Source organism: Tachysurus fulvidraco, chromosome 6 (genome assembly GCF_022655615.1).
Source record: "Tachysurus fulvidraco isolate hzauxx_2018 chromosome 6, HZAU_PFXX_2.0, whole genome shotgun sequence".
NCBI classification, from domain to species: Eukaryota; Metazoa; Chordata; class Actinopteri; order Siluriformes; family Bagridae; genus Tachysurus; species Tachysurus fulvidraco.
The window spans coordinates 29,142,282-29,214,370 of NC_062523.1; the positions used below are offsets into that span (position 1 = coordinate 29,142,282).

At 39.6% G+C, this 72,089-nt stretch overlaps 3 protein-coding genes across 4 annotated transcripts in view; 2 read left to right on the forward strand and 1 right to left on the reverse strand.

The window, feature by feature from the left end:
• Positions 1-1,244: 1,244 nt before the first annotated feature.
• lypd6 (LY6/PLAUR domain containing 6) lies at positions 1,245-30,591 on the forward strand. Of its 2 annotated transcripts, XM_047814468.1 has the most exons (6): positions 1,245-1,529; positions 15,705-15,843; positions 21,287-21,460; positions 26,183-26,281; positions 26,752-26,882; positions 28,964-30,591. In XM_047814468.1, the coding sequence occupies exons 3-6, from the start codon at positions 21,343-21,345 to the stop codon at positions 29,132-29,134; spliced, it is 519 nt and encodes a 172-aa protein (XP_047670424.1). In that variant the 5' UTR covers positions 1,245-1,529; positions 15,705-15,843; positions 21,287-21,342; the 3' UTR covers positions 29,135-30,591. The 2 variants fall into 2 exon arrangements, with proteins under 2 accessions (XP_047670424.1, XP_027008176.2); XM_027152375.2 differs by lacking the exon at positions 15,705-15,843 and having other exon boundaries at positions 1,247-1,529.
• A 7,958-nt stretch (positions 30,592-38,549) lies between these two features.
• mmadhcb (metabolism of cobalamin associated Db) lies at positions 38,550-43,185 on the reverse strand. Its single transcript, XM_027152287.2, has 8 exons — positions 43,066-43,185; positions 42,094-42,132; positions 41,372-41,495; positions 40,730-40,947; positions 40,542-40,650; positions 40,111-40,241; positions 39,636-39,722; positions 38,550-39,278 (listed from the first exon to the last, which is right to left on the reverse strand). The coding sequence occupies exons 2-8, from the start codon at positions 42,100-42,102 to the stop codon at positions 39,084-39,086; spliced, it is 873 nt and encodes a 290-aa protein (XP_027008088.1). The 5' UTR covers positions 42,103-42,132; positions 43,066-43,185; the 3' UTR covers positions 38,550-39,083.
• A 22,985-nt stretch (positions 43,186-66,170) lies between these two features.
• rnd3b (Rho family GTPase 3b) overlaps positions 66,171-72,089 on the forward strand; it is an 8,055-nt gene continuing 2,136 nt past the window's right edge. Inside the window, exons 1-3 of the mRNA XM_027152469.2 lie at positions 66,171-66,561; positions 67,086-67,173; positions 71,509-71,618. Coding sequence (XP_027008270.1) covers positions 66,457-66,561; positions 67,086-67,173; positions 71,509-71,618 — 303 coding nt within the window. The 5' untranslated portion in view covers positions 66,171-66,456. The remainder of the gene's footprint in view (positions 66,562-67,085; positions 67,174-71,508; positions 71,619-72,089) is intronic.

Sequence of the window (72,089 nt, forward strand, 5' to 3'; positions counted from 1 at the left end):
CCCGTGACCCGAGGTAGTTCGGATAAGCGGTAGAAAATGAGTGAGTTAATGAGTTAGTGAGTTAGTTAGTTAGTTGAAACCTTGCAAGCACTCCATAGTTCCTTTGCAGGTTATAACATTTATTATACATAAAAAAATGCTCTATTTAAAGTGTACAGTCTTTCCGTCTGTGGCCTAAACTGCATAACAGTGCAAATAGTGATGGATTTCCTACTAATTACCCAAACACAAAGCCTTTGAGTTGCTTTTTACGGTAAAGGGATGTGTAGCTTATTAGTTTTCACATGATAAAGCTAAAAAAAAAAACTAAAATAGACTGTATGACAGGTTATATGATAACGATTCGCTGACGATAGACCTACGATGTTCTGCTGTAGTCGGTGGGAAATCGGGGTCACGTGAACAAAAAGTATTGATGTAATCCTGTGCTGTGGCTTTTAGATGAGGTTCATTGCAATGCTCACATTCTAAGATTTTAAACAAAATGATTTTGGACACTGCCAGCTGTTTTATCATGGATAAAAACTCAGCAGCCAAAAAATGATGAATTTTCTCTTGAATGTTTTCTTGAAAATTTCTGTTGAAAATCATGCAGCATAAAACTAATTAAGAAATCTTTGAAATTATATGATTATATATAACAACTCATATATGTTTATATGCTTAAAACATAATATTTCGCTTGTGTGTTTGCTTACTTGTCTACAATTCACTGAAATTATATTATGGACTTATTGTCCACCTCCTGTTTTTTTTTGTTTGTTTTGTTTTTGTTTGTTTTTTTAGTTTGATGAAAATTTTGCAAACCTAAAAGTTTTTTCTTTGATTTACCACCAGCAGAGGGCCATGTAATAAAACTTTCAATGTTTAAACTGCATCATATCAGAAAATAAACTTATTTATTTGTTTGTTTGTTTGTTTGTTTGTTTGTGTGTTTGTTTGTTTTTAAGTTGCAGTTTTGGATTTGGAGTGTATAATAATAATCATCCAGAACAGAGATTCTTCTTAAATAAATGTGCCTATGATCCTAACATGTACCATTTATACTTTGTAAGCTTTAAAATGGTCCCTCTGACATTTTAAAGTAATAATAATAATAATAATAACAATAATAATAATAATAATGGTTAATGTAAATGTTTACACTCTGACTTTAAACTCTGTTTATTAGGTTTGAGTTGAAGCCTATAAAAGGAAAACTCTAGCCGCGGGCGGATACCGACTTTAAAACGGATGAAGGTGCGCATAACCGTAACTAGAGCGCGCACACCGGAAGCGGCGCGCAAACAAACTCGTGTGCTCGTCCACGCTGGGGACTTGTGACAGCGCAAATCACGGAGAGAGAGAGAGAGAGAGAGAGAGAGAGAGAGAGAGAGAGAGAGAGAGAGAGAGAGAGAGAGAGAGAGAGAACGAACAGAGAACAGAAGACAGGACTCAGGACACAAGACTCGTTTGGAGAATCCAGGACTCATATGGAACAGAGGGTGAAGTTTACCAGGAGTGAAAGGATAATTTTCTGGGTTATTCCGGTGAGTAGTGTTTCTCTCCTGCTTTCTACGTCAGTGTTTGTTTTGATTCAGTAGGATTGGGTGTGAATGCAGGACAAGTCAGTGGGACACCTACAAAGTCAGTAAACGCGGTCGTGCGCGGCGCTGAACGCACTGAACGCACTGAACGCACCGAACGCGTTTAACGCAATGGTTCTGTAAAAGGGAAAACGGGGAACAAAAAAAAAATCCTCAGCTTGATTTAACAACAAACACAGTGTTCAGCAGTGTTGATTTGGACTGTAAGGGTTTCATGGCTCAATGTAAGCTGTGTTCATTGCCGCATACCTTCTGTATCTGACATCGTATTATTATTCTGTTTATATGCCCCCAAAAAAACCCCAAAAAAGAAATCTTTGACTTTGGAAATGTTTTATTTATTTATTTAAAAATTATGTTTTGGAGAATATGTACTGCCTAAAATGTTGAAATCATATACAATAAAAAAGGCTTGCTTATTTATTTATTTATTTATTTATTTATTTATTTATTTATTTATTTAAAATCCTTGTGTTTATCCTTGTGTTAAGTCGGAATGTGTAAAGTCCAGGATATGCCATGATAAGATTTCATGGTCAGTCCACTGTGTTTTTCGGTGCTTAAACCCAGGCAGGTGTATGCGTGAAATTCATATACACTGGTGTGTGTGTGTGTGTGTGTGTGTGTGTGTGTGTGTGTGTGTGTGTGTGTGTGTGTGTGTGAGAGGCTATTGTGAATCTTTTGTACTGGAGAAATGCTTTGTTGGATTGAGCAGATTTTAAAGAACCGGAAGACAAATATATAATAACCTCTTTTTATATATGAACACATTTGCAAAGATTTAAACAGTTCAGACTCTCGGCTGTATTCTCACATTGCTTTCAGGATTCAATTACTACAGATGAATGAATGAGTGAATTAATGACACATACTGTTCTTTCTCTTACTTCCTTTCTTCACTATATCACGACACTTTGATTGTGGATCCTTTTTTGGTTTAAATAAATCAATAGAAAAAAACATGTCATAAGGAACATGGTGAATATTCAGTATATAGGGAATTTTCACTGTATCTTTTTTTTTTTTTTTTTTTTTACTGAATTCTTATATTTCTATAATAAGACCAATTTTCATAGAAATACTGATTTGTCTTCTGTGCTACTGATGAGTATTCTTTAGTAAAAACACCAGCTTACATAAAACAGGTCATATATTTGAGACAATATATGTTTTAGGTTTGGGTATCTCTATCATGCGTAATGTTCACACTTGTGAATTTGAGGATGCTTTACTGTAAAGAAAATACTACGATGTACATCACCATTATTGAAATTTAACAATCATCTTTATTGTATATCTATATTTCCTATTTTCACTTATCTACAGTATACATAACTTTATAACATCACTAACTAACCAACCAACTTACTAACTAAATAAATAAAGAAATAAAATTGTGCCACTTTGTGTTATACAGCTGCACACATTTTATCAAGAAGATCAAGACTATAATCATCCAACTGCATCTTCCATAATACATTATTATTTCTGGATGATCGTCATGTAGATAGGTTACAGTATCACATTTAAACGCAAGTTTTTTACTGATATGGTCTCATTATTTTAATCTCTCTTTTATTTCCAATCTTAATAATCTTCTTATGAAAATATCATCTGAACAAGAACAACAACCATTCAGTGTAATTCATTTACATGTGATATCCTACCATCATTAGACCGATATTTAATAGCATTAATTAATTATATTGTTGTAATACTATTGCAGTAATAACACTAGTTGGGTGAGTTGCCCACTGAGGCACGGTCAGTCATTGCTGGTCCGCTATAATGACTCCAGCAGACGTGTGTTAGGACTCGAGACTGGTGCATGCGTGAAATTCAAGCCATGAAGCCTTTCTTTCATGTGCGATCTGAGAGAAGTGCAGTGTCCTGAAGAACCTGTCAGTTTCTTCGCTTTATGTTTGACCTTAACATTAATATCCAGTGCAATTAGATGGTATAATTGCTCATAAGTAAGCAGTGTGAAGAATAAATTCCAGCCAAGCCCTTTTGTGAGGCTGATAACAGGAAAGCGGTACAGCAGAACAATCCCTCGAAAGGATCCACAGGAATATTTTAGCCATGAAAGGATCGTCGCCTGTGTACGCGTGCATTGTTGTCTGTCGATGACTGACTTTTGGTCCTGTTTATCTGGCTGTGCTGAGAGCGCTGAATAGTGCTCCAAATCACAGCAATCAGCCAGCATATACTATAGTTTGTTTTATGAGAAATATTACTAAATATTCATTCTTTTTCTCCTGTTTGTGACATTTATCATAGATGCATCATGCTATTTTTTTCATGCCTTTCCAAGAAACAGCCGGTTGCCAGTTATCAGCAATTGAATTATTTATTATTGAATAATTCTACATTTCGAATTCTGTCATTGATCCAGTCTGCCTTTACAGAAAGACCTTGACATCTTGACATCCGTGAAAGTTCGGATGTTCCTTTCATGATCTATACGGCGAACACAGTCGTCACCCATGCGGTTGTTAATCGTTTTCAGGAAGACCGGAGCAGTGATTTGACAAGTTTGATGGATTAGTCTGCTCAACCCTGCCAGCATACCCTGTTAGCACAGAATTGAGAAATGGGCTGTCGGATGTGTACCGAGACCAGATTCATGCCCATTAACATAGACACTTTCAATTATAGGGGCTTTTGATGGAAAGAGGCATCACATGTTTGTGTATCAGACGACCCTGGGTGACGTTATCCACAACGATATTAGCAGATGTGTCCTCTGTTTTCATCCTGATGGTTTTTAAGTGTAAGCAGTCGAGTGTAAGCAGTCATTTGAGACGTGCTAATGACAAGCTGGAAGACTCGATGAAGGAACGCATGAGGGTCATTAATGAGCTGTCAGTTGTCTACACGCTAGGGGTGGATGGTGTAGCCAACATTTGGTATCACAGTGAAGTCTTTTTTTTTTTTTTGCAGCACATCGTTTTTTTTTTGTTTTTTTTTTTGGAAACTGACGTACTGCTTTCACCAACATTTAATATTGTCATTATACTTTCATGCTGGTGCATGAACAATCTTGAGAAATGGCTATTTATTACTTTCCCATTATAGCATGCCTCTTATTTATTCACACTGTAGTCCAAATACTTGATTTGATTTTACCGTGTCTCATTTCTATCTGTAAAGGCCGGTGCTACCAGCATGACTCATTTTTCATTCACTCATAATTCATTTCAATTCAACCCAATTTTGTTCCTATAGCACGTTTAACATAACATGGACATTGTCTCAGTACACCTTTACAGGACATTTCATTTCCATGTAAATTTATTTGTAATTATCCTTTTTTTATCCCTAATGAGCAAGCCTGAGGCAGCTGCGGCAAGAAAAAAAACTACCTGAGATGGTATGAGGAAGAAACCTGGAGAGGAACCAGACTCAAAAGGGGAACCTCATCCTCATTTGGGTGACACAAGGTGACATTATTCATAATAACACACTATGGTGTTTATAACAGTTTATAATCACACCCTCCAGTGTCACCTAAATGAGGATGAGGTTTCCTTTTGAGTCTGGTTCCTCTCAAGGTTTCTTCCTCTTTCATGTAAGGGAGTTTTTCCTCACCACAGTCAACTCCGTCACCTCAGGCTTACTCATTAAAGATAAATACAAACAGATTTAAATGTAAGTCTAATATAAATCTTGAACCTTTTATACTATATTCCTTAGGTTTTGCAAAGCTGCATTGAGATAGTTGAGGTTCAGCAGTGGCAGCTTGGTGGGCCTGGGATTTGAACTCACAACCTTCGGATCAGTGGTCCAACACCTTAACCACTAGGCTAGATTGCACAGATTTCTATCTAATATTTTTTTTTTACAACCTTACAATAAAAGTCTTGTTCAGATTGTTTAGAAATAATTTTGTTAATGTAAGTAAATATAATTAAAAAAATTATAGAGATACAAAAAACCCAACTTGAATTTAATTTCATTTAATTAAAATATAAGGTGGGGTACGGTGGCTTAGTGGTTAGCACGTTCGCCTCACACCTCCAGGGTTGGGGGTTCGATTCCCGCCTCCACCTTGTGTGTGTGGAGTTTGCATGTTCTCCCCGTGCCTCGGGGGTTTCCTCCGGGTACTCCGGTTTCCTCCCCCGGTCCAAAGACATGCATGGTAGGTTGATTGGCATCTCTAGAAAATTGTCCGTAGTGTGTGAGTGTGTGAGTGAATGAGAGTGTGTGTGTGCCCTGTGATGGGTTGGCACTCCGTCCAGGGTGTATCCTGCCTCGATGCCCGATGACACCTGACTTAGGCACAGGCTCCCCGTGACTCGAGGTAGTTCGGATAAGCAGTAGAGAATGAATGAATGAATATATATATATATATATATGAATAGAGAATAAAATCTGATGATTTTACTTTACAAATAAATGTAAAATCTAAATTTTAAAGGCACCTTTTTAGTTTTGTTTTTTTCCTCACTTTTTCTTTTTTTTCCTTACAAGAAGACAGACAGAGTTCCTTTGCGTGACAGCACAGTTTCCATAAACTCCACGCTGCTCTCAGTACAAAGGCGTAGTGGAAATGTAGGGGTAGGGGGCTGGGCTCAGCGTGCACAGAAATGAACGAGGCCCATCGAATACACTGTGAGCACTCATCTGTATCTCCATTAGACTGAGTGCAGCTCAGAGCGAGCCACGTCTTCATCTGACCTTTTCGTTCACCTCCAGCGAACTCGACACACATCTAATGACGCTTTTCCCCGCACCTCTTACACACCCCATCGAGAGCCTGCAGCCGAGCGTGTAAAGCCGTCCCTCGCCGTTGTGCATTACTCATGCTCTTTTTGAATTATTTAGTGAAGTTTGTGCTTCGCATTAGCTGCATGGCTGACCAGCAGAGGATCTCACTGCATTGCTGCCTAGGGATTGTGAGATTTCATTTATTTATTTATTTATTTATTTATTTATTTAAAATATGTTTCATTATTTATTTAAAAAAATCCAAATAATAGTTTTCCAAATATCTTAAATTTTTTTTTTAGAGGGGATTTGTCCCATGATTCCGAGTCAGATATTGTTCATGGCTTTCTTGCACAAACTAGGGAGATTTTGATGCTAATTAGCTCCTCTCGGGCCTCCTTGCAGTGTCCTGCTGAGCAGATGTATTCGATTTGTCTTTTCCAAAGGCTTCACTTGCACCCTGCAGTGAACCTGCTGCCATTTTCTATCATTATACAGCATTTTGGCCCAAATACATTAAAGCAAATATTAATAGCTCTTTTGTATTTCTGTACTTTAATGTTTTCTTTAGGGAATTTTGTATTTATTTATTTATTTGTTTCATTTCGTTCTAGCCAACCGATACAGATTGAGTCTAATCATCATGACCGATAAAAATCTGTGTGTATAATTGTTTTAACATCTTTTAAATGGATTTTTTTTTAGTGCTTTTAAACAGTACGTTGAGATTATGTACACCAAACATCCACTATATCAATGTTTTCAGCAGCGCAGACCATGCATGTTATGTCAAATAAAATAATGAGAAATCCGAAAACACGACAATTCCTAAAACAAAATAACAAATCCAAAAAAAAAAATGACAAATACGAAAACACGACAACTTGGAAACAATTAACAAAGCCAAAAGAAAAAAACAAAATAACAAAGCCAAAAAAATAAAAACAAATCCAAAAACAAAATGACAAATATGAAAACACGACAATTCGGAAAAAAATTAACAAAGCCAAAAAAAATAATAATAATAATAAAAAAATCCGAAAACAAAATAACAAATACGAAAACACGACAATTCAGAAACAATTAACAAACCCAAAAGAAAAAAAAAATCTGAAAACAAAATAACAAACCAGAAGTCACAACAACAATCCTGAAAACAAAATCCTAACCCAGATATTTTTAATATATTTTTAAAAATTTTTTTTGTATTTTTTCCACCACATTGTGCATGAAACTTCCCGGATATTCTGCAATACTCAAACCAGCGTATCTAAGGCCAGCATTTCTGCAACGGTCGAAGTCACGACAATCACATTTTTGATGTTGAGCTCCATCTGCTTGATATACATTTACATTCATGGCATTTGGCAAGACACCCTTATCCAGAGCAAGGCGCGCAAAAGTGCTTTAAATTCTCTATCGATTAATTCGATAATGGTTCACTCAGTTACACTCAGCAGTCTAAGAATACCATTATTTTTTTTAAACATTTCAGTAAGTAAGACAGCCAGTGACTCGGCTGTTCGGACATCTAGGCAAAGAGTTTTGTATACCCTTTTACCCTGAGATGTGGTGGGAACAGTTAAGCAGTGCTGTAGGATCCATGGGTGCGTGGTGCAATAACAGAGTAATAAGAACTTGTTCTGGGCCAGCGTTGGCTCAAGCGGTTAAGGCTCTGGGCTGTGGATCGGGGTTCAAGCCTCAGCACTGCCAATCCACCACTGTTGGGCCCTTGAGCAAGGCCCCTAGCCCTTACTGCTCCAGGTGTGCTGTATCATTTTGTAAAATAAAGTCTTCTATTGCGACATGGATGATTTGAGTGTGTACCTATTAAAGTGGCCAGTGAATGTAAATTTACTCTGTTTTATATTATTAGTTTCCACATCTTTTTTTTTTTTTTTTTTTTTTTTTACACACTGGAAATTCTGCATTGTCACAGATCAGTCATGTGAGAAATTGAGAAGATTGTTCTGTAACGACTCCTGTACTGAGCGTTTGGCTCGAAGGCAATTTCCGTTTTCCGTGCGAACACCGAACACTGACTGAACTCAATTTCTCTTAGGTTGAATGGTCACTCTTTCTAAAGAGCAAACCGTCCTCCTAACTTTGAAGTAGGAGACTCACATAATTGCGGTTTGACGTTTTATGCACCGTGTCTAATTCTATTTCCTTTCATGCTCCTCCTGCATATGTTTATAACAAGACTTGCCTAGAGATTTATCAGAGAAATAAAATAAAAATACCTTTTCATGAATGAATTGGAGGATCTGAGCTGACTGCTTCACTCTGCTCGATATTGCCTCCCTCCTTTTGCCCCAGAGACATGAGCCTTTTTATTTATTTATTTATTTATTTATTTATTTATTTATTTATTTATTTATTTATTTATTTATTTATTTATTTATTTATTTTTTTTACTTCACTGTTTGAAAGCATGTATATAATCAAAATCATAGTATCTACTCCTTCCACTATGTGCATTTGCTTCGTATTGAAGCTGGAAGGTTCACGCCATCCCTTGCGCCAAAACAAAAGAAAGAAGGCAGATCCTCATCCTCCGAAATCCTAATTAGCTTGTTTTGCCTCTGCACTGTGTCAGACTTTAGAGTTCAAGGGAATCAGGTTTTGCCCTCCTCCTTCCCAGACATTTCTGCAGCTGCCACTGGGATACTTTATCCCTCCTCGTTCTGATCCCTCATATACTCCCCTCCTGCCTCCTAGACTTAAAAATTAGGCATGTTACCCACCCTTCAAAGGGATTTTCTGCCTTTCACCCGAGTGCCCTCCAGACAGATTTAACCCTTCACACATCAGTGACAGAAGGACGACTTGACCTAATCCTGCATTAGTACATTTGTGATAAAGCATCTAGACCAAGCAGTGAAATTATACCAGAAATGGTTAAAATCTTATAGAATTCAGTCAGTGATCTGGATGCAAGGGGTAAAAATGTGCATATATATATTTTCTTATTATTATCTTCACACATCCTCAACAAGGGAGCAAGAAAAATGCTTTAAAAGTCAAATAAGGATAGAAGCTAGAAGGACTCCAGAATCCATCTTGGGACTTGACCTTCTTTGATTTAGTATCCTCACCCACAAGGACTTTGGAGGGGATGTGGTAGCCTAGTGGTTAAGGTATTGACCTTTTAACTGGAAGGTTGTGAGTTTCAATTTCGGGGTCCACCAAACTGCCACTGCTGGGCCCTTAAGCAAGGCCCTTATCCCTCAGTTGAATAAAATGTAAGTTGTTCTATATACAAGTGTCTGCCAAATGCCATATATCTAATTTTGCTGTCAGAATGGTGGGCAAACCTGACCGTAACAAACCATTGTAGGTTCAGCTGATCAAGATTCGACTCCATCTGTGTCTGGAAGATCGAGCCACATTTGGAATCCTGATCAGAATTAAATTTTATATTTACACAATAAATTGCTTATTAAATCTTGAACCTGAATGCCGCTTGATGTTCGATGTTTAATATTAATACTACTGAGATTTTATAAAAGCAGAGACGCATATTTTTTTATTCTCCACCATAGCTTTCCATTGTGTGAACTATTTGACTTTTTTTTTTTTTTCTCCCTGTGCTGAGAAGAGGATTAAGAAATTATACAGCTGAACCGCAGCACTTCAAAAGCATAGCGTTGGATCAGAGCATGTGCTTTCAGGATTTCAGCTAGCTGACCAGATCTGAACTGACTCTTTTGGTTAGCGTCTGCATGCCAAGTGGAACAGTTTAACACCATATGGCATGTGGCATGAGGATCCACTACAGGAATCCATTGTATTCTCTAGCAGGAAGTCTCTCCGTTATTATCTCCGAGGCCGTCGTCACGCTACGAGTGTCTGAAGATTAGTTTGAGTGAATCCGTTCTGCATGAAATATTATCATGGAGTAATGAAATGTGGTGTCCTGTAAAAGAACAATGGAGTAAAACAAAATAAAGTAACTCGCAGCTTAAAGTTGAGTATAGATATACAGATATACGGTTCTTTTTGACAGTAATGACAAGTCTGTCAGTAATCTAAGCTCAAAATTTCAAGTTCAGTTTCTTGTTGCTGCTGATCCTACAGTGGCTGATCTCCTTTCTACTTCAAAACACAACTATTCAGATGCCTGTGGCAAACTGGAAAAGAGCCACATCGGGCCGGGCCACGGCAGCTTGTACAACACTCGTCCCGCCCTTACAGCTATCTTACCATAGCAAAATCTGGTCCAGCGGGTTTGAGAAGTCACTGGAGAGGATTTGCATTTCATTTTTTCCTCCAGAGGGAGACCCTGCCATTCACAGGCCACTTCACAGGCCGGTATCACGTTGCCAGGCGAAGCTAGACGTCCCCACCTGGCAGGAGCTCGGAAAGAAACCCGCAAGCCTTTGACCCCGCTGGGAGCGACATGAATCCAGCACCCCTTCAGGTCCAAGTCAGCCCCTGACCTGAAGTAATGAGATGACATGGACATCGTCCAACAATATGGCTGGGTGTTCTGTGCCTGACTGAAAGGAAGTTAGAGTTTCAGAGCAGCTCTGACTTAACACGCCGATCTGAATCAAAAGGTGTGCCCCAAAGAATGTGCACTTTGTATACAATTGACTTGGAAAAAGAAGGAGCTCAAGGTTTCATGCAAAATCTGAGACTTGGAAGGAGTTACAAGAAGTTACCAGGCGCTCTTGTTGAGTATTTTTATATGCTCTTGGAATTCTAAAGCTCCATCTGATCTCTGTAGCACTTAGACGGTAACATGAAGAAGCTTTATAGATCCAGACCCACATAGCAAATGTTGACACTCGGTTGAAAGAAAATAGATGTTACTGAATTTAAGCTATACAAAAACAGGATCTTTAAACCTGAAGAAATTTGCAAGCTGAACTTATTTCTTTTTTTAAGAAAAATATTGCTCTTAAAGGCAGGGTCTACGATTTTTAAGTCGGGCCGAATAATAAACAAAAAACAAAACAAACGTGTAGCCAATGAGCAGAAAGGGGCGTGTCTTGTCAATATGGGCGAAGAGAGTGTTCAGTGCGCATGTGTGATATTAGCAGAAAGCGGTTTTAACATTGACATGGAGGATAAAAACAAAGAAAGAAAGAAAAGAAAGACTTACGATAAGGACAAGAAGTAGGACGTGTTAATATAGGATCAGCTTTCCAGCGCTGGAGAGAACTGAAGGAGCAGGAAGTTGGCCACATATTCACAGGTTGGAGTTTCCCGAGTCAATAACTCCTGAGCTAAACGCTGTTACTACACAAATAACACCTCTTTTCTATCGTAGTAATGTAGAGAGGCAGCTACAACCGCGTTTTGTGTAGTAACAGCGTTTAGCTCAGGAGTTATTTACTCGGGAAACTCCGACCTGTGAATATGTGGCCGACTTTACTTAAGACGCCGAGGCGCTTTTTTCCTTCTCGATAGGTGAGTAACGTTGGTTTTGCTTTGTTACACAGAACTAATATATGCCTTTGTCCTTTACATCATTATGCTTGTGTGGCATTTTTGCTTGTTTGTTTATCTACAATCGTATTGTTCTTCCCTTCAGCTATGATAAAGACACATTTCTTTCCATTAGTTGCCTGGGTTACGTATGTATGTGTGGGCGGAGCTATCGATACAGGGGTGGGACCCTTTTGGGGTAGGGGCGTGTTTATTTTGGTGATTGCAAATGTCGACATTGGCTTTCAAAAATCGGAGACCCCGCCTTTAAAGTTGCTAGTGATTGCTACAACTAATCTGGAAGAACTGCTTGGAAAAATGTTTGGATGTTATTCTTCCAGTCCAGAATGCTTGCAGCTGTTTGGATACGCCACCTGTCCATCAGTTTATAGAAACTATATGGGGTGGACCTATACCTTACCATTAGACACCTAACCTTGTGGAAGAAAAAGACAAAACTTAGATTCTTTATCGTCATTGCACAGGGTACAACAAAATTAATGAAATATGTAAACGTGAGTGTGTGTAATGGTGCAAATAGTTCTGAACATTCAGCCAGTAGACTTTCAGTATATTGTTTGTTCTGAGAGCTGAATAGCAGCCGAGGTTTACCATACAGTATGTCAGCACATTCTCCATAGAGCAACGGTTCGTAAGACAACAGCAGCTCATCTTGTAAGTTGTTTTTCCTGAGACTCCTCAGGATGTAGAGTCACTGTTGTGCCTTCCTTACCAATGCTGTATTGTTTGTAGTCCAGGAGAGATCATCAGCAATGTGTGTACTTACTGTAAGTACCTGAAAGTGGGGACCCTTTCCACATATTCACCATTCATGTATAACGGCTTCGGAGCCGTACTATAATAATATCAATAAGCCCAAAACTTACTGCTTGCCTTAGGAAAGTGTACAATCTGTAGGTTCAAGATATCTTTACCTGTTTACCTTCATCAGGAACATCACTTTCACTCAAGATTAATTATTGCAGTTGCTCACACTGGCCCAACATATTGTTCATGTTTAGGAATCTCTCAACAAACTTTTGCTTGTTTTTATCATTATGCTTTAGATTAACCGTGCAAGCTGGGTAAGTGTTTTCAGGTTCTACGTTTTCCAGTAAAAGTGGAAAAAATTTGCTCTTTCTATCTCTCTCCAATTGACATGGCATTCCCATAGAATTCACACTAACTGCTAACAGTCAGTGAGGACAAATGAAAATAGCATGACATCTGGAGCCATGGATGTGGATACAGAGGGTCTATAAAGAGGTTGCTATAGCACAGAAAGGTGAAGGTTAGCATAGTGTTCGACCTAGCATGCAAAATGCTCACACACCCCGAGTCTGTGAGGCTACATTGTACGAACTCCAGAAAATAACGAACCGTAAAAAGACTTCTCAGAATTGCTCTCGATTCGTGTGACATTTCTTAGAACACCTCTTGTAGTAAGAAACTAAGCAGACATATGTTCTAGCACTAGATCAGTAGAAACCATTCAGACATGTATTAAATAGGTGCTGGAATGCATGCAAGGTCTGAAACTCTGAAACTCGGAGCAGATGCACAGGCATAGCTAACACACAATTGTACCACATGTTCGTGCCAGCTGGAATATTTCCTTGGTAATTAAGTGCTGTGAAAGTTTAAATTTATGAAACTGGTATCACTTATATTGTAAGAGATTTTTTTTTTTCCAGTTTTTCCATCACCAGAACCCCAAAAGAGCAAACTCCTCTGTCCTGAAGGCTCGGTGGAAAACGTGTTGTCTTTTACAATCCACAACACTGGAGACCCCTTCCATGAATGTTAAAATTATAATTATTAATTTGTTAATTAAGGGGGCACGGTGGCTTAGTGGTTAGCATGTTCGCCTCACACCTCCAGGGTTGGGGGTTCGATTCCCGCCTCCGCCTTGTGTGTGTGGAGTTTGCATGTTCTCCCGGTGCCTAGGGGGTTTCCTCCGGGTACTCCGGTTTCCTCCCCCGGTCTAAAGACATGCATGGGAGGTTGATTGGCATCTCTGGAAAATTGTCCGTAGTGTGTGAGTGAATGAGAGTGTGTGTGCCCTGTGATGGGTTGGCACTCCGTCCAGGGTGTATCCTGCCTTGATGCCCAAAGACGCCTGAGATAGGCAAAGGCTCCCCGTGACCCGAGGTAGTTCGGATAAAGCGGTAGAAAATGAATGAATGAATGAATTTGTTAATTTTCAGTTATGTGAATTATCCACCATACAAGTCCCTGTGAATTAGCTATGACTATAGAAAAGTATAGTGGAGTTTAGTTTCTTTTGCATTAATTTGACTGGTTAAACCGAGTTGCAAGAATGCCCATATTTATTAGAACTATATGCTGGGATATTGTACTGTGTGTATCGTTGTACTGGTCTGTACTGTTTGGTTTGAAATAGTTAGCAGAGTTAGCACAGTCATCATCAGCTGATATTTTTCAGGAAAATAACTTTTGAAATATCGAAATATGAAGCCTCATCATATGAAGACTAAAAGGAAAAGGGAAGCCACTTTCACCAGAAACACCTTTTTCAAATCAATGTGAGCGGCTAGCTAGCTAGCTAGCTAGATGAAATGCTACAATGCAAGTGTGGTTTCTTCGGGGAACTATTTCCTTTAGCGGAACAAAAATAAACAACGTTGGCAGTGAATCGATCTAGCTTTCTTCCTGTTGTATAGAATTATAATTTTAGGTTATAGTGAATATATGGGTATATAGGATATATCAGAACGGCTCCGGTTAGCAACGTCGTTCAGCAAACGAGCGCCGTGCCTACAGCCGTGTCAAAACATTTCGCTCATCACGGTTTTATAAAATTTTGAAATCTAAATGCAATCAGAAGTAAAACAATAATATTAGGCTAGAAAAAAAAAACTTCACTTGACTACAACAAGCTTCTATCGACTCTTTTAGCCTTTTATTAGTTGGAAGTTTATAAGAGTGTGTTAACACAACAAGGCACGATGATGGTTAATGTCCCCGATTACTTCTGTAGTCATTTTTACCCAATTTTCAGCAACAACTTTTTCTTAGTACATGTAAAAGCATACAAAAATCACAAGCTGTGTGATTTTAAAAGTCATGTCAATAAAAGATGAAAAAATCTTGAGCTTGTGTTAACCATAGACCCGATTTCAGGCATTTCATCCAGGAAAAAAAAACGCAATAACAGAACGAAAAAAATTAAAAACAGAGCACGAAAAATAGTATTCTATGGACATATGCTGTTTGTGTTATGGCAAATTGTAGGTAAAAAAAAAGTTCTGCTCCTGTAAACTCTTATCACTGTCCTTTTTTTCTGTAGGAAAGTCTTTTGTCAGCCATTGCACCTGCTGTGTTGGTCCTGATGTTATCCTCAAATAAATGGCCTGAGTAAATGACACTGGAAGGCAGAGCTGAGTAAAGTTAGACTCCTTTACAGGAGATAACGCTCGCTGAGCTGAATCTTCAGGTACTACAAAGACACCTGTGGTGCTGAAACCAAACCCACGTCCTGTTCGGATGAAGCTTTCCCATTCATTTATTACGTCTACACTCCCAGGAGCCTAAAGGTCATAACCCCATCCATCAAACCAATTTTTTTTCTTCGTCTGTAATTCAAGTGCATGGAAATCCGCCGGCTGGTTTCTCTTTGTTTGAATCGAAGTCATTACAAACAAAATGCATAGAAAATAAAAAATTGCAGTACTTTTGGCTGTAGATCTAAAATGATTCAAAAAGAAAAGGTGCAAAATTTGGCCTTTTGACCTGGTCATTTGATGCATGATTCAAATTTCCAGTTCTACACATTTGTTACACGTCAACAGTCAAACCCAATACAGCTAAAATATGTACTGTAGCTTGGCCTTCTAACTCAAGCGGCAGTCTGAAATAGGAAACAAACCCCTTGCATTTTGGTCCCTTACTCAATGCTGCCTTGGACCTCTGGTAGTGATAAGAATCTTTTTTTTTTTTTTTTTTTTGTAGGAAATCCAATGCGTTTCAGCGAGGCTCTGTTGTGCTGCACCGCATTGTCTGAGGAGTTGAGAGCTAACATGCAACAAGAGATACAAGCTAAGGCCTATGTGGGACTTGGGGGAATTTCTGACCTTGAGGACAAGAAAACGTAGGAAATCCGTTTAATTCTTTCAGACTAGTCTTTTGAAGCCTTGCCGTTTTCTTTCTTTAGGATTAAACATTGTTTTCTATCAGCTGGTGAAGATTTATTGGAATGCCACTGTTTTTAAAGTGTGGCTTAATAAGTAATCTTGTGCCTATATTGTTTTTATCTGTGTGTGTATGTATATATATAAAATAAAAAAACAAGGTTCAACGGTTCAAGTTTCGCTGATTTTTCCAAAAATATTCATCGAAAAATAAAAACGGTTTCCAGACAAAGAGAGAAACTCTCTCAGAGGCTTTGTACATACCCACTGGCACTCAGAACAAGGCACATGATTGGTTCCCGGCGTGAGATCTGAGCTGATTGGCTGCGCATCATCGCATCCTCTCCCAGCTTCTTCCCTTGTTGTATCTCACCACTCTCGTTCACACTGTCAACTGTGTCTCGCGTATTGTGTTCGAAATTAACTTTTTGTAAAGCCCTTACGATGCCTCCTAAGTGCCGTGCCCCTGCGAAAGATTCCTCTAGTGAGCCCAAGAGGAAGAGGAAGATGATGATGATGAGTGAAAAGGTCAAACTTTGGGCCAATAATACTTCATGGGTTTTCAGCTATCGCGAGGGGTTCCGGTCCCCATTAACCACGTTAAACGAGGGATCACTGTGTATGTATATTTAATTATTTATATACATACACAGTGCATACACCAATGGCGTGGTGGTAATTTTTTTTTCTTAAAATTTGCCTATGGTTGGGGGGTTTATTCCTGCCTCCACCATTTGTATGCATGTGGAGTTTGCCTCAGGGGTGTCCTCTTGGTCCTCTGGTTTCTTCTCCCAGTCCAAAGACATGAGTTGTTGGTTGATTTAGCATTTTGCAAACTTTTATCACTTATGTAATTACCATGAAGGATACATGTACTGTGATCGAAGATATCTCCATGTTTCCCTCTCAAATGGACCGAATATTTTGAATATCCAGGGTATTCATTATCTTGCTCTATAATTAATTACTACGCTCTTTACAGACTCTATAGTAGGTGTGTGTTTCAGGCTGTTCTCTTATATTCCTTTCACATTTCCTGACTGTCCTAAGAAATGTTTTTTTGGACCACATCAACGTGATTTCTTCTAACTAAAGATGACACATGGTTACACTCCAAGGCTTAAAACAGACACGTGTTTAGTCTACTCGTTGATCCGTGGTGCTGTGGAATGTAACCTTTCAGAGTGGATTGCTAGCACAAAGTATGAGGGGCAGAGATGGACAACATATTTATTATATACATTATTAGTATATATTAACACACAACACTGAATTGCATTGTTGCTTTTTTTTCCTCATGTATAAATTCATTCATTTCATCAAACGGCTGATTCTGTTCATGCATTTTGTTCAGTAAATTGAAATAATCAGTATAACAGTTTAAATTAGTTATGTGACCAGCTTATGTAACCCATTATCACAGTTCATCTTGACTGTCATCAGCAGACCCTGATGTAGTAAAAGTTAGGAGGTCTGTGGTACAGTGAGATCAGACACTGATGGTGTAAGAGTGAGGAGGTCTGGGGTTCAGTGAGATCAGACTCTGATGGTGTAAGACTGAGGAGGTCTGGGGTTCAGTGAGATCAGACTCTGATGGTGTAAGACTGAGGAGGTCTGGGGTTTAGTGAGATCAGACTCTGATGGTGTAAGAGTGACGAGGTCTGGGGTTCAGTGAGATCAGACTCTGATGGTGTAAGAGTGAGGAGGTCTGGGGTTCAGTGAGATCAGACTCTGATGGTGTAAGAGTGAGGAGGTCTGGGGTTCAGTGAGATCAGACACTGATGGTGTAAGAGTGAGGAGGTCTGGGGTTCAGTGAGATCAGACTCTGATGGTGTAAGAGTGAGGAGGTCTGGGGTTCAGTGAGATCAGACTCTGACGGTGTAAGAGTGAGGAGGTCTGGGGTTCAGTGAGATCAGACACTGATGGTGTAAGAGTGAGGAGGTCTGGGGTTCAGTGAGATCAGACACTGATGGTGTAAGAGTGAGGAGGTCTGGGGTTCAGTGAGATCAGACACTGATGGTGTAAGAGTGAGGAGGTCTGGGGTTCAGTGAGATCAGACTCTGATGGTGTAAGAGTGAGGAGGTCTGGGGTTCAGTGAGATCAGACACTGATGGTGTAAGAGTGAGGAGGTCTGGGGTTCAGTGAGATCAGACTCTGATGGTGTAAGAGTGAGGAGGTCTGGGGTTCAGTGAGATCAGACTCTGATGGTGTAAGAGTGAGGAGGTCTGGGGTTCAGTGAGATCAGACTCTGATGGTGTAAGAGTGAGGAGGTCTGTGGTACAGTGAGATCAGACACTGATGGTGTAAGAGTGAGGAGGTCTGGGGTTCAGTGAGATCAGACACTGATGGTGTAAGAGTGAGGAGGTCTGGGGTTCAGTGAGATCAGACTCTGATGGTGTAAGAGTGAGGAGGTCTGGGGTTCAGTGAGATCAGACTCTGATGGTGTAAGAGTGAGGAGGTCTGGGGTTCAGTGAGATCAGACTCTGATGGTGTAAGAGTGACGAGGTCTGGGGTTCAGTGAGATCAGACACTGATGGTGTAAGAGTGAGGAGGTCTGTGGTACAGTGAGATCAGACACTGATGGTGTAAGACTGAGGAGGTCTGGGGTTCAGTGAGATCAGACACTGATGGTGTAAGACTGAGGAGGTCTGGGGTTCAGTGAGATCAGACACTGATGGTGTAAGAGTGAGGAGGTCTGGGGTTCAGTGAGATCAGACTCTGATGGTGTAAGAGTGAGGAGGTCTGGGGTACAGTGAGATCAGACTCTGATGGTGTAAGAGTGAGGAGGTCTGGGGTTCAGTGAGATCAGACACTGATAGTGTAAGACTGAGGAGGTCTGGGGTACAGTGAGATCAGACACTGATGGTGTAAGACTGAGGAGGTCTGTGGTTCAGTGAGATCAGACTCTGATGGTGTAAGAGTGAGGAGGTCTGTGGTACAGTGAGATCAGACACTGATGGTGTAAGAGTGAGGAGGTCTGGGGTTCAGTGAGATCAGACTCTGATGGTGTAAGACTGAGGAGGTCTGGGGTACAGTGAGATCAGACACTGATGGTGTAAGACTGAGGAGGTCTGGGGTTCAGTCTGTGTTCCAGTTAAAGTCACAGCTCTGTGCTGTGAATTCTAACTTCATCAATCTTAAAACACCATGTCTTAATAGATCTTGGCATTTAAATGCACCTCATGCATCCATGCATTTAAATATGTCAGTGCATCTTCTACAGCACATACTGGAGAATTTTGACTTAGAATGATAAAAAAAAAAAAAAAAAATACAGAAATATGAGCGAGATGTTGTTTGATGAAATACCAAGCTCCTCGCTCTGTTCCACTTAAACGATCTGATGGGTTTCACCTCATATGGTTTGTCATCATGTATGACTTTCTTTGCCAGTTTCTTCTTGGACTTCTTATTTGGATCTATTAGATGATTAGGTATTCAGTTCTAAAAGGAAAAGGCCATACCTTTCTCTGTGTTTCAGCTGGAGGATGTATAACAGTTTATATAACACGTACTTTGGAAAGAGGATTTCAAACTTTTCACCAGGTCTAAAATTTACTGAATTCAGATTTTACACCCTTAAGTGTAGTTCATGGCTGAAAACAGCCACTAAATGAAACTTGCGTAAAAATATCAGATTAATATTTATTAATCCGTTAGTCCACCTTAGTTATTATCAAAACTAATTTTGCTAACTTTTTTACTTTTTAATTACCAATTTAATTAGTGAATCACTCATTTACATAAAAATACACACAAAATGTCCTATATTTATTAGTAAAAAGGTGAACTTTTTTTTTTTTTTTTACCTTTTATCACAGTCTTGGATATATCAAAGATTGCTAACAACATTGGCTTTTATGCATTGTTAGCTTTTGTGCAGTATCAGAAAAAACATGCCTTGCTTGTTAAAGGGTCTCTAAAAGTTTTTAATTTTTTCTGTTGACCAAAAGTTGGCGCCATTTCCCAATTACACAGGCCTGTGCAAAAAAAGCTTTATTATATAGGCTTTATTTTCAGGATTTCTGTGGAGGATATCAGCATACTATAGTGTGCTTGTGTGTGAGTGTTTTTGCATGTGTGTTTGCGTATGTGTGTGTTTGCATGTGTGTGTTTGCGTGTGTGTACGGGTCAGTGTGTGTGTGTACAGGTCAGTGTGTGTGTGTGTGTGTGTGTGTGTGTGTGTGTGTGTGTGTGTGTGTGTGTGTGTACAGGTCAGTGTGTGTGTGTGTGTGTGTACAGGTCAGTGTGTGTGTGTGTGTACGGGTCAGTGTGTGTGTGCGTGTACGGGTCAGTGTGTGTGCGTGTACGGGTCAGTGTGTGTGCGTGTACGGGTCAGTGTGTGTGCGTGTACGGGTCAGTGTGTGTGCGTGTACGGGTCAGTGTGTGTGTGTGTGTGTACGGGTCAGTGTGTGTGCATGTACGGGTCAGTGTGTGTGTGTGTGTGTGTGTGTACGGGTCAGTGTGTGTGTGTGTGTACGGGTCAGTGTGTGTGTGTGTGTACGGGTCAGTGTGTGAGTGTGTACGGGTCAGTGTGTGAGTGTGTACGGGTCAGTGTGTGTCTGTACGGGTGAGTGTGTGTGTGTACGGGTCAGTGTGTGTGTTTTTTGCGTGTGTGTGCGTGCTTGTGTGTGTATTCAGGCTTTCAAACCAGATAGCTGGAAAGCCTGAACACATGCTTGCACACACACGCACAACCACACGCACACACAAACTATAGTATAATGTGTCTTTTTATGTGAATTATTGACTATTGTGACTAATAGAAATTTAGTCATTAAAAAGTACTTTTTAAAAAAAAAATTTTAAATAGTTTTGATTAAAAGATTTATGCAAAAAATGTACAAATATTAATCTAAGCCACGGAGGTACACGTAAGGGTAGTGTTTGTGAAGGGTCCGGAAGGGTTAAGTGTAAGAATTTTGACCTGCACAATAATCTAGCTCTATCATAGTTGATTTTTGTTAAGACACACTTTTTAACGCACAGTCCGTGTACTGTGAATAACGTGCGATTTTTCCAAGTAGTGTTTATGAGGTTCACGTAAACAAAACACTCTGAATTAACCTGAACTCCGAATACAATAGGAACAATAAAGAGCCCGGTGATGCGTGAGGATCAGGACACAGTCACACTGCTGACAGTGACATTGATATAATGAGACGTAATGGCTGTAATAACGAGCACGGCTCAGTTTGTGTGAGAGCCTGCAGCGAGAACGTGTTTGCTTCTGTTCTCTTAATACGTCGGACAAAGTATCGCTCACTGTTTGGAAATAAGGGACGGATGTTGGATATTCGTGTGTACCACAAATCTGGAATTAGGCAGAAAAAGCAAAATATCTCTATATTAAATGTGTGCTCCTTCTATTTTTTTAAATTTTGTTCCTGTTCTTTTTCACAGGTACAGTTTAGGATTTGACGCATCGCAGATCTGCATGTGTGAGTCGACACCCAGCAATGGAACCCTGGCCTGTAGTGGCCTGGTTCTTAATGCTGCCGTTCATCACTGACTGGATAAAGACTGTGCAGTCACGAGACTTTACAAAAAAGGACATTATTTTCCTCCATCCCTCGAGTAGGTATCTAACACTCAGCATTTCTATAACTGTACACCTCCGGATAACTTAAGTTAACATTTAGTGGCAGAGAACCATCGTCAAATTGGTTTCAGTGCACAATAAACTAAAAAGAAGAATGATGGATGTACAGTTTCTCACACACACACACACACACACACACTATGGACCCTCTAAAGTTGGGATTTGTAAAGAAAGAATTGCACGGTGCTGTAATGTATATGTGACAAATTGCTTGTGCATTGTATAAAAGCTCACAAGGAAAAACTATCACAGATTCAAGAATGAATTTGTTTCTCAATGCATTCAAACCTTGCTAGAGTGCACCGATGGAGTAAAGACACCAGCGTTCAATTTGAACCCACCACATGCTGCATGTGTGACAAGGAAGATAAGATTGCAGCTAAGCACCGAGCTGATCGACTGAGGTGAAGGGTTTCGGTATTAAATCCTGGAAAACGAGCGCTTTCCTCATTGTCCTAGCATGTCAGTCAGCATGTTGCTTGCTTTTGCTCATGTTACTCGATCAGGTCCGTGCTGGACAATGTACGGGAAATGTTCCAGATGTCATTCTGTGTTATTTTCCTCTTTTCCAGCACAACCATCTTAAATCGAAACCACACTTTGTTTCATTCTGTTTTATTGCAATGCGGTCGTTGTTTATTCCTGTTGTCATTTTAACACAAGGATCAGTGCATTCGAGATAAATGGTGCACAGCTGGTTTCTGTTGTCAAAGTTGTGGGCGGAGTCACCGCCAAGGAGTGGGTGTGGTTAGCTTCGTTAATTGTGATCAGACTCGCATGTTCCCGATCATAGCTTAGAGCAGAAAGGTGGCAGAAAGCTTTACGGCTGGCGCTTGGCCAAGAAACCATTACGGAAAGGTTTGTACAGAAGTCCGAGTTTCTGGGCCACAAAAAAATAAAAATGAAAAATAAATAAAATAAATATATATATTTTTCTATAAATGTAAAAGGGAGAATTATTTAAAGAAACAATAAAAATATCTTTAGCGAGAGTTAAGTGGTGTGAATATCAGTTTTAACAAAGAAGAAATCGAGTGAAAAGAGAATTAATGAAAAAAAAGTCACATATTTAAGTTGTGTTTTAATTTAATTAATTAATTATTTATTTATTTATTTTGAGAATTTCCTGCAAAAATACCCTGAAAGATTTCATGAACATAAAGAAAGTATAAAAGCAAGTTTAAAAAAAAGATGTACATGAAATGTCTGGGCTGGGAAAACATTTTTCCGATTGTTTTCTATTCCTCATTGTATCACTGGAACAAAAGTTGATTCCCATGAAAGTAAGAATGTGGTGTTTTTTGAAGTAACTGTTTATACATAAAAGCCGCCTCAGATGAGCATGAAATTCTCGTCCCAGTCGCTTTTGAGCTCAGACTGTGGATTTGAACAGAGCTATTTCTGTACCGGACATGACAAATGAGTTTGTCACATCTCAGCTGGTAGTCATGGTCATTAATCTCGTTTGGCTGGTAATGAAAGGAGACTCTTTCTGCCAGATCCTGGAAGCTCGACCACTTCAGCCTGCCTCATGTCAATGTTTGATTAAGTGATTTATTTAGCTTTAGAGTTCGGAAAGTTTTGTTTCACGTCGGTAGTTTAATTTGGAGATGCATGTTTTTCCACAAACTGTCGCTGTCTCTATCAAATAATTTGGATGCATGTGCTGATTGACCACACAGACCACGAATGAGGTCGCAGATATTCCCAGCAAACACCACGCGTGAGCTTTAAACATGGCCGCCGTGGACTACACATCCCACACCTGTGTTTTATCAGCAACTCACACACAACACACTTTATATGCTTGATGTAGTTCGGTGTCGTGCACTTAGTTCTGCAGTTTTTTATGAACTTCAAAATAATAAGAATAAAAGAAATTTCATTCACTAATTTCAGTGAAGGGGGGGCAACGGTGGCTTAGTGGTTAGCACGTTTGCCTCACACCTCCAGGGTCGGGGTTCGATTCCCGCCTCCGCCTTGTGTGTGTGGAGTTTGCATGTTCTCCCCGTGCCTCGGGGGTTTCCTCCGGTTTCCTCCCCCAGTCCAAAGACATGCATGGTAGGTTGACTGGCATCTCTGGGAAATTGTTCGTAGTGTGTGAGTGAATGAGAGTGTGTGTGTGTGTGCCCTGTGATGGGTTGGCACTCCGTCCAGGGTGTATCCTGCCTTGATGCCCGATGACGCCTGAGATAGGCACAGGCTCCCCGAGACCCGAGAAGTTCTGATAAGCGGTAGAAAATGAATGAGTGAGTATTTTCAGTGAAGTATTTGCTCTTTCTTTTTTTGTTGTCTTGATCTCATGGGCGAGTCTGATTCAGGCACATTTTGGACTGGTTACCGTTTTTTTTTGTTTTTTTGTCTTACAATTGCGTCCTCTTCGATGTGAACCAATGAGACCAGAATGTTGAAGCATGTAATCCTGTGATTTCTATCATAACTACATTCAACAACACTTAAATGCGATTGCTGTGGATGTTACCACTTGGAGATTACAGCGGCAGCTTTGATCTCCGTCATCGAACGTTTGATGGCTTCGGCGTAGGTTAAAACGAGAAAAAATCCGAAATGATGCTGATGCTCAAATAAGTTGCTTAAAAGCTCTTGATTAGACAATTCAGCTTAAATATATAGTGTACATTGGTAGAAAGGGCATTATTAATAATCACACACTCTGGTGTCACCCAGGTGAGGATGAGGTTCCCTTTTGAGTCTGGTTCCTCTCCAGGTTTCTTCTTCATATTGTCCATCTGCATTGAATTGGTGGTGACCAGTCAGCGTTGGGCCGTTGTGGGGTTCGCCCTGTAGGCTGTTCGTTCCTGTAGGGATCTGATGGTTCATCATTCTAGTAGAGCATGATGTTTTAGTTATTTGGGCTGAAGTTCAAAGCCATGATCAGGAGGATGATCTGAATGCATGCTTGCTGCCCAACACTCAAACCTTTGGCTTGAAAACTCCAGTTCCAGTGATGATTCAGGGTTCTTTGTTGATACATGGACACCAATATTCATTAGATCACAGTGATAATTCCAAGTGAATCATAACCAGAGACATGAGACATTAGGTTTTCTTTTAGGTTTTTTTTTTTTATAATCAATATGTCTAATATTAGGGGCGCACTGTGGCTTAGTGGTTAGCACGTTCGCCTCACACCTCCAGGGTTGGGGGTTCGATTCCCACCTCCACCTTGTGTGTGTGGAGTTTGCATGTTCTCCCCGTGCCTCGGGGGTTTCCTCCGGGTACTCCGGTTTCCTCCCCCAGTCCAAAGACATGCATGGTAGGTTGATTGGCATCTCTGGAAAATTGTTCGTAGTGTGTGTGTGTGTGTGTGTGTGTGTGTGTGTGAATGAGAGTGTGTGTGTGCCCTGTGATGGGTCGGCGCTCCGTCCAGGGTGAGATACGCACAGGCTCCCCGGGACCCGAGAAGTTCGAATAAGCGGTAGAAGATGAATGAATGAATGAATGAATGAATGAATGTCTAACATTAAAACCACTTTGTCCAAGATGAGTTATGAATTTTCAGGGTACAGCTGAAGATGTCCAGGTCTGCTCAGGTGTGCATGTCTTCATTAAGATGTGAGACCTCAGTGGATTACAGTAAGGGCAACGTGAAGGAGCCTAAAGGCGCATAGTTCAGTATAATAGCTCAGGTTTTTTTTACAATGTTTGCATCTACCTTCGATCTGGAGGAAAATGTTGTGTATTATATACATGAACGTGCTGATAAATGGTGCGACTCCAGACCTTCTACATTTCAACACCCAACAGACAGGAAAATTTCTGACTCTTTTTCTCCAATTTACTTTTTTTCCTCCATTGAGACCATTTAGGAAATAGGATCACTTCCTTTTTTAGCTTTCAGTTTCACCCAAACTGTTAACCGATGACAACCGATCCACTGTTTATATTGTCTTAAGTGGCTTTTATTTAATAAAGTAAAAAACAGAATCGGGGACACGGTGGCTTAGCACGTTCGCCTCACACCTCCAGGGTTGGGGGTTCGATTCCCACCTCCGTCTTGTGTGTGTAGAGTTTGCATTTTCTCCCCGTGCCTCGGGGGTTTCCTCCGGGTACTCCGGTTTCCTCCCCCGGTCCAAAGACATGCATGGTAGGTTGATTGGCATCTCTGGAAAATTGTTCGTAGTGTGTGAGTGTGTGAGTGAATGAGAGTGTGTGTGTGTGCCCTGTGATGGGTTGGCACTCCGTCCAGGGTGTATCCTGCCTCGATGCCCGATGACACCTGGGATAGGCACAGGCTCCCCGTGACCCGAGAAGTTCGGATAAGCGGTAGAGAATGAATGAATGAATGAATGAACAATTTCTTCTTGTTTGACAGATTAAGCACCTGAAATTACTTGAGGTTTAAATGAAAACTGATTCATAAAAAACAAATCAAGCTCAAAAGAAATAAACATGCCAGTTGTGTGTAGCTAAACAATGAGAGTGTAAAAAAAAAAAAAAAGAAGTCTATTTTACGTCTCTAGGTTTTATTGTCGAACTGAAGCTTGTATTTTTTATTTTTATTTTTTTTGTATTTCTAAGGAAGTAAATACTGCGGATTTGCATTTTCAGATCAAATAAATTCTTACGGATGTTAATCGGCTGTGTATAAAGTCACAGCTTGGTTTTAAAAGATTATTCTCTGGAAAAGCTGAAAAGAAAACAACAAAAAAAACGAACTCTCGCTCTGTCCGTAGCTACTCCGTATCCAGGAGGATTCAAGTGTTTCACGTGCGAGGAAGCAGCTGACAATTACGAGTGTAATCGCTGGGCACCAGATGTTTACTGCCCACAAGGTAAGACCTTCCAACTCCAGCTGCTCCATAAACCAGGATTTTTATATCTTTTTTTTCCTGTGCATTCTTGAGGGATGATGTCTGATTTGTGTGGCCTGTCGAATCTTTTCCTTATAACTAGGATATCTAAAATGTGCAAAATTATTGGGTAATTATTGCGCTTTAAAAGCAAAAAAATAAATTCAAATAAAAACCCATATAATTTCTTTACAATATTGTCCTTGCTTATCTCAATCCCAAGCAATATAAGTAACACTTGGGATTAACGTTTGCACTTTTAACGATTAAAAAGTGTTGACGTTTTCATAAATTGCCTATAATAAAGACCCCGGTGTCATAAATGTAGAAACAAAATGAAATGTATTTTCAGCTCACAGTTTTCGAAAATGTCTCTGCAAATTTGTTTAAATTGTATTAGCACTTTTAGTAAAAAAACATACAGAACAATCGTTCTTTTCTTCTATTCGTAGAGGCTAAATATTGTTATACACATCACAAGCTGGACTGGGTTGGAAACACGGTGTCCGTAACGAAGCGTTGTGTCTCACTGGACGACTGTCTATCTACCGGATGCACTGACACGGACCATGATGGAATCAGGGTATGTCTCATGCGTATAACTAGTAAACATCTTAAAATTGACGTCCTGGCCACCTTCATAGCCTGGAGGACATGCGCAACCACTTTACACCAACTGCTCGCTGAGTGATTTCACTCCGAAAGAGCGAGACGCCAGTTCGACCTTCTCGCCCACAGCCTGCTTAATCTCTGCTGAAAGCTTCGCTTCTCTCCGTCACCGCTGCTCATTGTGTAGCTTATCTCATGTCTCTTAGCGCACCACAGGAGGTTCGAACAAGACAGAAGACAATGAGACAGACCAGGGAGTTCCCCAAATTTCAGAGATGTCCGCTAAGACGGTAAAGTAGCCAGTCGGCGGTCGGCTTTGCTTCTCGTTGGAGTTTTTTTTTTCCTCAGTAGTACCAGGATTGTGTAGATAAAAAAAAAATTCATATCCGTCGTTATAGATCGACCACGGATACGACATCACAAAGAAAATTCTCACTGACCGAGGCTACATACAATTAAACAGATACACGCCTGCAACAGATTATATTATGTTTCTTACAAATGCTTCATAAGTAATTCTGTCAAAGAGCGAGTTGCATTTGTTAAAAGAATCGTTTAACCATTGGATCGACACAGTAATAAGATGAATAAGAAATCTTTAGGTAGGTCTATGCTGTATAGTTATAGCTGGCGACTCTCTTTTTCGCCCTTGTTCTCGGACAAAGCGAAGTCAGACTTGAGAAAGTCAAAAATCAAAGACAAGTCGACTGAATTAAGATTAAGGCGATAATAATTTATTCCATCTTCCCAAAAAGACTTTGCACATGGCGATCTAAACCTAAGAGCGCATTACGCATCAGATGCTGTCGTACGTTTCGTTCGCTTCTGTACTATTTTTATTATAAATACATTTACAGTGACTTATTAAAAGCGGAATCACTCAAACGTCTAACGAATCATTTAATCGCTTTAAGGCAGGGTCTCCGATGTTTGAAAGCCAATGTTGACATTTGAAATCACCAATACAAACACACCCCTAACTCAAACAGGTCCCACCCCTGTATCGATAGCTCCGCCCACACATACATACGTAACCTGGGCGACTAACGGAAAGAAACGTGTCTTTATCACAGCTGAAGGGAAGAACAATACGATTGTAGATAAACAAACAAGCAAAAATGACACACAAGCATAATGATGTAAAGGACAAAGGCATATATTAGTTCTGTGTAACAAAGCAAAACCAACGTTACTCACCTATCGAGAAGGAAAAAAGCGCCTCGGCGTCTTAAGTAAAGTCGGCCACATATTCACAGGTAGGAGTTTCCCGAGTCAATAACTCCTGAGCTAAACGCTGTTACTACACAAAACGCGGTTGTAGCTGCCTCTCTACATTACTACGATAGAAAAGAGGTGTTATTTGTGTAGTAACAGCGTTTAGCTCAGGAGTTATTGACTCGGGAAACTCCAACCTGTGAATATGTGGCCAACTTCCTGCTCCTTCAGTTCTCTCCAGCGCTGGAAAGCTGATCCTATATTAACACGTCCTACTTCTTGTCCTTATCGTAAGTCTTTCTTCTCTTTCTTTCTTTGTTTTTATCCTCCATGTCAATGTAAAAACCGCTTTCTGCTAATGTCACACATGCGCACTGAACACTCTCTCCGCCGCATATTGACAAGACACACCCCTTTCTGCTCATTGGCTACATGTTAGTTTCGTATTTGTTTTGTTTGTCGTCCCGACTCGGTTTTCTGAAGCGTTTCTCAAACAACAGAGACCGCACCTTTAACTGGAGTGAATCATTTATACTTGAATCAGTGATAAGTAAAGCGATTTTATTTAAAGTTGTCCGGGTTGCTTACTTGACGATTCTCACCCCCCCCCCCCACCCCCCCCCAACCACCACCACCACCCAAATACACAATGGACAGATCTTATTGGACGTGAGGAAACTCAAACCTTAGCTCTTTATATGCTAATATAGAATTTATGGGAATTTTGTTTGTTTTGTAAAGCTTTAAATTATCTTATAAAAAAAAAAGGTTTTGTAGAACTTTAAGTTTGTTTAGCATCTCAAACCTGCTTTATTATTATTATTTTTTAATCATATACAGGTGTGTGTTTCCTGTTGTGAGGGAAACATCTGTAACATGCCTCTCCCTTGGAACGAGACCGATGCCATTTTCGCCACCACTTCACCTCTGAATGGCAGCAATCTCGCTGCCCTGGATCACACACTTCTCCTCCCCTTCATCCTCCTCTTCGTTCTCCTCAGCCACGACTGATCCTTAATAACTGTGAACTGCTTGTTAACGGATGACGTCACCTCATCTGATTCTTTCCTTCACATATTACAATAATACGATTGTGAGAATGAAAGTCCTTTTAAAGTTACACTTTAATTACAAACACTAGTCACCTTAAAATGTACATCATTATTTTAGTCTTCCAGCTCTAGTAACACGTTGCAGCGCATCCTTTCGAGCCGGGAAGAACGTGATCGTTAAGAAACAGTGTTTTTATACATTAACAAAAGCGATAACCGAAAAAAAAGTCTGTAGCCGGATCCATGTAGATCGACCTCCTGTGAATGAAGTTTTTTTTCTTTCTTTGCTACCTTTTGCTGTGAAAGCATCCTATCTACGAGGAATCATTTAAGTTAGACTTCTTGAAAGTGCATCACTTACAGATGAAGCCAGGCTTCATGAGCAGATCGTATTAAACTGTCAAAACGGAGGCATCTGTTTTTAAGGACACGGAAGAACCGTCGGAGGAATCCGGGACCATATTATCTGTTAGACGCAAGCAAAACTGTACCTTTTGTGCCATGAATAACAATTTCGGTGTGTATTTATTTTCTTGTACCATACATTTTAATTCAGAATGAATGCTGGGAAAGAAAAAAAAAAGAATTTTTCACCCAATTATTTTTTTTTTGTTTTTTTAGTTTTTTTCACCCATGATGTTTTATGATCATTCCCCATCATCTGTCCTAAAGCACTTGTGTACACATGTATGCGTAAGTTATACACGCTGCGTTCTGTAGTGTTTGTGTTGCATTTTAAATCTATTTTTAAGCCACTGGTGGCTCGTGTGGTGTATACTGTACGGTGTATGTGGCCCTTAACCCTTTGTGTAGGTTATTTTGTCTGTTAGATGTTAGACATCCTGCTGAAGGCTATTAATGTTACTGTGATGTGTTACCTGTTCATCACCTTGATGGTGATGTGGTCTCGAAAAAAAAAGGAAAAAAAAAAACCCCAACATGCAGTGTTTGCAACTACAGTGTTATTGCTCTGGTTGATTTTGGATTTTTTTTATTTTTTTTTATGTTTTTCACAAACTGCCCAGGACTTGAAATAACTTTCGGGAATATAAACGTTGTCGTATGTTCAGTTCTTTAAACTGAAATATATTTTTTTTCTTTCTCTAAAACAAAGGGCATGCTGGTTACCCATCGGTATCCTAAGGGCTAACACACTCACTCTTTTAGTGAGGTTCACATAATCACTTACTATAGAAAAAAAAAAAACCTTACCGGTTACACGTTGTGCGTAAACCTGAGTAGTGTGCATAAGAGGAAAAACCCTGCAGGGCCAAAATATTAGACATGAATCATGTTCGATGTGCTAAGTAGGCTGCCAAGTTTGATATAAGTTTTTTTTTTTAAGGAAGTTTGTATTTTTTTAAGTTTTTATTTTTTGTAAATGAGTGTACAAAAAATTTGAGTATATTAAAGAACACAGTAAAAATTTACTATTCTGTTGAATTCTTAATTAATCCTAACTTCATCCTTGATGATCTAAAAATAACTGTTATCTCTGTACAGAATCAAACGAGTTCTCAATGTCCTTTCCACATACAAACATTACAGAATGAATATATATATATATATATATATATATATATATATATATATATATATATATATATATATATATATATATATATTACACAGTACAGACCAAAAGTTTGGACACCCCTTCCAAAAGTTTGGACACACCACCTTTTCAACAGGACAATGACCCCAAACACATGAAGGAGAGTGATGGGGTGCTGCGCCAGATGACCTGGCCTCCACAGTCACCGGACCTGAACCCGATCGAGACGGTTTGGGGTGAGCTGGACCTCAGAGTGAAGGCAAAAAGGGCCAACAAGTGCTAAGCATCTCTGGGAACTCCTTCAAGACTGTTGGAAGACCATTTCAGGTGACGACCTCTTGAAGCTCATCAAGAGAATGCCAAGAGTGTGCAAAGCAGTAATCAAAGCAAAAGGTGGCGACTTTGAAGAACCTAGAATATTTTTTTTATATGAAAATAAAGAAAACCCTTTGAATGAGAAGGTGTGTCCAAACTTTTGGTCTGTACAGTATGTATATATGTGTGTGTGTGTGTGTGTGTGTGTGTGTATATATATATATATATATATATATATATATATATATATATATATATATATATATATATATATATATATATATATATATATATATATATACGTATATATATATATATATATATATACGTATATATATATATGTATATATATATATATAAATTTGTCATTTTCTTGTCTCCAGGCTCACCACTCTGAGAACGTACATATAACCTCAACCAACGATTCGTCAGTTCCTGGTGCTCAGATTCCATCTGCTATTTTAACCTACGCTGAGATAAAGGAAAAACCCACAATGTGTTAGTTTAGCAGTCTGCATCTACGTTATCTCTTAGTCCTCTTGGCGAGAAAGAAAACAAAGTTACCCCACCTCCCTCTCTCTCTCTCTCTCTCTCTCTCTCTCTCTCTCTCTCTCTCTCTCTCTCTCTCTCTCTCTCTCTCTCTCTCTCTCTCTCCTTCCCTCCCTCTGACCAATGCAATGAAAGCTAAGGTTCTCAGGTTAAGCTGAAATGTTAATGATAGCATTGTACACTTGAATGCTCTAATCTGATTGGTCAGAAGGTTTAAATTGCTGGTTCATTTCATCATCTTTTACTAATCTATCGTACTATGTTTACGTCCCTCTTTCAGGGGATAAGTCTGAGTTTCATAGCCTGAAAGATTTATAATTTATTAATCGCTCAGAAGTGGACAACCGGATATAAAAGGAGGAACATGACTCCAGTTGTGCTTAAGGTACAGGGTCAAAGGTGAAAACCTGACTCCGCTTGTGCTACAGGTGGACTTTGAGTTGAAAATGAAGTGTACTTTGTTCGGCCGTGTGGTGTTCTGTTATCGTCGGGTCCTGGATGTTACGTTGAGGATGGATGGATGTATAAATTATGAAGTATTTGCAATAAAATACAGCCCTGCAGCTTTTTTACCTCAACGGTGTAGGATCTTTATCTACTAATCCTGTTTCTTAAGTCACCGTTTCCTGCTAGTCGGGGTCAAATTTTCTCGCTTTCCAGATGAGCAGTAACATGATTTTAATGATCTTGAACTGCTGCGTTGCTGAACTTCAGGTACCTCATCTGGAGTCCAAAGAATGACCCTTATTGTTTGGCCCTTTGGCTGGATATCCTGTGTATTATTGCCATGCTGAGAGTATTGGTGCTGCACAGCTTGAGAAAAGATTGAACAGAGATGGAAACAATAACAAGCTTTTTTTTTTTTTTTGCTAAAAACCTGGGGAACCTGGGCAAACTGTGACTGCCTTTGGGGCAAATGTGAGCGTAATTTGTATATTAAATGAGTAGAGATATTAGTCAGGTATTGTCTAGTGTTTTTCTCCATTGATTTTTTTTTATGTATTCAGTTTATCTGGAGGATTGTTATTACACGTGTGTGTGTGTGTGTGTGTGCGTGTGTGTGTGTGCGTGTGTGTGTGTGTGTCTACTCAACCTGCTATTCTATAAATAAAGGGTTGAACCTCAAGGACAATCTGAAAATCAGCAGTCAGTATGTGGTCATGCTGTTGCATGCTCTAAACTGCTAAATGGTTCTAAACCCACTCTAACCATCTTCTATCGTATAGACATACAGTACAGACATCGCGTGACCGTTATCAGTGTGAGAAGTCGAAGGGTGGAGGAGACTCAGACGGTGTCATTTACTGTATAGAGTGCGGACGGAGCGTGATGTAAGTGTGAAAGTGATGCAAGGATTTCCATCACAAGACCAGAAAGTGATCTCTAGTGTTCCCAGGCATTAAAGGGAGAGTCTGGTCAGAAGTGGGAAATGTCCCCTAGTGCGTTACAGACCAAAAGTAAAAGTCTAAGGCACTTTCTGTAGACCTCCATGATTGACTTTACATTTCCAGCATTTGGCAGACACCCTTAATCAGAGTGACTTACATTCTCATTTCTATATAACTGAGCAAATAAGGGTTAAGCGCCTTGCTCAGGGGCACAACAGGGGCAGCTTGGTGGACCTGGGATTGAACTGACATCCTTCCGATTGGTCGCCCGACACCTTAACTACTAGGCTACCACATTTACTGGGTTGAAACAAAGAGCTGGGTAAGAGTATCAAATTATTTCTATACCATAAAATAGCTGAAGATTGGAAGCACCGTGAAGAGCTTGAACTGGGCATCTGGTCAAACTCGGTATCGTGACTACAAGGGCCTTGGTCATAGAGATAGCAAAGAACCCAGTGGCTTTAGCAGTCCTCTGTAGAGATAGGAGTAAGTAAGTTTATTTACAGAGCACATTTAAATTTAGTAGACCTAAGGGACCTAGATGCTGAAGAGAAATAAATAAGGTCCGTAATGTTAAAAGAATCTTGAACTGAATTCCAAAATAAACTGGGAGTCAGTGAAGAAAGGCTAAAATTGGGATGATATGATTGTGAGTTTTTTTGTACCGGTCAACAGCCTCGCCGGCTGCGTTCTGGACCGTCTGCAGATGAGCTATTGAGGATTGGGGAAGATGGATATATAAGGAATTATAGTTAGTTTTTAACTGGTAATAACTGTTCTTGACAACAGAGCGAATTTGAGTTCAGAATCAAAAAGAACGGCCAACGTTTTTACGTACGGTTTGACGTATGGAGCGAGATAACAACCTAAATTACTGATCTAGCGGCTTCTATTCTTAAAAGGATCCGGAATAAATCATCTCGGAAATTATTTGTCATCCTGCTTTTAATATCTTCAAGAGGGACTGTAGTGAGGCTCCAGGAGAACCTACCTTACCAACTGAGATAAAGCAAGCAAAATCTCTTGGCGTTTTTAAATCTCAGTTTAAAACTCATTTTTTTAGGGTAGCTTTTAATTGACTAATTGTGATTTTACATTGTGCTTATTTTATAGTCTATTTTTGTTGCTTTAATTTTAATCTTTGTATTATGTGAGTATTTTTGTTGATTTATTTGCTTTTGTAAAAATGCTTTGAGATGTACTTTTAAAGGTGCTATAGAAAATAAAGGTTATTATTATTATTATTATTATTATTATTATTATTATTATTATTATTATTATTATTAATGGTTCTTGCAAAGCAACATTCTTGTTATTGTGCCGGACAAAACTTCGGCGTGTAGCTTGTACCGCAGCTTTTGTCCTAGACCCATGAATGAGGTGTCAAATCGACCGGCTCATTGAGGTGAGGGGTGCAATGACTTTTATAAGCGAACGGAATTCCGGAATTCCCGGTACGGAAGCTCAAAATGGCTTTTTTCCCCCATAGACTTCCATTATAAATTTTGGAGGTTTATAACTAGGCTATAATTTTCTATAATTAATTAATTTATATAATTAATAATAGTATTAATTAATTATATTAATTAATATAATTTAACTATAATTTTCGAGCGATTTACACCAAACTCGACCAGCTCCTTTAGGACCTTACTCCGGACAAAGTTTTATTTCAGTAGCAACGTTTGTCCAAAAGTATTGGCACCCCACCGGGTATTCACGTGTAGCCCCGCCCCCAAAATAAACGAAATCAAGAAGTTAGCACAACATGGACATGTCATATATCAAAACACTCAGCACGATGAGGGCAACTTGCCACGAGCAAGCACCATTCACATTTTCTTCAGGAAATGTACATTCCAGTTATTATTATTATTATTATTATTATTGTTGTTGTTGTTGTTGAAAGGACAACCAGCTCAGAATTATAGAGATAAATATTAACTTAATTTTAATCTTTACAATTTTTATTCTGTTCCTATGCATTAATGCTTCCTCGAATGTAATCTGCCAGGCACAGGAATAGCTTACCTGAGGAGACTTAAAGCTGTAATTGCCAGTACAGCTCATTTGCCACAGTGTTTTCTTTTCGTCTGTTGCCTTCTATAAACATCACACTCTTCTCTTTAGCATCTGTAAGCAGTTCCGGCCTTTTTGTCGTTCGCGAGCTCTAATCCACTCTTTAATTGAGCAAGATTCTTGCAAGTGAATGAGCGTGCTAACAGGATTACCAAGGAGATCATCCAGAGCTGAATGGAAAGAGTGTACAGGTCATGGTAAAGGACTGGATTATACTCAAGAAGAAAATACCAAGCTGTTCTGCACAGACCCCTGCTGTACCGCACCGCACGACCGTTTGAGACGACGGCTCGATGCTAACGACTACATCAGGCACGTAAAGGTTGTAGAGATTAAAAACCTTAACCCTAATTCTGTCCCAAATTATTATCTGTTGGTTCCCAAGAACAGGACTCAGGAATTTACAGGTAAAGTTGAATAAACATGTGTATACTAACCAAATCTCTGTGTAACAATATTCTGATCCTAAACTTAATCCTAAATCGAATTCAGGAACAGTGAATATGGAAAATATTTCTCCTTCATAGGCTTTGGTGCATTTTTTTTTTTTTTTAAATCACTGGTTAAACTATGATAAAAGGCAGAAACAAAACTCCACCACCATCCAAGAAAAACAGGGGCTGGCACTCCGGAGTCAGAGCGTGCCAATCAATTGGAGCTGATTTCTGAAAACAGGAAGGCACTCAGAGTTGAGTTATGCGTATGTTCCATTGTTGGGAGCAGACGTGCGACACCAGGCTCTCCTCTTCATGCCGGCACATCCTGACGCCGAATTTACTGAGTAACAGCAACAAGCAGATCAAACGTGTCATTTACTGTAGTATTTAAACTATAGACAGATATTATGCAGAAAAAAAGGATTTGTTAATGAAATAACAACAATAAAAAAAATTTACTTAGTCGTAAGATCGATTGTTGCATGCGTTCATCAACAATTTCCAGGACCCACCATTGTCCGCCTTCCCGGATATAAACTAATAAACCCACTAAAAAACTCACAAGCCCATAATTACATATATATATATATATATATATATATATATATATATATATATATATATATATATATATATATATATATATATATATATGTATTTTTTTTTCTATATTACTATGCACCAGTACACCAAGACTAATCTTTTGTACAGTATGTTTAAACCCATAAGAATAATATGTGATGGGTTTAGATTTAAATTTATGCAAATTTGGACAAATGATATATATGATACACCGACCGTTATTATTGCTGCGAATGATGTGTTTATATACAGCTGACAATATTCAGATAATTAGTGGATCATTCTCAGGGCAGCTATGTAGCAGTGTGACTGAAATTGGTGTGTGTGTGTGTTTGTGTGTGTGTCATGTGGAAAGGTGATGTGGATTTTAAACAGAACACTTGATTAAATTAATCCCTGCTGAATTGAGATCCAGTCCACCAACCTGAAGTATCCAGGTATCTGACACTGATATAGGACAGAAACGTGACATCTATTGTATGCCACGTGTATTTGTTTGTTTTGTGTTCACGTGTGTGTCTTTCTGCTTTCTCTCTGTGTCTGTCTTTCTTTTTATTTCTTTTCTTTATCTCCTGGGTCTCCCAGGTTCATGTTTTCATGTTTGTGTGTAATTCTGTATTGTAGTCATTCCCCTGTTTATGCTACCCTTGCGTTTGGTCTGGAATTGTGTTCTCTCGGTGCCATTAGTTTCGTGACCGCCACACTGTATTATCCTCATGTACAACCTTAACCCAGTGTAGATACATCTAACAGAATAATACTGGGTGAAATATTTCTTTGATTAAAATTATATTACAAATATCGGTGTGTATCCGGTGTTAGTGTTAAGGTGAGATTACGTGTAGTGTCTGCTATACAACTTGGTTCCTGGAATTATCTTAGAAACCATTGCAGATTAAAAACATACACTTTAATCTAATCCTGTGGTTCATTACAGACAAAACCATAATGCAGGATTTAATACTTTGTGTTTTGAACCATATTTTTTTTAAACCATGCCACTGTTGCATTATTTATTTATTTATTTATTTATTTTCCTTTCTAGGCATTCCCAGTAGAAAAGCTCTTGAGAAGTTGAACTTGTGAATTATTCAGATCTCATGCAGGGTGAGCCTGACCCAGATCTCTAACCTCGATTAAAAATAAATGACTCCAGTTTCTTATGTGTGCTAAATTATTCAGGCGCATGTGTGAATGCATTAGGCGATCATGTGATCCTGGGGCTTTTCCTCTCCAGCACTTATTTACAGTAACACACCTGATCCATGTTAAACAGAGGGGTTTTTTTAAATAAAGACCTGAGAGTAGCTTCAGGTGTGTTAAAAGCTGAAACCCAGGCACTCGGTATTAAACGAAGAGCTCACAGTTTTCCATGTAATACACTAGTCAATATTTGTGAGCTACTGTTAGCTCATTTTTTTAAGCAAACACAAACACATTGGATTCTCAATAGGGGAATCATATAGTTTTATATGAGATGTTTTTTTTTTCAGTGGTTAAATTAATTGCACCAAGATTATGTCCATTAAAAATAAAATTATATATATATATATATATATATATATATATATATATATATATATATATATATATATATATATATATAATATTTATTTATTTATTTACATATATAAAAACAAATAATTAAACGATTCCTAATTCGGATTCTATCCGATGATTCTGTCAAAGCAGAATCATCGGATTGAATCCTTTTTGGATTCAAGTAGAAAAAATCGCATAAATATTTGTTTACATTATTTTCATATTTTAAAAATGTGATATTTAGGCAAAACTGCATCTGATTGCAGTGTTTTTTTCCCTTCGGAATCTGTTTGGAACTGTTTTTTTACAGTGAACCGTTAAAAGGTGAATCACATAAAAGCGAAGTGAATCATTTCAATTTGGTTCACTTAAACGTAAAACGAATCATTTAAATTTGAATCATTTAGAAGTAAAGAGATATATTTAAAGTTGAACCACTTAACAGTGAAGCGAATAATTTAAAGCTGACCGAGTCGTCAGGACAAAACTCGAGACATCCAGTTGAATGAATTATTTTTTCTTCTTGTTGACTTAGTAAGAAATTTCATTTTAGCAGCTAAGTAACCGTGCTGCGCATTCAGAGGAGACTGATTGGAGTCCATCTGCTGATCGAGGCCATTTGGGCTTAATGAATACTAATAATGCACAAGCATCTGTTTCTCTCTGACAAAAGGCCCAACACTGATGACCTCGGTCAGCCCTGGGGTTAATCAGCTAATTGGATAAAGCACAGTGAGTGTGTTGGAAGGGTCGGGGTTTAGAAAACAAGCCTCTGGATAAAAGTGAGAACATTTGGAAGATTTACCGATGCACTGAGTAGTGTGGACTTGACACACACACACACACACACAGAGGACATTTAGTCCATAACACAAGACAGACATCAGTATGACATTTTTTATGTTAAATAACAAACCAAACAAGTAAATAGCACCTGTTTATTTATCCATTTTGGTTAAATCGAGTGTAATATTACACGGCACTTAAATTATTTTATTCTATAATTTCTGGTTGTGTGTGTTGTGTCTGACAGAAACGATCTATAGTGAGTAGAAAGTCATCTAATGATAAATGTATACCTTGTTCCCCAAAATATGTTCTGGACCTGTTGTGAGTGTACACTGTTCCAGCCATACGAACCGTATTTTAAAGACATGACACGTCTACTATAAAATATTGGCCAGAATCCTGATTCCATTTAATTCATAATAAACTCAAAGCTGGTCAATTAATTACTACAACAACAAAACTTTACAAAAAAATCCAGCCAAATCTTTTGTGAGGGTAAATAAAAAGGCATTAAGGACAGAACAAGGGTAGATTTGTAACAGTTCTCAATAATCAAGCAGCATGAAATCGATCTGATCTACACGATTTTTACTTTATATTCCTCTACAAAAATAAATAGATCAACAGATGAACTCCGAGCAGACGAGCGATATTCAAGTGCTTGATGCGTTAATTTCCTTGCAGCTTCTTCATGACGTTGCTGCCGGGCGGCGCGTTGGTGAAAACGGTTCCTACGAACGCGTGAGTGCCCCACAGGGAGTGACGGATCACTTTACAGCACCCAAGATCTTCGATCTGGAAACCCAGGTGGCGATAACGCTCGTCAGTTTCGAACAGTGTGTTGTTGGTGTAAGAGCCGAAAAACTGCACGTAGAGATGGTGAAAAAAAGTGAAGGGTTAATAAGATGTGAGATGCTTCTGTACAGCACTTTTATGCTTTCTATAAGGAATATTGATTGAATGATTCTTTAAAAATACTGTGTATTTAACTGTATTCCCTCACTGTGGTGCGTGTGTGTAATAAGAAGATGAAGCGCAGTCTTATGTATAAATGTTCGAGTCAGAATAGCATTACGAGCATCAGTACTTTAACTCTAGTGTAATGTGAATGATTCAGGGAGATTATAATGGATTATAAACCTAAATAAGTTTCAATACCGAGCAAAGGAACCATAATGCTATTTTTAGCAACCATTTATTCCATCGGGCGAGTCGACTTACCGCAAGTCCGGACGAAGGGTCGATAAAGTCGGCCCAAAAGCCCTCTGAGTGCAGAGCGTAGCAGATCTCCTTTGCCCCTTCGATGAACTGTACACATCACACAAAGCATTAACAAAGTCCTGATACAGCCTCTTTTAAAAGTGTGTTTGTTCGATTTTAAGAAGCAAACTTGCTTCTTTGAAAAGAAAGCAAAAGTTTAAAAAAGTTTTCTTTTACACTTTTTAGTAAGTGTGTGTGTGTGTGTTTTGGACAGAATAGATAACTTATTGGTTCATTGTTCACAGTGTGTCTGGCAAAAACTCAAAGATGCTGAAATTGATCAAGAATCAAGGTGTGTGTGTGTGTGTGTGTGTGTGTGTGTGTGTGTGTGTGACTTGAAAAAGCAATTTAACTTCTTTAAAAAAAAAAGAATTCAAAATGTAAAGGTTAGTTAAAACACTGCATGTGTGTGTGTGTGTGTGTGTGTGAGACTCACTTTAGCCAGCAGTTGCTCTCTCTCCTTGTCCACCTCCTCGGACCAGGCAGTCATGTCATTCTCTGTTCTCTGTGTTACAGTCAGCACCATCATACTGCTAGACGGGGCTTCAGGAAACATCGACGCAAAATCTGTGTGTTTTGGGAAGATTCAAACATCAAGATGAGTAACACATTATATGTAACCTGCAGAAACTTCAGCTTCTGTGTTTCTCCTGAATCGATAGAGTCAAAAAAAGTAAAGAAAATCCAAAATATAACCCCAGACCAACATCTGCTCTTTATACTGTGATTCAGAATAAAGAAAAAACCAAAATCTAAATTCAAACACATTTAAATTTAGTATATTATACAAAAGCTGCACAAACTTTTATTAGTCGTGTTTTGCTGCCATCTTGTGGCCAAAATCAAAATTGGCGCCATACAACAAACCTTTTTTCAGCAGTTCTGGGCAGGACTGAACAGCACACTCAACTCTGGAATGGTTGAAAAACTGCTCTGCACTGTCGACCTTGTCGAGCACTGAAGCCTCTGCGTTCTCCTAAGAAAAAGGAAACAGAGGAGCAGTGTTTAACTGACTGCTTGTTAATGCAGCTTTATATAAATATAAAGTTCCTTACGTGGAAGTCGGTGATGAACTGTGCCATGATGAACTCGTGCCTCTCGGTGTTAGACGGCACTGTCAGCAGGTCCGGTAGAGATGTACACGCAAGGCCTGGCTTCTGCTCTGCCATGTCTTCGAGCTCCCTGGCAAATCCTACGTTACCGGGAAGCTGGAAGCGTTTATCCTGAGGACCAAACGGACCCATGGTCTCATCGGGCCACACCGTCCTCGGTCCTGGATTACAGAGCAGTAAAAAAATTTACTTATTTCAACTAAAATCTGCCATTCTCACTACCCTTATTTTATGCCCTGAGTATTAATTACTTCAAAAACCAAAAGGAATTTGGAGAAAGTTGTAAATAATTCCAGGAATATTTTGTATCCCCTCAGAATCCCACTGCAATACTGTTCCCCCTTTTGTACTAGATATATCATAGATGTATCTGGAATGAGTGGATTTAAATTAGTCTAATGAGAAATGAGCCGTTATGTTACAGTGGTGTTGGATGTCTCTCTTGTAGCTTAATCTTGACTTGTATTGACTTGTTTACAAAAGTACTGAAACGTCGCAACCTTCGAACATCTACTTGCTAAAAATGTCATTTCTGATCATAAAACCAGTCAACATGTAGAATGAAGGACTGTTCTGGTCACTTACCCATATCCGGGGGTGTGACATTAATGTGACGTGCGTCTGAAAAACATCTAGTTCCTACTATGTTCCGCACGAGAACGTGAAGCCCTGGCAGGTATGTAACCATCCGGGCTCTGTTACAGAGCACCTGGTGAGCAGAAAATGCACCGAATGAATGTTCACAGAACAAAACAGTCTACAGATTGCAACAGTTACCCTGTATGTGTATTATGCTGCTCTGTCGGATAAGCAAACATCAACCAAACATATAAGTCTTCTGATTGTACTGCATTCAAGGTGACGTATGGATGCCGTGACATATCTCCCGAAAACTCAGTTACTGACTGTGTGTGTGTGTGTAGTTTTTCATGTTCTCTCAGTGCCTCAGGGGTCCTTCAAGCTCTTCAGTTTCCTCCCAAAAACATGCATGTAGTCATTATGGGCAAGTCGTGGCCTAATGCTTATAGAGTTTGACTACCAACCCTAAGATTGTGGGTTCAAGTCTCGGGCCGGCAATACCACGACTGCCCTTGAGCAAGGCACCGAACCCCCCCCCCCCCCCCCCCCCCCCAACTGCTCCCCGGGCGCCGCAGCATAAATGGCTGTCACTGCCCCAGGTGTGTGTTCACTGCCCTTACTGAAGCTGAATAACTGCTGTACTGTATTGTACTGTACTGTATTGTACTGTACTGTAAAAACCAAACATTTAGACATTATGCAGAATTATTCATTATATCTGAACTTACACTGGCCATCCTGTTGGGCTTCTCTTTTTTATTTGACACCTGTGGATGAAAAGACCCCATTATCAAGAATGATTAGAACAGGGACATTATTATTATTATTATTATTATTATTATTATTATAGCACAGGAGACTAAACAGCTAGCACAGTAGGCTAAGTGAACGGCTAGCACAGTAGGCTAAGTGAACGGCTAGCACAGGAGGCTAACTAAACAGATAGCACAGGAGGCTAACTAAACAGATAGCACAGGGGGCTAACTGAACAAATAGCACAGGGGGCTAACTGAACAAATAGCACAGGAGGCTAACTGAACAGGTAGCACAGCACGCTAACCAAACAGCTAGCACAGGGGGCTAACTAAACAGCTAGCAAAGGATGCTAACTAAACAGCTAGCACAGGAGGCTAACTAAATAGCTAGCACAGGGCGCTAATTAAACAGCTAGCACAGGGCGCTAATTAAACAGCTAGCACAGGGCGCTAATTAAACAGCTAGCACAGAATGCTAACTGAACAGAGAACACAGAAGACTAACTAAACGGCTAGCACAGGGCGCTAATTAAACAGCTAGCAAAGGATGCTAACTAAACAGCTAGCACAGGGCGCTAATTAAACAGCTAACACAGAAGGCTAACTAAACAGCTAGCACAGGATGCTAACTAAACAGCTAGCACAGGGCGCTAATTAAACAGCTAGCACAGGGCGCTAATTAAACAGCTAACACAGAAGGCTAACTAAACAGCTAGCACAGGGCGCTAATTAAACAGCTAGCACAGGATGCTAACTAAACAGCTAGCACAGGGCGCTAATTAAACAGCTAGCACAGAATGCTAACAAAACAGCTAGCACAGGAGGCTAACTAAACAGCTAGCACGCGTGAATAACCCGTTATAACATGAATATTACAGTATTAATAACGGATATAATATAACACAATGTCTGTCCTTTACACGTCATTAATATTTTGGTTCTCACCTGTATCGCTCCTGCGTAATTTAAACAGTTTATAAAGAGTAGGAGCACCTCAAGGTTCTTGGGTCACCTTTTGATGATGTCACTACGGCAATCTGCGAGGGGACGACATAAAAGATCAGGATCTATTTGATTGGTCGATTAATAATATTGTAAATAATATATATAATTAAAATTAAAAAGGTAAAATAAGACCAAATTAAATATAACAAAATAAGTATAAATCAGATAATATAGGTTGTGCATGTAGTAAATATTAGTAGTAAATAAAATAAAATAAAATGGCATTAGCTGTATGGTGGAAATAATAAATAGAATAATAAAAAATTATCTTCAAGATATGGGGAAATGAACAGTGTGGCAATTTCCCCATATCTTGAAGATAATTTTTTATTATTCTATTTATTATTTCCACCATACAGCTAATGCCATTTTATTTTATTTTATTTTATTTTATTTTATTTACTACTAATATTTACTACATGCACAACCTATATGATCTGATTTATACTTAAATCAGGCATTAGCTGTATGGTGGAAATAATAAATAGAATAATAAAAAATTATCTTCAAGATATGGGGAAATGAACAGTGTGGCAATTTACCTTATTGTCCACTAGATGGCAGCAAATTAAAAGTAAAATCATAAAATTAAAATAATAATTTCCCAAATGGCTAAATATTTGATTCCTCTTCATTTTTCGCTTAATAAAGATTATCAGCAAATATATATTCATTATGAAGATTGTTCCTTTATTAGCTGGGATAATGAACAGTTCTTTAACGAGGACATTGACTTGTGGATATTTCATTGTATTTTAAATGATTAAACTTCAGTTGATTTAATGATATGTTTTTAATTAGAACAAGTCCAGAATGTGATTTACTGATCTACTGAATATTTATTACAGTATTCTTTTTTTTAAAATTCCTTCATAGGATGGTGATGACCTTCAGCTAACCTTCAAAGCGTGAGTCTTTATTTGTAAGCATTGATGCTGTCACATGATGCTGTCAGTTGCTGGTCACGGTGTTGTGAACTGATTTGTGCTGTCAGGAGAGTCTTCCTCAGCAGGACGTCGCTGGGGGTCACTGATCTCCATCACACAGGTCCTAAAAGATTACACAGCCTCTGCTCAGGATGAGGTATTGTTCAGCTTGAATATCATCTTCTCTGTGCTCGGTACTTCATCTTCTCTGTGCCTTAATGCTAAAAAGATGCACTTTTAGGTTAGAAAGTAGCTGATTTTCCAGTTAAATGTGTATTAATTGTCAGTTTCTGGATTAAATAATTATTATTGCATGTGAATCTTTTGGACTTTGCAACCGGGATCCAAAGAGGAACTGAAAACTGCATTCAATAATTAAAGATATTAAATATTAAATCACAATAAGGTCATGCATTCAGCTCCCAGGCAAAGATGAACATGTTTAACATTGATGTCTAATAGCTGCATGATGCTGATATTGATTTAATTTGATCTCAGCTATATATTTTTGATGGAGTGGATTTGCAGGGGCTTTTAATGGTGTCCCACAAGGTTCACTTCTACGTCCTCTTTCCTCTTTATGGCTTGGTAATATCGTCCATATCGATATTGTTGTTGCTCTTCTTCACGCCGTACAATACCCAGGTTGTTACCTGCTACTCATAAGTGTCTCATCAGTACGAGGCAGCCAATCATCAAAGGTTGAATCTTAGCAAAATTATGTTCCAGGAAATGCATGCAATCAAACCTATCGGTTTACATTCTCTCTATAACCTCAGTATGTGTTTATTCATATATTACTCAGTATGTTTACAATCTATTGCACTTTATATTATATATTATTGGCATATTTACATTCCGTTACTCTTTAATAATTCCTTTCATTATATACAAATCCACATGCTGGATTATTGTGCAATAGCTTGTCGATATAAAATATTTATATACTTAATTATACCGTATAGATCATTTACAATAACTGACTTATTTATTGCTATCGCTTCGAGGTTATTTATTTAAAGTTCTAAACATATTCCTTTATGATATTTAAGCCTTTTTTTGTAGAATAAGCTCTTTCTGAATCTGGGTTCATACAATTTCTTTTGTGACTGTTAAATCTGACGAGTTGGAAGGTGGAGACCGCTATCTTTGTGTTCAGGTAAAAATATTGATGTTGCATTTAGGAGTATCTAAATAACATTTAGGGGGGCACGGTGACTTAGTGGTTAGCACGTTCGCCTCACACCTCCGGGGTTGTGGGTTCGATTCCCGCCTCCGCCTTGTGTGTGTGGAGTTTGCATGTTCTCCCCGTGCCTCGGGGGTTTCCTCCGGGTACTCCGGTTTCCTCCCCCTGGTCCAAAGACATACATGGTAGGTTGATTGACATCTCTGAAAAATTGTCCGTAGTGTGTGTGTGTGTGTGTGTGAGTGTGAGTGAATGAGAGTGTGTGTGTGCCCTGTGATGGGTTGGCACTCAGTCCAGGGTGTATCCTGCCTCGATGCCTGACGACACCTGAGATAGGCATCTATCTATCCTGGTACATACTGAAGTTCCTGATGTTCTATCCAGGGTTAACACTGGGCTTCAGCCTCAACAAGAAAATAACAAGCATGGCATGTGCTTGTCATATGGAAGGTAAAATCTCACAGGAACTCACACATTAGCATGTTAATTGCCATTATTCTGGTCTTCAGCTACATGACATGCCACATTAACACACAGGATGTGATGATTACCTGATGTTTTTCAGTGAAACAGAAGCCTTTTAGAGTATCGTTTTTTTTTTTATATGCTCATAAAATAACAATGTTGGATGACCTGCATAGTGAAACGGTCTGTTTTTTTCTTCCCCTTCTAATATTAGAAGCTATTAGATGAAGACGTCTTCAGACACGTCCGATAGGATCTATAAGTTAACACGCATCAGATCCATTTTAAATACTTCATTGTCCGTGTCCTGATCAGGTGAGATTACTAAATCAATATTCCTAGCCAGAGTTTAACTCCTGCCTTGATGAGCTCATTATGGTGGGTACCAGGATAATATTATAGTGTTGACCTCTAAAAACAGGTCTGAAAGTAATTAACCTGGCAAATTAACTCACTTCACCTTGGGGGATAAAAAAAAAGAAAAACAACCAAAAAATCCACTTTGAAAAATCAAGTTAATTTGCATATGTAGATATCCAGCAATTATAAGTATACCTTCGGGATAAACAAACCTCCAAACCTCATTTTTTTAGATAGAAAATTGTGTTGTGACAAGACACAAGGTGCTAAATGGCTAAGAAACCTGCCGTTAATACGCTTAATTAGCAGGTTAAGGCTCGGCTAATCAGATCAGATCAGTATCTTGCTTTAGGGATATTGCGACCGCTAACACCTACGAAGCCACTGGGTTTTCGTCATAATCTACAAAACACTGCGTAACTAGGTGTGGAAAAGAACCTTAGGAAAATAACCAGCGCTGTAGAAATGAAAACGTCAGACATGGTTGCTGAGCGTTTAGCGTCGTTGAAAACAATATGGCAACGTGTTGGGTATCTTCCAAGATTTGCACTGTAATATCTAGGCGATTGTTTATTTATGTACATTGTGCACAATATAACAGGGTTCAACAATGGAACTCACTGACCTCCTCATTTATTATCATAGAGCATGCCAGATTGTCAAATTGCCTCCATTATGGGTCAGTGGTGATTTAGACTAATGCTATCCCATACACTGTCCACCGAACTGTGGAATACATTTCCTTGGAAGGTGCACAGACTTTAGAGTCACCAGGCTCCATCAAGGTCCTTAGAGAGACCACTCCGCATTTCCCCGAGGCACTGAATTCCATTACGAAGGCATCGTTCGTCAATCCAATCAATGGCCCGTGGGCAACTCTGCCCACACGGACCGAGCTATAGCCGAAGAGACACTCAGCAACAAAGGAGCACGATCCAACACAGTACATTGCACTTACTCTAATGAGTTGTAATGGGAATAGCTTACGCTACCTTAAGGGCGTTCATTTAGAGGCACTCTGACATTTGTCTGCCATCTCCCTTGGGGGCACGAAGCCATCAAAGATGTCTACACGTTGTAAATTTTCAGCGTTAACAGCATTTTTTTTATCGTACCGGTTGCATCAGTGCACATTCTGTATGTGTATGAATTGAGGATGACGTGAAAAGGCTTACGGATACACTTTCTCAGTTTTTGCCTGGATAACTGACTGGAGAACCCAAATGACCAGCTTATGTTGGTCAGGATAATCTTACACTGGGTTTCTGGATCCAATAGTTTGTTGGTCTTTGGCACAATCTTTATCCACAGAGAGGTATATAATAACCCCACCCCCCCCCCCAAAAAAAAAAAAAAAAACGTCCAAAGGTTCTACTTCTTTTTTTTTTTTTTTTTTTTAAAACGTAATCTACATCCGGGGGCACGGTGGCTTAGTGGTTAGCACGTTCGCCTCACACCTCCAGGGTCGGGGGTTCGATTCCCGCCTCCGCCTTGTGTGTGTGGAGTTTGCATGTTCTCCCCGTGCCTCGGGGGTTTCCTCCGGGTACTCCGGTTTCCTCCCCCGGTCCAAAGACATGCATGGTAGGTTGATTGGCATCTCTGGAAAATTGTCCGTAGTGTGTGTGTGTGTGTGTGAGTGAATGAGTGTGTGTGTGTGTGCCCTGTGATGGGTTGGCACTCAGTCCAGGGTGTATCCTGCCTCGATGCCCGATGACGCCTGAGATAGGCACAGGCTCTCCGTGACTCGAGATAGTTCGGATAAGCGGTAGAAAATGAATGAATGTAATCTACATCCAGTAATGACGATGCCCACCGCCAGCCTCGAACGGCATGGAGTTCAGCATGAAGTGAATATTTCAGCATCCTTCTGATCTCCAAGCTGTTAATGTACCATTTACATGTTTGATCTCGCTTCACGCAGCGGTTCCTTGAAAACTGGATTAAATACAATGTGTTTTTGTAAGATATGCCTTCCTATTAAAATGTAAAGTCCGTGTTTGCAACGTCGCAGGATTTGAAACGCTGAACTCGGAATAACAAAGAGTTCATTTAAATCTGTCGAGAAGAAAAACATTCTAAAAGACATTTGTTTCTTTTCCTTGCCAGACCTTCTCAGTACTGTTTGTGTAGCCATTTACAAAACAGTCTTAAAGAAATGACCCTGAATTAAATGTATCTTTGAGTTGCAATGTGAAGACTCATTTTCCCATTGTGATGGTTTTATCAGAGAAGGTCACTGGTATCATAGCAGTGGTCTCATACCACAGTAGTTTTTTTGTCGTACACTGGAACAGTATGTTCTTCTGAATTCCTGCAGGATTAATCTAATAACCGACTTAATTACAGACCTCGAATATAACGCTTCCTTATCCACAATGACCAGCAGTGTTCCTCAGAATTCACAGCAGCTAAGATCATCAGCGGTCTGCTCACTTTCTCTTTCTTTATTGAACATTTTCTTCAAGTCATTTTTCCAGAATTGTTCATGGATTGAAGACTTCCACACATCCCCCGTAGGCTGAAAGGAAGTTTTGCACCACAAGGAAATGAAAATGTTACCAAGGTTAAAATCTATGGTTAACGGAACTGAGCTTTGAATATTTTGAATAGTTTTACTCCCACATAATTTGTGAATATTACTCTCACTCACTCACTCACTCACTCACTCACTCACTCACTCACTCACTCACTCACTCACTCACTCACTCATTTTCTACCGCTTTATCCGAACTACCTCGGGTCACGGGGAGCCTGTGGCTATCTCAGTTGGAGTTGGGGGTTCGATTCCCGCCTCCGCCTTGTGTGTGTTGAGTTTGCATGTTCTCCCCGTGCCTCGTGGGTTTCCTCCGGGTACTCCGGTTTCCTCCCCCGGTCCAAAGACACGCATGGTAGGTCGATTGGCATCTCTGGAAAACTGTCCGTAGTGTGTGAGTGTGTGAGTGAATGAGAGTGTGTGTGTGCCCTGCAATGGGTTGGCACTCCGTCCAGGGTGTATCCTGCCTTGATGCCCGATGATGCCTGACAGGCTCCCCGTGACCCAAGAAGTTCGGATAAGCGGTAGAAAATGAATGAATGAATGAATGAAGCCCAGACCCCGGGAGCCCAGACCCAATCCTTTGAGGACTACTGTTTTAGACAGCTTGTAAACTTGTATGAGAACTCCGTATCCATACTGTATGTGGACAGAGGCACTAGCTGGATCACTTGAAAGCTTTTCTTCAGTAAAATGTTAAAATACTCTGTCCTTTTTGGTCATACAGAAAATAAACAGGATGCATTCTGCACACCGAGGAAGCTCTCCTGATGTTCACTTTCTACTCAGACTTTGACTCACATGATGAATGATTGCATCCTAGAGGCTTGCTGGCTGACGTTAATTGATTAACTTGATATTTGGTGCAGGATTGGATGCAATCGATTATAAATCGTGTTTTTCTTTTAACTGTTTCCACAATTTTGTTGGAGTGTGCAGAGCTAGAATGTTCCCTCAGGGTACTCAGGTTTCCTCTCAGTCTGAAGACATGCATTGAAAGATAATTAGCATCTCTAAATTGTCCGCAGTGCATGCGTGTGTGTGTGTGTGTTTGTGTCTGAGTGTGCCCTGTGATGGGTTGGCCGAGTTGTTCCTTCTGCCTACAAGCTCCCTGTGACGCTGTGTAGGATAAAATGGATAGACGGATGGATGGACGGATGGATGGATGATAACTCTGGGTACAGTCTGTTACTGAATCCAGCCTTTCATTTAATATAATACGATATTATATGCATTTAAACCGTATATAATATTACAGCATAGCAATGGAAGCTTTTCCCAACCTGTTAAACTCTTATATAAGAAATATACTCTAGACAAAACTATACTGTACTTCACTAGAGTACCGTACCAAATGTGAATGAACGTTTGGTCTGCTATGATATCAGGATTGTAAGAGGCAGAGCAATTTTAGCTCTGAAATAGCAATTGTGTTGATTTTTTGACCTAGACACATTTGGGACTTTTAATCTAGACTGAAAGTATGATCGCCATGTCTGCTATTAAGTGGTCGCTAGATTAGCCTGCTACTAGGTGGCTAGTAACCTGCTAGCTAGTTAAGGCTTTCGTTCCACAACTGTAGGTGGTTGTTTATTAGGATTTCTGTGGTGTTTAAGACTTATGTTAGAGTTTGTGCATTATAAAATCAGGGCTCTCAAGTTTTGAAGACAGGCAAGTGTAACATCTCGACACCCCCCCCCCCCCCCAAAAAATGGAGTAGTAGTTGTGTTTGGATCACTGAAAGTATTTGTTTAATTTCCATTTATTAACTTGTTATTGCGTTAAATCTTACCCAGATAGTGCTATTTTCTGATAGGCTATTGTGTAGCCTCTTTTTTTGATTGGCTGATAAGTGTCAGGCTCGACTAATCGGTGCGATACATTTTGGGCGTTAAGGCTTATTAAATATATGATAAATAGTCAAAAAGTTTTTCTGCGTGAGAACTACGATGTGTGGTGGGAGAGCGTGAGAAAAGACCGGAATGCATGACTGTCACTCTCAATGCGTGACGACAGCCCTGGTAAAATAATGTCGATGAACTAGAACACTTCTGACGTGCCATTGTTTGATCACAAACAATCAGACACATACTGTATTATAAGAGATATTTCTCTAACTAACAACACTGAGTAAGGAATTATATAATAACAGACTAAAGACTGAGGACTAGTCCTCAGACTAAATATCTGGATCCTGTTTGCCAGATGCATGCTGCTGTGAATGTTAAATAAATACCGAAAACACTGAAATCCGGTGTTGTCATGGCGAACATCAACCCCTAACCCAAACCGTGGACATCCTCCAAAGGGATGTAACTATAGTCACTGAACTCTGAACTCTTCTTCTGGAAGGGCGGAGGAGGATGTCAGTTTTCCTCTGGCACGACACATCCTAAACGGAGCTAAACGGAGCTTAAGGTCAAATATGATGAGGTCAGTTGAAGACTGTGGTGATATACACTGGGTAAAAATGCACTAAATTAGACAAGCAGTGTATTAAACTATACAATATAAGAAATTTTTTTAGTAAAGATAAAAAGAAATAAATAATAAGAAGAAAGTTTTAATGGTGAGTAAATCAGAATATAGAAATCAGTATTTTAAGGATTTAGGATTCCTTAAAAATGACAATTCATAATTCTTGGCAGAGGTGGGATTAAGTCACACATGTGCAAGTCAAAGTCAAGTCGAGTCATTTTTTTTAATATTTGTCAAGCAAGTCTCAAATTTGCGACTTAAGTCGGACTCGAGTCAAGTCGAATCCCCAGTCTCTGAATCATTTATCTCAAGTCCGAGTCAAGTCTCGAGTCATGAATGTCAAGTCAAAGTCAATCCGAGTCTTTTTTTTTAATATTTGTCAAAACGAAGTCTCAAGTCTCAAATTTGCGACTTAAGTCTGACTCGAGTCAAGTCATATGACTCGAGTCCCCCATCTCTGATTCTTGGAATAGAAAGCAAGTCAAATTTGCAAGCAAAGTATTTGCACTATTCTAGGATTTTTTAAGGAAATCAGGTAAGAATTTAGCCCCAGCATTTTAAACCAGTTGTAACTTATTACAGCAGAACACGCAGTACTGTATTGCATCAGTTCTGTGAACTCCAACTCCCAATGTGCACCACGGCCCACAAACATCGGTCGCATAGGACACAACTCCTCTAAGGCTCACTAATGACACGCAAACACACACACGCCTGTTTCCAATCAACATTCACTCCTCTTCATCTTTTAAAAGGACCTCCGAGGCAAAGATTAGTCTCAGAAGAATATTTGAAAAGAAAGATAAATTAAAGAAGGATAATTGTTCTATGTGTTTAATATAAATACTTATATTATAAAAGTCCTCTAAAACATGAGAATAAATTTCACAAATTTATGTTGTTTAGCACGACAGAAAAGAGCTGCTTACTTGTAGATTGGAGCATGAAATAGCTCATTAGTCGTGGATCGATACGGTATTCGGGTATTTAGTAGAAAACACAAATCATAAGCTTTTATTTTGTAATAAAACAGCCAGAAGGAAAAAAATGATGCTTGAGATCAGCAGATCCAGATGATCCTGTATCAGAAGCAGATTATTTTCAGCTCTGAGCTAGACACCCCATAGAGCTGAGTCACGATGTGAGCAGCGTGTGTCTACTGAGGTGTAGACACAGTATGTGATAATTGGCTGGGAGTAACTCATTTGGGCCATTTTTGAGGTTGCAACCATAATCTATTAATGTAATAATTAGGTCCTTTTTTTTTTCAGTGCCTCCTAATGGAATTTAGCATTTATAATTGAGGCTGGTCGTGTGTAAGAAGGACCAGCAAGGCTCTAAAAATTTACAAAACAGTTCCTGTATTAATCTGTAACATAACCTTAGTTCAATATAACGAGAAAGTCAGAAGCTGTTGCTGTTACTGTCACTAAAAAACAAGTATATCAGTACTTTCAGTACCTATATATATATATATATATATATATATATATATATATATATATATATATATATATATATATATATATATATATAATGTGATGACTGAACGTTCAAAATGGTAAGGATTTAAATTATATACCATTTCTTAGACATTTATATCTCATTGTCTACACCTGAGCAATTCAGGGTTAAGGGCCTTGCTGAGGGGCCCAGCAGTGGCACATTGGTGTAACTGGGATTTGAACTTGCAATCTTCTGATTTCCTTAAATGGCAAGAAATTGCTGAAGTAAACATGTCTTGTAAAATGATCAAAGAATTTTATGATGCAAAATGGTTGCTAACGAATATACAGTATATGTAAAGTCAGATTTTCACAGCAAAGGCTTAATAACTTGGCTATGGATGAAAATAAACCTTTGCGCATTGCACAAGTCTTAGAACAAACTAGGATTAAGAATTAAGAGTTCAGAAACTCTGTGTACTGTGTTGCACCATGGGATTCGAGAAACGTCTGATTTTACTACCGCGTCAGCTATATATGGTTGAATAAAAGCTACTTGACTTGACGGGTCAGCGGTTATTTTCACAAGCTTGTCTTACTAGTTAGTCGGTGAACTGATAAAATGGTAGCTGAGTAAGATCTGTTTAGCCTTTAGCTATTTCAAAGTTTGTAATTTGTTTAGCTTTTCCAGTACTTGTAAAGATCCTGTTGAACATTATTAGCTTGGTAATGTTACCTATTTCCAGTTTTACTTATCCGGTCCCGGATAAGCGGTAGAAAATGGATGGATGGATGGATGGATGGATGGACTTATCTGTAGTCTTTAGGACATTTAATGTATGTGACTCTGCTTCTCACAAAAGGTGCTGTGGGTTTACTGTAAAAAGTGGGTGAATGTGTGCAGGCAGGCAGAGATGGGGGACTCGAGTCAGACTTAAGTCGCAAATTTGAGACTTGAGACTTGTTTGACAAATGTTAAAAAAAGACTCGAGTTGACTTTGACTTGACATTCATGACTTGAGACTTACTTGTGACTCGCACATGTGTTACTTACTCCCACCTCTGCAGGCAGGTGACCTGCTATGGACTGGTATCCCTTTCAGAACATGTCCACCATGACCCTGATTAGGACAGAGTGCATACTGAAGATAAATGAATGGATGTCACTGGCACTTAGAATGATCTACAGTACAGTCATAGCACCTTTATGTTATGGAGCTGTTTGTTGCGGTGAGTAATTATCATTCACATTCATGACACAGGGAGGTTAATGGTAATGCTAACCAAATGCCATGTCTCGACTTAAAAAGGTTTATAAGGTTCTAACGATGTACATTTCGGGGCACAAGGTCACTCAGTCACTATTAGAACATTGCTCTAGTCTTCACGCTTATGCAAAATGACAAGCGACTGCACCGAGCACTAAGGATAAAGAAATGCTCAGTCAGTGTGGGAGAATTCAGCTGGTTTATAAACTAAAAAAAAACACAGATTTTTCCTCTAAAGGCCACATTTATATGACATTTCTGGGTCACCACATTAAAGAGAAACACCCAAAGCCTTAAGCCTTTAGAATGAGTTGCCCATGCATGATGTTTCATAGACAGAATACAGTCACTGAAAAAGTATAAGCATATCACGTTTAATTTTATGCAGAATTATTTGCCTAAATATACATATCTTTATACATCTTTTGGAGTTTATTGCCTTTTACATAATCAAGTATGTGGAATGAAAATAAAAATATCCTGTCTATGAAGCAGAGTGCATGGTAAGGATAGTAAACGTGATGGCTAACAATAAGCCAAGAGATTAGATCATAATTTACAGCTCTTTTAAATAAAAGTACTCGTAATGCACAGTTCTGGATCATGGTGGATCTGGAGCTTATCCTGGACGCACTGGGGGTGGGGTGGGAATACACACCGGATGGGGAAATTAGTCCACGCACAATAAGCACATTGTGCCTATTAACATTATGTTAATTAAGATAGATGTACTGGATATTAGCGCAGGACATTGGGGATATTCTCTGGATTTTCTTTATGACTGTTATGTCTAAATACCAGAGGGATATTCAAATGTCTCGTTTTATCTCACACATAAAACTGACTGCTTTGGGATGAAGGAAATTCAGTGTTTTGCTACATGTCTGCTTTTGCGTATATAAAACAGTGTATGTGCTCCCTTTCAGGATGACTCTGTACCCCATCCACATGGTATACTCAGTGTTTAGATAAAGATCCAAACGAATCTATGGCTAATCATTCACCAAATCTCAACCTAACATAAACTGAGGGAGTTTATGTTTTTTTTTTTTGAAGCGAATGTGTTCCAGAGACTCTAAACCAAGGTTCACCGAAGCTGTTCTAGTTGTTGTGTAACTTCAGCAAATATTGCAGATATTTACCTTACAAATTAAACAGCTTCAAAGGACACGAAAGTGATTTGACTGAAATTGGGTAATCACTTCGAAACAGAGAATTCATGATTTTATTAATTATTGACTAATTGACCCTAACTGTATAGCAGATAACAGAAACAGATGCCTCCATGGGAACAACATCCAGACCCAAATGCAGGGATAGCAAAAGACAAGGGTTTAATTATTTTTTTTTAATGAAACAAAGAACAAAAACAAGGTAATAAGAGACAGCCAACTATGTCAAGGACTAAGTAAAAATATATGCAACACAACAGGTATAAATAGGGGAGGTGATTAATGAAACATGGGGAACTGGTGTGCAGAGGTAGGAAAGGACTTAAGGATCAGGCAGGGTAAACACTCGTGAAAGTACAAAACATAAACAGAGATAAATGGCAGAGAATATAATCAAACCCTGTCGGAAATGCTCCTTAGAATACTCTTAGCCATCATTGACACCTGAAGAAGATCCAAATGCTTTTTAATTGCATTTGTTAGAAAAAATTAGTTTTTAATAACTAACTAGACTATCCAACAGTCAGTGCTGTGGTTAAGGCATTGGGCTGCTAATTGAATGGTGGTGAGTTCAAACCCAAACACCACCAAACTTCCACCGCGGGCTCCTGATGCATGGACTCAGATGTATCCTGTCTCAAGTCACTTTTAATAAAAGCATCAACCAAATTAGATCAATCTAATGGTTGTAATAGATGTTCTGCTTTTAGCTTTAATTAGCTGTTAGAGGTTTAGCCTGAATACATTATCTATTTTTGCCTCTTTTGATTCAGTCAGGTGGTTTGGTTAGGATTGTTTTACAGCTTAAGCATGTAGTTAGCCAAAAGAAAATAGTGGCAAATGTAACTCAGGTGTTGAGTAATGTTTTATCCTACAAGACCAATTAAGAAAGAGTATGAGAAAGTTTACACAGCCTTTATGGTGCATCACTAACATGTTATTCAGATATTCAAAGGCAACAGTCATTTCATTGTCATCATTTGTCACATTTAGTCAGAAGTTATCGCATAGTACAAAAGCGAACACGGCTGCAAGGCTTCTCAGAAAGAGGACTTTTTGTTTTGTTTTGGGTTTTTTTTGTTTTTTTTGTGCATGTGACCTCATGTCAGTCATGTTGACGGTGGGGAAAATCTCTCCTGACAGCCAGGACTGAATTCAATGCAATAAGAGCCACTTCATCTCCCTGTGGCTCTTATTCCATGTCCTTGGTGTAACTTCTCCCGAAGACACTCACATAGAATAAATACATTTTATGTTACAAGCCAAATAACAGGATATCTGAAATAGTCTGCTTTTGTTGTCTCCAGATTTGTACATGAAGCTCAGGTTAACTAATGGAACTTCTATCTGATTTGGGGTCCAGCACTGAAATTATTTATGATGTCTGTTTTATCTCCTTACCAAAGTGATTGTGGAGAAGTGTGAATTGTTTGCCCGCTCGGCGCTCCTGTAGGTAGGCCGTCTCATCATTGTTGGAGATGAGGCCCATCACAGCAGTGTCGTCAGTATCATCTTGATGATGTTAGTGAAGCTAGAAGTGGCCACAGAGTCATGAGTGTACAGTGACTACAGCAGGGGGCTCGGTACACAACCCTGGGGGCTCCAGTGCTGAGGGTGAGGGGGTGAGACAAGTACTGCTTGTCTGACAGGAAGTTGGAGATCCAGCGACACAGAGACGAGCTGAGTCCCAGGACCTCCAACTTTGAGGAGAGTGTGGAGGGAATTATGGTGTTAAATGCTGAACTGTAGTTGACAAACTGCATTGAACTGATGGTGTTCTAGTTTGTCAGGCAGTGATGAAGTCTGTGGTAGTGGTTAAGGTGTTGGGCTACCAATCGGAAGGTTGTGAGTTCGATTCCTACGTCCACCAAACTGCCACTGCTGGGCCCTTGAGCAAGGCCCTTGACTCCCAATTGCTCAGTTGGATAAAAATGTAAGTCGCTCTGGACAAGGGTGTCTGCTAAATAATGTAAATGTAATGTAAAGTCTCTGACTAGTCTTTCAAAGCACTTCATCACAAAAGAGGTCAGGGCTACAGGGATTTTACAGGATTATTAAGTAAAATGTGTGTAGACACACCGAGAAAAACAAACAACTTTTAATATACTATTTGTATAACTTCAAATTTCAATTGTTCTATTTCACTCACATTCCAACCATTAATACCAATGTAACCTCCAAGTTCAGTTTTTATTGCAAGTCAAATAAAATGAATGCGATATTTTTTGTTTAGCTGGGAAAAGTAAGCATAAGTGCTGAGATCAAGATCAAGCCAAATCCAGCGGTCACAATAGGTCACAACCAGTCAATAGGTCACCATTATTTAAGGTCACAATAACTCTTTTGTAAGGATGTAACTTGATGATTCGGGAGTTTCGGGAGCTGTGAGAAAATATCCAACCTTCCGCACCAGTTCTTTCCACTCCGTGACGGTAAGCCATAAGTTGCCCCTGGAAGGATACAAATATTCTGTCATGTTCCAACCTCAGCAGACAGATATACTAGAGAAACTCACAAAAAGTGTTTTTTTTTCTTGCCACTGCCGATCCTGGGTTGCTCTTTAAAGATCTAAATTACCATCCAGATTTCTGTAGAGCTGCTTTGTGACAACTTCCTTTTTAAAAGTGTTATATAAATAAAGCTGAATTGAAGTAAAAAGCATAGGTGGCTTTAGGGCTTAAGGAGATGTATTTTTAAAGACTGAACCTTTGTTGTATTTACATAATGCTCTGTGTCAGAACACACTGTCATGATTTCAAGTTGTCAAACATCCTCTGGTGGGAATTGAGTTATTCATAAGGCTAAGATTCCATCAGAGATTCATGTTGTTGATGGCGGGGCTCTCTGGGTCTGCTTTGTGTAGACATATTATACTTTAATACAATGCCAGATGAATGAATGAATGTATGAATGAATGAATATTCTTTTAGTGTTCATTGAGTGACTGCTTTATCCTGGTAAAGGTCACGATAGATCTGGAGTCTATTCCGAAAACACTGGGCATGAAGCAGGCAATTCACCATGAATGGAAAGCTAATCCATTACAGGTCACTGTTTACACCTAGGGAAGATTTACGATATGATGTTGGGGGACCGGGATAAAACCTGTGGACACAGAGGAAACCCACATGGACAAAGCCAGAATGTGTGAAACTCTACACAAACTTATGTTTGGACTGTGGACCCTGGAGTGGTAACGTTTGTGCATTAGGCTCTCGCAGGTATGTCTCCTAGCATTCCTTCTCACCATATTCCTGAAGTGGGGGATGTCATGGCCTAATGGTTAGAGAGTTTGACTCCTAACCATATGGTTGTGTGTTCGAGTCTCGGACCGGCCACGACTGAGGTGCCCTTGAGCAAGGCACCGAACCCCCCTAACTGCTTCCCGGGTGCTACAGCATAAATGGCTGCCCACTGCTTCGGGTGTGTGTTCACAGTGTGTGTGTGCACTTTGGATGGGTTAAATGCAGAGGACGAATTCTATGGGTCACCGTACTTAGTCGTATGTCACTTCACTTCACTTCAGACTTTCCAGTTTAGATGTCATGAATGATGTTTAAATTGCTGTCCAAATATCAAGTAACCTTAGTAATGCAGTAAAGAGGCCATTAAAGTTTTTCTCAATAGCTTGAGAAATCTTTACCCATTTGTTAAAATCTGGAATTCTGGGCTTCTACCTTACAAATATCCATGTAGGCCCAAACCTTGTACTGTAAATGGTTAATGCACGACTATCACTTTGAGACACAGCCTAGATGACCTAGATGACACCTTGAGAAGTCATCTAGACTTCATCATGCTCAGTGGCTTTGAGATGGTCTTGTATTCTTCTCTAGGTCTATGCTATGAAAGCTATTGGCTTCATTTTGATTTGTTTTCTGGTTTCTACCATACTGATAGACCTCATATGTGGGTGGGATTTTTATGAACTCCTTACTGAGAAATTCAAATCGGTTGATCTTTGACTAGGAACAAACTAAGTAAGTCATCGTGTTCCATGAGATCAAAGCTAATATTACGCTTATGATGGGTATGAAGAAGATTCATTTTTTTCCAAAATCAAATCTTTGAAATATCTGAGACAATGTATTCCTTTCATTTCTTTTAGAATCCATTTTATCCTTATCAGCGTCATAGTGGATTCTGAGTCTATCCCAGTAGGAATGGGGGTAAAACAGAATTGCAGATAGTGTGGGCAGAAATACAACCTGACTGGAAAGCCAGTACATCTCAGAGCACTGAACACATGCTCATTAACATCTAGGAGGCAATTTAGAGAAGAAATCCCTCTACATGTATGGTACCTCGAGAAAACCACACAGACAGGGGAAAAACTCTCAACAGACAACAATCTTAGCTCTGGATCGAACCAGAGCCTGAAGCCTGCTGTGCTGCAGTACTTATCATGAGACAATTAATTATAAAAAATAGATGAGTTGATGTTATACTTTTTGGGGCACGGTGGCTTAGTGGTTAGCACGTTTGCCTCACACCTTCAGGGTTGGGGGTTTGATTCCCACATCTGCCTTGTGTGTGTGGAGTTTGCATGTTCTCCCCGTGCCTCGGGGGTTTCCTCCGGGTACTCCGGTTTCCTCCCCCGGTCCAAAGAAATGCATTGTAGGTTGATTGGCATCTCTGGAAAATTGTCTGTAGTGTGTGAGTGTGTGAGTGAATGAGAGTGTGTGTGTGTGCTCTGCAATGGGTTGGCACTCCGTCCAGGGTGTATCCTGCCTCGCCTCGATGCCCGATGACTCCTGAGATAGGCACAGGCTCCCCGTGACCCGAGAAGTTCGGGTAAGCGGTAGAAAATGAATGAATGAATGTTATAGTTTTTAATGGTCCATGGTTCCATTTGTCATTAAGTCACAAGGAGTGAAACATTTATAAGGAACTGCTTGTTTATGCCAAAATCTTACTGAACTCTAACTACGAGATTGCTTCATGGTGTACAGATCTCTTACGGTCGCTTTAAACTTTACCCAGCCTGTACACTCGCCGTCATGTTCGCTTGATTACTGGCTACATACACCTGGACTCACACACTTACTGTACTTACAGTATAGGTACAGTACAGTATACTGCCTTAGTGACCGTTTGATTAGTTGCATTTGAATGAATCCCGAAGAGGCTGGATCATCGTTTTAACTTATAGCAAGATGATCCCGGGGCATTGATTTTAATGCCATGTGTAAATATAGAAAAGAAACAGCAGCAGTATACTGTACCATTTGAGTTAACCCAAATGTTCTAGCATTCCGTTTCTGTATAATTGACAAATACTCAATAGAGAACAGATTGTCTTTCCGTTTAGTCATTACCTATTTTCTTAGAAAAGCTGTTTGAGATCTCATACAGGGGTTCTTCGTATCATAAATGAGTCAGGGATCACAATTACCAACCATCTGATCAATATTCTTATTCCTATGTGGCCAATCAATAACCCTTTGCTTGCACTTTTCTGACCCCATGGTTCTTATGTATCATATTTTTAAGCTTTGAGGTAGATATAACGATCGTGTTGGCCGAGAGGGACGCTTCTGATATCCGTGACCTCTGTGAATGTTATTGCATATCGCACTCCAGTCTTTTTCCATATTCTACAGATGTCAGTTTGTTTGTTACAGTTTTCTTCATCTTTTCATTTGGGCTGCTGATTAAAACCTTGAGTTTATGATCATACGCACATATGGAGCTACATCCTATTCTACGCCGACTGCTTTCGAAAGTGCACTATTAATCATATCGCTGCAGCTCTATCATCATTTGCTGAGTGCAAGAGATTATCTCATTAAGCCTTTGCAGGGAATCATAGTCAGTGGCTTGGAATCTGTCTTTATCAGTACACATGGCGAGCGAAATCTGTGATGGGTTCGAGCATAATTCTCAGCATCTGTCATGTAACATGATGGATATGCAACTAGTTTCCAGGAAGCATTGTGTAACGGATCATTCCTTGTGCAAGCCCAAGGGTTTTAACATCAGTACATCGAGCTATGTATTTGATACCGTCGACATTCCCATTCATAGCTGTCTGTACCTGGCACGAGTCTGTTGCATTTCAGTCCATGTTGCTTTATACATTTTTTTTCAGATGCTAGATATACATTCCTATATGAAGTGGATCCGATTCATTATATATGAATCCTATAGTATATATGAAAGCAGGTGACACACAGTGCAGGAGAATATTAGGCCTACTAGCAATTTAATCATATTCTGATATGCTTGTTATTGCACATGCTGCTGAATCACATAAAAATCCACCATCCTGCTGAGTGCCACTGCCGGTTCTGTAGTAATCAGTAGTATCCACGGCTCCGTAGGCTACAAGAATTACAGCTGTTTATTATGTGTAAATAGTAAAAAACTTGCCAATTTGTCCCTGAAGGATACACAGTTGCCGTCCATGTCTTGCTCCGGTGTTCGAGATTGTAGATAATTGTAGGTTATCCTTTGCACAACACCTTGGGGAGAAATAAATGGCTGTTAAATGGTGCGGATTGCTCATCGTTAAGGACTGTAACCCAATCTCCAGAGGCGTCGCCTGTAATCTACATGTATTCATATAAAATCACAGGCTCTGTCATGATACAGCTGTGGTTGTGATACTTGTTTCTGAGAAGCTGTGTCAGCATACGGTGTCAGACTGAGCTAAGTTCAACCACGATTCTCTTTCTTTGACCTCAGCATGCAGTTGCGGTTTTCAGTTGGCCCTCGTGGTGAAATCTCAGCAGGCATATAGGTTCTGTATAAAAGTGGGAAAACAAAGTCAAATAAATTCACTCCTTCGCATATACAGTAAAAGAAAGGCTGGTGGGAAATCTAGAGCAACCCAATAACTAGTATCTTCTCGCTGCAGTCATTTTTTCAGGTGAAGCTCCGCTTTACGGTGGAAAAAAAAATCACAGGCCTCTGTTCAGTTTTAAATTCCTCCATCTTCAAGGTTTGTTATTGTATATTCTGGTGGCATGGTGGAGGATCGGAACGGCACTTTTGTTGTTTTAATAAATGGTGTTGCCTGTGCTTATGCGTATGTGTTATTAAACCCATATGTTTCCACATAAGATGAATGACCTTCCTCGTACCTCTCTCTCTCTCTCTCTCTCTCTCTCTCTCTCGGTTTAGCACTGAGTCTGTTTTGCCAGCACAAACCTAGACCATCATACAGACACCTCTCAGAAACCACATAAATACACAGACGACCCACAAACACAAATTAGATTTAATATGACTGGAATGAACAGAAATTTTTAAATTCGATCTGTATATAAACGATACATTAAATCTGATATAGTAGAGGATTTTGTTTTATCTTGCGATGGCGACCTGCCTTGGAAAAGAAGAACTGTATGTCTGGTCGATTCCCTGTGCAGACATAAGTCTAATTGAAAATGAAATGTTCCTGGACCAGATTTGTATAAAAATGCTTCACATAGCAGAGAATGGTGGGACTTCGGGTTTCTATGCAGATCGTCCATCTGAATTTCTTCACGTTTTGCTTGCGCTCGGGGTGGTGCGGTGGATCTTTGTAAACAATTCCTCAGGGAGCTGGTTCTCATTTGGCTGAATGTGTGCATGTGGGATAGAGTGGCGGAGCATTAACAGAGAGAGGCCGCCGTCTCTGGCGGCCGTCCAGCCTCCTCGCATTCCTGCTCGGGGCCGTGCCTTCAGACTGCTGATGACTGAAACAAACATTGGGGGTTTGCTGAGGCCCTCCAGGTCTAAACTAAACATTAAACTTTAAATATGTAGAATACATCTTCATGAGGTTTTGAGTTTGACTAGCTTGCAAAGAGACAGAAGACAGATATCGAGGTTTAAATATATCTTTAAAGACACGGAGATGTTTATTCAACATCTCGAGATGTTACCCACAGAACTTTCTGATATCTAGCCAACTAAAAGCACAGCATAGTTTTCATGGTACATAGAGCCAATTCTTTAATCCTTTTATGAGATTAATGTAACTCCACATCTCATCTAGCCCCCCAAGACAGATTTCTAGCATTCACTAGAGGGTCTGGTACATGTTGTCCATAAACAAGGACAAGAACCTGGTCCTTTTACAAAAAGTTAAGTCATTTGGCTGTCGGTCAATTTGGTCACTTGCCAGTTCCCATCTGCCATCTAGCTCTTCCAATATATTATAAAAGCTACCAACTGGAGGGGTGAAATTTAAGGGGTTTCCTCTGAGACACATGAAGTCAGCCAACTGCTTTGTTTTGAAAGGCTGCTCGTGCAGCTTCGCAGGGCCTTCACAGGGCCTCCTTCATACATGAGCACATAAACACCCACCGTGGCTGTCAGGGAAGAGAGTAATGCCGTCCTTTCCACCCAGACAGCGCGACCAGTTAAATCACTCTCTCACTCACTCATTTTCTACCGCTTATCCGAACTATCTCGGGTCACGGGGAGCCTGTGCCTATCCCAGGCGTCATCGGGCATCGAGGCAGGATACACCCTGGACGGAGTGCCAACCCATCGCAGGGCACACACACTCTCATTCACTCACACACACACTACAGACAATTTTCCAGAGATGCCAATCAACCTACCATGCATGTCTTTGGACCGGGGGAGGAAACCGGAGTACCCGGAGGAAACCCCCGAGGCACGGGGAGAACATGCAAACTCCACACACAAGGCGGAGGCGGGAATCGAACCCCGACCCTAGAGGTGTGAGGCGAACGTGCTAACCACTAAGCCACCGTGCCCCCCCAGTTAAATCAATTAAATTCAATTTCATTTGTATGTCAAATGAGGAACCCATCCATAATTGGGCGACAACAGAGAGTGTGTTTTTATAAATAACGTCCTTTCTTAAACTATGTTTAGTCAAGTGGAATCGAAACACAAATTTCTTCCGAAATTCTTGGAACGTTCACCGATGAAGATCCGAGCGCAAAACTGACCACTACGACAGCAGGTCAAGGATGAAGCCATAGTCTCTGTGGTTCTATCCACAGCAGTCCCATGGGCCATTCCCATTGTCAGCAGCGTGCACCACCACCACCGACGAGACTTTTACCAGAGGTAGGGCATCAGGGAAGATAATGCAGGTGCCGAGAGAAGAAGTGGTCACACTGGGAGCTCGGTGTAGCAGTGGTAGCTCATCAGAAAGATCTTGTCCACCAAAGGACAGTTCAGTATTTAGTAAGAGCAGAGCACCAATCAGATCAGATTCTAAAGCCAAATAAAACATACCTATAGTTCTTTAGCATCTCATCCTCAATACATAACATAGTCACCGTCTTTAAAGTTGGCAACGAATGCTGGATTCTGGTAAATCCTTCAATAACACAATAAAAGAGGACCTGAGTCATGGAGATGATAATGATCTCCAGCTTGCTCCAGCATAGACTTAGTCATAGTCCTCTCCTCTGTTCTAGCTCAATCTTTGCCAAGGTGACCATATTTTATGATCAGAGCCAGAACAAATAGACTGAAAAAATAGCTTCTTTCCCGTAGCTGTTTCTGCACTGAACAGCTGATATGGTGTTAATAATCACCATCGCTCTGTCACTTTTCTTCTGTGTTTTGCACTATTTTGCACCACTTTAAAATCATGCATCCTTGCACCACCCAAAAACTATCATTACACTTCTGTGTGTCCATCCATATTTATTCTGTCTATTCTGTATATATATATATATATATATATATATATATATATATATATATATATATATATATATATATATATATATATATATTCATAATGACATTCCTTTATAACCTCATACCCTTATTTATTACACTGCCACTTGTAAATAAGCCATCTATGCACTTCTGGTTAGACGCTAACTGCATTTCATTGGCTCTGTACATGTACCTTGCACAATGACAATAAAGTTGAATCTAATCTAATCTAATATTTAATGATAAATATTTAATTAAAAAATATCAGAGATAAAAAAATTGACTCTTAAATGAGCCTCATCGTGTATTCCAGCATGATCACCTCCAGCCACCACATCTGTGTGTTCACCTTTAGATACCTGTTAATAATAACACTGAGGCAAATTAGCATTCTCCTCACAGCACGTAAAAATGTAGCCATCGCATCTCACTGTGGAGTTTCTCTCTCTCTCTCTCTCTCTCTCTCTCTCTCTCTCTCTCTCTCTCTCTCTCTCTCTCTCGCTCCCTTTGTCAAGGGATGAAATAAGCAATAACGATGAAACACACACTGCAGTACATCAGCACATTGCAAGCTCAGCATTTTTTTTTTGTTGGGGAGGGAGTATCTATCTCGACAAATGAATTTTTGAGATCGAAAATAAAGTCATTTAAAGATTATCTGCATAGCTGCGTTTCAAAGAAAGAATGTAACGGTTGAGGGTTTTTACCACCAACATGCCTGGTTCGTAAAACTATTTCCATCTAGATTCACTTATAATAATAAATCACATAATAAAGTTCTCAGATTGTCACAGATCATTAAATCTTTTTAAAGTTTGAAAAGAGAAAACAATCGAGCAATTACAAACACAGTCTGGAGCGAAGACTGCAAGACAAATAAAGGAGGAAAATTTGTCAGAAACATATCAGAACGCTTGGAAAAGTCTGTAAAGGCAACCGCACATTTTATGTCACATTCATTTTGAATAGATTTTCTACACATTTTTGACAAGCACGGTTGATGCTCCACAGTTCCAGGATTCCCGGGTTGATCCAAAGCTCAGGTTACTCTCTGTGCAGTGCTTTGCACATTCTCCATTTATCCGTGTGGGTTTCTTCAAGGTTCTGCGGTTCCTCCAAGAAATATGCTTGTGGGTGGATTGGCTTCTTTAAAATGCCTTTAGATGTGAAGAAGTGTGTGAATGTGTGCATGATGTTCTACGATCGATTATAGTGTCCCTGTCCAGTCTGGTCCTACGATTAGACCCCGGATAGATCTTCTGCCATCGATCCTTATGAAATTTTAGGAGACGACCAGGAAAAGTCTTTAGAGCTCTAAGAGATTTTTGACCATTTTTGGTCGCTTGTTTGGTGCGTAAACGTTATATAAGCGTGAATGAACCTCAGGAGGAGAAAAGGTTCTGTAAACCAGTGTAATGTTACATGAGTGATGAAAAAGTGCGCAGCATGGAGTGTAAGGGGCGTGTCTGTGTGTGTGTGTGTGTGTGTGTGTGTGTGTGTGTGTGTGTGTGTGTGTGTGTGTGTGTGTGTGTGTGTGTGTGTGTGCGAGCGAGAGAGAGATAAAACCCAGGAGCGGACCAAGGCTGCTATATTTGGAGCGCACACTTCACAGAGAAAACACAGACACTTGGAACTTCTCGCAGTCCCGCGTCCGCGTCTCCACCGTGTCCTGCCTCCGGAATAAGCACGTGATTAGGTTGTGACGTCACCTAAATACCATCCACATGCTGAAGGAATGTAACCGTTGCGCTGGTTAACCGGTACAGTGATGGTGTGAAATGGCTCGGGAAGCCCCGGTCCCGGTCCTGTCGCTCCTCGCTCACACGGGAAGCAGCTGAAGTTGCAGTGGTAGTGCAAGGATGGAGCACATGGCGGATGTGAAGTGTAAGATGGTGGTGGTCGGCGACAGCGCTTGCGGCAAAACGGCTCTACTCACCGTCTTCGCCAAAGACTGCTTCCCGGAGGTGCGTGTGCGTGTGCGCTTGTGCGTGCGTGTGGGTGTGGGTGTGTAACTTTGCATTGAAGTTATTAGATTAACATCTATCTATCTATCTATCTATCTATCTATCTATCTATCTATCTATCTATCTATCTATCTATCTATCTATCCCCCCTTTTCCCCCCTTCCAGATACAGTCATGCCAACAATTATCTAGTTTGTCATCAGCTTAACACTTTGTTTCCCAATCAAGGATCTTTGGTTGCTTTGCAGTGCTTCATATTAATTCAATGTCAATGTTAAATAATAATAAATGGAAAAATGACGTGTCTTAAAATGTTGATATTTTAATCAGAAAAAATATCTAGAAAATGCTTAGACTAATAACAGGTTATATTTCCCAACCTAAAAAAAAATAACACCTCCAAAAGTTTCATTTTCAAGTTGAAGCTTATTAATAACTGCATCAGTTGCATTATGAAAAAAATAATCTGTTATAATATCTACATCATGATCAGAATCCCTCCACGGTTGTATTTTTACGAACAGAGCTACGTGCCGACGGTTTTCGAGAACTACACGGCCAGCTTTGAGATCGACTCTCTCCGAGTGGAACTCAGCCTCTGGGACACATCTGGTAAGATTACTAAGCGTTCACACTAATGCATAGCTTTGCTCGCTGAAACAGGATTTCCTAAAATATGCAACTAATACAAAATATGTAGGAATTGTTGAACGAGAGAAATTGCTTTCATTGGATTATATATGATGTGATATGAATAGATGCTCAGAGATACTTGAAGGTCGGTGTAACTACTTATGTCCATTAAAACCGACTGTTTTTTTTTTTTTTAGGTTAATCCTCTTCGTTTTTCAAGTTATCGATCCCTCGCCAGTTTTAGTTTTAGTAAACATGAAATGTAAGACAGTGTAGTTACAGAGAAGTGTAAAGAGATCAGAAAAGGATGATGTTATTCCTCAGGAATGTTGAAAGCTTCGAGCAAGGATGGGTTTGTCTAAAGGTTATGAGAATATCATATTCAACCGCCGCCCTGTTTCCATATGTTAAGACTTTCCATATGTAAGACTTATGTCTCGGTGTGTTTAAACAATTCTGTATGTTGATTAAATTCCAAACATGCCTTAGTTTGTTCAATGTAAAACTTTACCCTAAGTCCTACTTTCTGTCAAAGCTGAATACAAAGGAGAGTAGGTTGGTTACATATGCTAGGTTGTACCGATTATGTAGTGTGTTAAGGTTTTTTTAGATTTGCGTCATCACCAAATGACGTGATTGTATAAATCGTTCATAATAATCAAAGTTCTGACCATATATCGATTATTATATAGTTCACTTAATTGCATAAGTCAAAAGAAACGCAATCGTGTCAGTGTCGGTGCTTTTGTGTTGCATCTACGTCTATTTTTCAATGCGTACATTAGATGTGTGTAAACAGACTTTCTCCAGAAACAGCACATATATTCTAACATTCTTCTGAAACCAGGCAAGATCGTAAGCTCAAAGCCTGGAGGTGATTACCAACTGTTATTGAAGTGGCCCCAACAGCTGTGTGCCAGCCTCGTCTACTCTGAATTAATACTCAGAGGTCGAACCATGTGTGACCTCCAGCTGATTGCTGTTTCTCTGAAGTCCCCAATGGGGACTCCAATATGCAGTACTCAGGAAGTGAGATCAACCAATGTGCTAAGTCTCTGCCTTCTTTCATCCATGTGAGGTGACCCAGACTTTATGAAGGATGCACATTACTCTAGGGTAATAACACTCGAGTGATGATTTGGACGAAACTTGCTCGCAGTGTGTGTTGCAATAAGACCTAAGATTTCGGTTGCGATAGATTTGCCAGGAAATTCCAGGGGCGTCTACTAGCATACGAAGCCAGAAAATGAGTTGATTTAAAACAGCTGTTCGGCGACTATTACGGCGAGAAGCTGTACAAAACAATTCTGTTAACCTTTTGTATCAGTATGCAAAGCAACACCAAAAGTGCCAACGCACCGAACTGCAGGGTTTGAACACATTTTGAGCTCTAACTCTAACTCTATCTTTCTAGAGCAGAGTCATCTCCCAGAATAGATTGCTAACCTAGTTTAGGGGGAGTGAACATGTGTGCATAAGCTCTCTATTTCTAGTGGGATGGGGCCTTGCAGAGGGAATCCCACTGTGAGGAAGTAAAAGAATTATGTTAAGGAACTGAATATTGGACATCCCAGTTGGATGGTGCTGAGCAGAGGTTGTAGAAGATACTGTACATGCTTAATAATACAATACAAGAAGAATACAAGAGGTTCTGTCAGACAGGTCATGATCTCAGCTTATATCTATTTTGTCTTACAGGTTCCAAAAAATTAGTAATTATTGAGTTTATGGAGAATTATTGAAAATAGCTATCTCTCCTCATCAAACCAGCGCTACCAACTACATGCTTCCTCTGAGATACGTGAAGCCACCTCATCATTTATAACATCATGCAACATGACAGGCATAGAACAAAGTCCTAACTCCCTTCTACATAACACATAAGTCCAGAAACACCCATGATTGTGAGGCCACCGAGAAAGAATAAGGCCATCCTTAAAAATATTCTTGTTTGCCGTAACTCTTAACTTTTATTTCTTTTTTTTTGCTTTAAGTCCGACCGACTTGCCGGTTGTAAATTCGCGTTAAGACCGCACAATTTTTTTTTTTACTCTTCAAACAACTAATACGAAAGCAATAAAATAATATTAATTATATTTTAGTAAGTATTGTAAATATATAAATCGCCTAGGCCTATATACAAAGGAAGGCTATGTTCTTTCTTTTAAATAAAAACCCGTGACATCATCTATGTTTACACTATTGGTTACCGGATGTCACACTATGGCCTGTGCGTTCGCTTCGTCTCACACACTCATTCAGTGTCAGAGTCGACGGTTCACACTCGGTAATGATGGCTGCGGCTGCAGTAAACAAAATGTTTGCGGTCATCGCTTACAGTCATACGGGTTCGGGCGCCATAATACATCTAATAAGTTCATTAAAACAGCTCCACACCGCTTTAACTTGGCTGGAAAAACTGAGCATCGATATAAGGTTTGCGATGATGCGCCCGAAGGCACGGGTTGAAGACCCAGTCAGTGACGTCACGATATGCTAATTTGTTTAAATTCATATTTACATAATCACAATCACCAAAATTGTACCTTTCTTTTTTACATTGAAACTTGAAAAAAAAAATATAGACCTACCACCTACCTACCGAAACTTATTTTTTTTACTGTTACTGCAAACCAAAATATTTTTAAGGATGGCCTGACCAGTTGTTCTATCTTCTGTGGTCTTCTGGTTTTCAATGGCTTTGACATAATCGAGATTAAAAAAAAAAAAACATCCCTGTCAACCGCCCAGCATGCAAATTCTCATGAACTCTAATAATGGAAATAAAACCCAACCGAATATGAAAATATTCCCATCGTAGTATAATAGCATGGATTAGCGTAAAAGCTTTGAGATATATGATGTGTTATAACTTGCGGTACGTTCGAGGAATGTGCATAGTTTCGGGCTTCCCTTCTCTGACACCTTAAAGACTTTCCCAACCCGTTCCACTAGCCATGAAACTATTCGTTTCAGTTACAAACCGGCTCTTTTTAATATTCCCGCTTTGTTAATGTCTGGGAAGTGAGGTCACGATTTAAACAGACGTTCTATTGTTGATTGTCTGTCTGTGGATCTGTTTTGGGTTATTTTCAGGTAGGTGGAAATCATATGGGGTTCGTTCTTGTTTCGACATGCCGTCTTAGCGGGTTTGGCTCAAAACAATGTGAACACGTTTTAAGGGATTGTTTTGACTCCATATAAAAGATCGACACGATGTCTGGCGGGATGTCTGAAAAAGACACGTTAAGGTTATTACTCATAACCGTTTAGAGACACTCCTTAAAGGTTTCCACATATTTTGATGAGTGTTGATAATCAGGTTTCGCTGTTTTAGTGGAGCAAGTGGTCCCTGATGTTCAAGGTAACATTAGATAGATAGATAGATAGATAGATAGATAGATAGATAGATAGATAGATAGATAGATAGATAGATAGATAGATAGATAGATAGATAGATAGATAGATAGAGGATATACAGGGAGGTAACAGCATAGATAGATAGATAGATAGATAGATAGATAGATAGATAGATAGATAGATAGATAGATAGATAGATAGATAGATAGATAGATAGAGGATATACAGGGAGGTAACAGCATAGATAGATAGATAGATAGATAGATAGATAGATAGATAGATAGATAGATAGATAGATAGATAGATAGATAGATAGATAGAGGATATACAGGGAGGTAACAGCATAGATAGATAGATAGATAGATAGATAGATAGATAGATAGATAGATAGATAGATAGATAGATAGATAGATAGATAGATAGATAGATAGAGGATATACAGGGAGGTAACAGCATAGATAGATAGATAGATAGATAGATAGATAGATAGATAGATAGATAGATAGATAGATAGATAGATAGATAGATAGATAGATAGATAGATAGATAGATAGATAGTCATAAATCTGTTATTTTACAACAAAACATTGCTTAAAAGTATAATTATTTTGTAATAGGTTGACCAGATTATGTCCCATACATTAAGTATACAGTATTTCTTTAAAAAAAATTGTTTTATTTAATTCGTTTAATAGGAATCATGCTGAAATTCCTTTGCTGGTGTGTTTTAAACCTGTACTGAAAATCTGACCTTTAAACTGAAGAGCACTTTGCCGGGGGAAAAAAAAAACCCAATGTTTGTCCTGTTGACCCAAGCCATCTGCTCACATTGACTACATCCTTACACATTATCATTTTGTCGGCAAAAACAATTGAAAGTCGGTTATTTCGCCACTAACTGTACTGTACATACAGGTTGAGGATTTTAAAAGAAGACGCCTTCTTGTTTTGTAGGCTCACCATACTACGACAACGTGCGTCCGCTCTCGTACCCTGACGCAGACGCGGTGCTCATCTGTTTCGACATCAGCCGACCAGAAACCCTGGACAGTGTGCTCAGGAAGGTGGGTACAGTGCGGCCTCACAGCCATCATTTAAATTCATTTGTGGATTTGATTGTAGGCTGTGAACTCTTCATGCCTCAGCTTAGTCAGAACAAGACAGTAGCTTCTATTGACTTTCTCACAAGGCCGGGTTTTGTGTTATCGGGTCAAGTGGGTTTATAAAAAACAGCCCAGACTCTGGAGTGCTGGTCTTCAGGCGAGTTGTTGTACCAAGCTGACACGGAATGCGATGTGTGGGAGGTCCGGCTACACTTTGAAATCCCGTTCACACGTAAGGAAACAGAAAGCGACGGCATGTTTACATTTGTACTGAGAGCTTCTCTGTGGTCGAGAGCCGTGTGACCTTCGACCCGTGATTTCACCGAGCCCGAACATAATGCCGTCGGAGTCAGAACGTGCCAAGAAGCTGAAGTTTGTTCTTCTATAACGGAGGCACTGCTTCCTTTGTTCGGTCCTGCTTTAATTTTATAC

What these genes read in the sequence shown, in the direction of transcription:
- lypd6 (XM_047814468.1), top strand. Translation starts at nt 21,343, where the DNA reads ATGGAACCCTGGCCTGTAGTGGCCTGGTTCTTAATGCTGCCGTTCATC. An exon ending in TATTTTCCTCCATCCCTCGA is followed by an intron (nt 21,461 to 26,182) that starts GTAGGTATCTAA and finishes CTCTGTCCGTAG; the next exon opens with CTACTCCGTATCCAGGAGGA. An exon ending in AGATGTTTACTGCCCACAAG is followed by an intron (nt 26,282 to 26,751) that starts GTAAGACCTTCC and finishes TTCTATTCGTAG; the next exon opens with AGGCTAAATATTGTTATACA.
- mmadhcb (XM_027152287.2), bottom strand. An exon ending in TGTCACACCCCCGGATATGG is followed by an intron (nt 40,948 to 41,371) that starts GTAAGTGACCAG and finishes TCTGTAATCCAG; the next exon opens with GACCGAGGACGGTGTGGCCC. An exon ending in GAGAGCAACTGCTGGCTAAA is followed by an intron (nt 39,723 to 40,110) that starts GTGAGTCTCACA and finishes TGATGTGTACAG; the next exon opens with TTCATCGAAGGGGCAAAGGA.